At 45.5% G+C, this 72,089-nt stretch overlaps 1 protein-coding gene across 1 annotated transcript; it reads right to left on the bottom strand.

The window, feature by feature from the left end:
- Nucleotides 1–22,404: 22,404 nt before the first annotated feature.
- Nucleotides 22,405–44,767, bottom strand: OCLN (occludin). Its single transcript, XM_069962837.1, has 9 exons — nt 44,632–44,767; nt 39,092–39,175; nt 37,472–38,141; nt 33,250–33,411; nt 28,618–28,754; nt 27,372–27,569; nt 26,168–26,339; nt 25,301–25,342; nt 22,405–24,382 (listed from the first exon to the last, which is right to left on the bottom strand). Exons 2-9 carry the CDS (start codon nt 39,139–39,141, stop codon nt 24,284–24,286), a joined length of 1,530 nt encoding a protein of 509 aa, XP_069818938.1. The 5' UTR covers nt 39,142–39,175; nt 44,632–44,767; the 3' UTR covers nt 22,405–24,283.
- Nucleotides 44,768–72,089: the final 27,322 nt, after the last annotated feature.

Genomic DNA, 72,089 nt, shown 5'->3' with positions numbered 1-72,089 from the left:
CTAAAATTGCCATGGGAGTTCTGATAACTGAGTCGCTGCACGGCTTGGACTGTACACAAAATGGCCGCTTCTTGCTGTTATTTCTACCTGCGCCATCCCCCGGTGACGAGGGGGTTAACTGCCATGCGGCCGAGAAGCGGGAATTGCTTGGCGCCATTGATAATGACTGTGTCTCTCCTGATTGGCCGGCCGCTTCCACTGACGTCATTGTTGCTGGGCAGACTTTGGAGCCTGATCCTCCAGCCTGGCGCTCCTCCCCTTCCTGCTACAAGTTCCGGTCAGTGGAACGCAAGATGGCGGCCTATGAAGAGCACCTGCCTGCAGCCCCAGCGCTTGTGATGCCTACACTGCCTGAGAGTCTGCCTCTGCTCAATCCTGCGTGCCTGCTAATGCCGCTACCCCCCGACAGCGATATCAGTTGGGGCTCTACACCAGTCTCCAACGGTCCGGAGGAAGAGCCTGTCTCCATCGCCAGCGTCTCACCGGGATCTCAGTGCTCCAGCACTCCCGAGGTTGCCTTCTCCACAGGAGGATCGACCTCGCCAGAAAACGATGGATCCGTGAGTACCGGGGTTCCGGGCGCCCCTCTTCCTGCCTCTAGCCAGGGGGATAACTTTAAGGCCACCTGCTACGCCAGTCCCTGGAGGCTCCCCGGGCCCGAGACACCATCCCTGCCTCAGTGGGTGTTTGGGGGCGACCCGGTTATCAAGAAGTTGGCGGATGAGATCAAGCAGGCCCTAACCTGGCTACCTCCGGTGGCTAAAGCCCCCCTCACCATGGCTACTACGGTGACTCCCCCTACCACTGCCGTGGCTAAAGCTGCGACCACCACCACTACCTACCATGTGGCCACTACTGTCTCTCCTGTGACCACCGTGACCCCTAGCCTCGTGGTCACCACCGCAGTAGATGAGGCTCCTGCTCCGGCTTCCTCCCGGTATTACCCCTGGGAGAAGAAGAGGGGTGCCACTTGGGGTCCTCCAGGACACCTCTATTAGGTGTTCTCTTCAAAGGCTGAGTTCTATGACTGTGTTTTTTTTTTGTGTGCTGTTTCACCATTTAGTTCCTGCAACGTTCAAGGTTCGTGCCTGGTCCTCCTGACCAAGTTCCCTGTACTAACCAGCCATGAGCTGATGGACACTTACAGTAACAAAAGGTTCTCTAGTGCCTGTCCCAGAGCCTTTTACATGGACGATGTCTAATTGCCTAAAAGAGACTCTACCTAACAGAGACACTTAACCCATTCCTTCCTAATGCACTTTCCTGTGATTGTGTGTTCCACACAGGGTATCATTGCACTTATTTCATTATTGCACTTATTCTACTATTGTATTCCAGTGTTATCGAAGTCTTTGTATTTCCTCCTCTGAGTAAGCACAAGGTTACATCGATTGCCTCAGAGTAGAGTGCCTCTTTTGTAAAACAGTATATTTTCCAGTGTCTAAGTCAGATAGCTCCTCCTCTGAGTAAGAGAAGTCAGTATATATATACCTCAGAGAAAGTCCAGTTTATGTAGGAGTGTATTTTCTCATCCAGTCTCATTATTGTGTATTATTATCATATCTATAGCTGGAAAGATTTAGTTGAGCCAGTTTGTATGCAGATTTTTCTCAGATTTTCATTCAGATTTCTCTCCGGTTTCATTCAGATTCATGTGAGCCAGTTCTCCTCAAGACCTCGCAGTATTTGTTGTCCCTTGCGTTTCCCTTCCTTTTGTTTCCAGTATTTGTTTACCTCTGTCTTGTCCCAACACAGTAGTTATCACACATAGTCTTACCTAATATTCACACTGGTCCATACATATTGCACCTTGGATACCCTTTCGTGTGTTTGGCCTATTGAGTAATTGTGTTGTATGATTGACCGGTATGTAAGGGGCCCCATGTATGTTTGCTTTTATTATTTTGTTCCTTTCTCTTCCAGGTATCCAAGACACTACTCAGACATGCCAAGGTAGTACACAGGTCTTCACGTTCTCCTCCAGTAGGGTAACACATTTAACAGAAAACCTACTGTCTAACTGGCTGGAATATTGAGGGTCCCCCGCCAGCAGTTAAGTTGTCCTGGCTTACACGTCAGATGGTTCACGCACTAGCTACCTGGTCGCCAGAGTACGTTAGGCACCCCTAGGTGAAGTCCTGCCACTAGGGTTTCTCATCCTCTCTCTCTTCTCACCTCTGCCTTGGGCGTGGGAAACACACACCTCATCACACTCACTCTCATCATTCATTCCTGTTGTTTGATTGTCCAGTCTATTCATGTTTGCTGCCTTCTAGATTCGCCGAGGTCAGCTCAAATTTGCTAGGGAGGTATGCAGTGTCCCAGAACATACAGACTACTACTCCTATTATGGCCATTTCTATTGCTGTGTCAATGCCTGTTCTGGTAAGTGTTTGCACTGCAACTGCTGCTGGTTTTCCCCTAGTATTCTCTGGTAATGTGCATTTTCATGTGTATTGTCATGTATTCCTGTGTATTATTACAGTGTACAGTGGTATGCAAGGCTGTTGATCACGTGACCTGTAACCATGGTTCCTCCAATGGCCGACTAGTTCTGGCCAGGAGCAACCATGTGACCTGCCACTTCCTCCTAACAAGTGAGTCTTCCCCTTGCTGCTGAGCAAGGAGGATGTGTGTGTCGTCCCTCTCCTGCCTCAGAGGAGTTGTGGATCGAGTGCTCTGCTATATTCAAGTCTTCGGCTGTATCTGCCTGCTCAAGTGTCCGGAGTCTTCTCTCTCATCTGGGTGTCATTCCGTTATCTCTCCTCATCGCTGCAAGGATTCACAGCAAGTATTATTCTCAAGCTAATCCACCCAGCAACGCTATTCCTCTCATACTCTTACTCCCATCATCCGGCACGTATTCTCACAGCCTATGCAGCACCACTCCTGCCTTATTTGTCAAAGCCTGCTATATACCCGGTTGCATCCGGACAGAACTGTTGCTACTAGTTACCTTATCTATAATAAAACCGCTGTTACTGAACCCTGGCATTGGTGTCCACTAACTGGTGCCCCGACTAAGTGCAGCGAAGAATCGCATGCCCATCATCACCCGCAGATTCCTCAGACCGGCCCTACAGCTGTGCTGCCCTCAGGCCTATACCGTGACAAGTATAACCCCTGCAGCTGCCCCGGTCATTGCCCGCTCATAACACCAGCACTGCGGAAGTGGCCCCCAGGGGCCAGGGCATCGCAGAGGGCCATAGACTATAGTGGTACTCGCGAAACTCACAGTCTGAAATCATCTACAAACTTTCTAAGTGTGAACACACCCTAAAAGGGTTTTCCGATTTAAACTTACTTGTATTCTATCCACAGTTAAGTATGAGCTTGCGGGGGGCAACCTCTGTGTGCTCCAGGGACCCCTTTAAATGTGTTTAACATAAACCAGACAGTGGGTCTCTATGCTCACCAATGCCAGTCCTGCCCTACCTGTGGTGCACAGTGTACCAGAAAATTAAACTGGAGCTGCCCTCACCTCGGCAAAGGTAATGAGCAGTAAAGGATATGTGATACCGCACTATACTGCAGAGAGGTGCTACTAGACAGCAAGACCAGTAAAATGACTAGCAGATCAGGTTTGCCTGTGATATCGTATGCTGAATTTGGATTTAAGTTACAGTGGGCCAGAAAACATCATTGTATGTTCAAAATATTGTAACCTGAGGTCATTGTATCTTGAATGACCATGGTCTATGCTACAAGCAATAATCTGCTAGTAAATTACAGCTGGATGATCGTCATGACATTATGGGCAGTGGAGTAGCGGCCGTGGTCGTGGCGGTCGCCGCCGCGTTTGGGCCCGCCACGGAGGGGGCCCGCGGCCCCCCTCCCTACCTCCACTGCGCCGGCCCGCCGCTCTGCTCTCCCAGGACCCCGGCCGATGCTCCGCTCCCTGGGGGTGTCCCCGGGATTTCCCGTCAGCACACACACCAGGGAGCGGTGTACGCTGGGGCAATTACTTCCGGGTCAGGGAGCGCGTCACTCTCTGTGCCGGAAGTAACAGCCTTGGCCTACTCAGCTCCCTGGTGCGTGTGCTGCCGGGCAATCCCGGGGAAACGAGGTGTTAGGTGAGCTTTTTTTTTTTTTTTTTTTTAAATCTGCTTGACAAGAGGGGATTGTATAAGGGGACAACACAGTGGAGGCATCTATATGGGGGGCAACATAAGGGAGGCATCTAAATGAGGGGCATGTATAAGGGCACAGCACAGGGAGGGCATCTACAAGGGGGGTATCTATATGGGGGCATGTGTAAGGGGAAAACACAGGAGGGGCAACATAAGGGGGACAACACGAGAGGGGCATCTATAAGGGGACAACACAGGGGGTCACCACATGGGGGCCATCTATTGGGGGGCAACATAAGGAGGCCACCTATAATGGGAGGCAACATAAGGGGGGCATCTATAAGGGGGACAACACAGGGGGGCATCTAAAAGAGGGGCAGAGGGGGACAACAAAGGGGGCATCTGTAAGGGGGGCTATCTATAAGAGGGAATACACAGAGATGGGCAGTCTGTAAGGGACACTACATAGAGGGGGGCATCTATAAGGGGGACTACACTGAGAGGGGCTCACAAGGAGATGCACACTTGAGAAAGAAGTCAGCACGACTTCGAAACGCGTTGTGTCATTATTCTAATAAAAACTTTTCAGTTTTATTCCTATGTATATTGCCTATCTTGGACCTGCGCCCGATTATACCCAGGGTTTGGAGTGGAGGATTTGTCGATTAGACAAATATTTTAGGCTTCAACACATACAGTAGTTAGGTCCCTTGTACCCCTATACAGTAGTTACACCCCTCTGTACCCCTACATAGTTACACCCCTCTGTGCCTCCATAGTTTTAAGGTGTCCCTGTAGTATATAGACCCTCATGTGCTCCTCCAGTTATATACAGCCCTCCTGTGCGCTCCCCCATTAGTATATAGCCCCCCTGTGCACTCTCCCCAGTAGTATATAGCCCCCCTGTGCTCTCCCACAATAGTATATAGCCCGCCTGTGCTCTCCCACAATAGTATATAGCCCCCCTGTGCTCTCCCCCCAATAGTATATAGCACCCCTGTGCTCTCCAATAGTATATAGCTCCCCTATGCTCTCCCACAATAGTATATAGCCCCCCTGTGCTCTCCCACAATAGTATATAGCCCCCCTGTGCTCTCCCCCCAATAGTATATAGCACCCCTGTGCTCCCCCAATAGTATATAGCCCCCCTGTGCTCTCCCCAATAGTATATAGCCCCCCTGTGCTCTCCCCCATAGTATATAGACCCCTGTGCTCCCTAATAGTATATAGCCCCCTGTGCTCCCCAATAGTATATAGACCCCTGTGCTCCCCAATAGGAAATAGCTCCCCTGTGCTCCCCAATAGTATATAGACCCCTGTGCTCCCCAATAGTATATAGCTCTCCTGTGCTCCCCAATAGTATATAGCTCCCCTGTGCTCCCCAATAGTATATAGCCCCCCTGTGCTCTCCCACAATAGTATATAGCCCCCCTGTGCTCTCCCACAATAGTATATAGCCCCCCTGTGCTCTCCCCCCAATAGTATATAGCCCCCCTGTGCTCTCCCCCCAGAAGTATATAGCCCCCCTGTGCTCTTTCCCATAGTATATAAATCCCTGTGCTCCCCCATAGTATATAGCCCCCTGTGCTCCCCAGTAGTATATAGCTCCCCTGTGCTCCCCCATAGTATATAGCCCCCTGTTCTCCCCCATAGTATATAGCCCCCTGTGCTCCCCAGTAGTATATAGCTCCCCTGTGCTCCCCATAGTATATAGCTCCCCTGTGCTCCCCCATAGTATATAGCCCCCTGTGCTCCCCCATAGTGTATATAGCCCCTGTGCTCCCCCATAGTATATAGCCCCCCTGTGCTCTCCCCCATAGTATATAGCTCCCCTATAGTATATAGCCCCCTGTGCTCCCCCATAGTATATAGCTCCCCTGTGCTCCCCCATAGTATATAGCTCCCCTGTGCTCCCCCATAGTATATAGCCCCATGTGCTCCCCCATAGTATATAGCCCCCTGTGCTTCCCCATAGTATATAGCTCCCCTGTGCACCCCCATAGTATATAGCTCCCCTGTGCTCCCCCATAGTATATAGCCCCCTGTGCTCCCCCATAGTATATAGCTCCCCTGTGCACCCCCATAGTATATAGCTCCCCTGTGCTCCCCCATAGTATATAGCCCCCTGTGCTCCCCCATAGTATATAGCCCCCTATGCTCCCCCATAGTATATAGCTCCCCTGTGCACCCCCATAGTATATAGCTCCCCTGTGCTCCCCATAGTATATGCGCTCCCCCATATAACATTGAAAAAAACAAACACTTACTCACCTAGGTCCACGCGTTCCTCTTATCTTCCCTCTTGTGGCCGCACTTCCTGCGGTCACAAGAGGCTGCACTCCCCTTACCCTCGCGCCGACGCTCCAGTGACATCGGGCGCTAGAGGGAGAGTGCGGCCTCTTGTGACCGCAGGAAGTGCGGCCACAAGAGTGACTGACAGGGAGGGAGCCAATGGCTCTCTCTCTGTCAGTATCGCTGCTGCTGAAGCTCCGCAGCAGCAGCGGGCGAGCGGGGGCAGCGGCGGACGGGGGGGCCCTGCAGGGGGCGCCATGGAGGGGTAAGTAGATTACCCATCCATGGCGCTCCCCCCTGACAAGCTGGTGGCCGGAGCCCTGTGTGACCGCACTGGTCGCACATAGCAATGGCCGGCCTGCTCGGGGGGCCCCTTTAACCAGGGGGCCGATGCACGTGCACCATGTGCCCTCTGGTTAAAGCGGCCCTGGGTATATGGGTAGGCGGGCTGGGGTATATGGGTATACAGGGGGCGGGCTGGGGTATATGGGTATACGGGGGGGGGGCGGTCTGGGGTATATGGGTATACGGGGGGGGCGGGCTGGTGTATATGGGTATACAATGGGCGGGCTGGGGTATATGGGTATACAGGAGGGCGGGCAGGGGTCTATGGGTATACAGGAGGGCGGGCAGGGGTCTATGGATATACAGGGAGCTGCATGCTGGGACCTGTAGTTCCCTCAGTAACAGTACAGGGCTGTAACATAGGAGGAATGGATGGGCTGCAGCAGGCAATTATTCCTCCTATGTTACCGTCCTGTACTGTTACTGAGGGAACTACAGGACAGCCGCCCCCATGTGCTGCTCCTCCACCTTCAGCTGTGACCTGCCGGCGGCCCTGCACACACAGGACATTAACGTGCAACGCTCGCCGGCCGGGGGGGGGGGGTTGGGGGATCGCCACCAGTCCCGTCCGAGCGCCCCTCTCTCCTGACCAGAGAGCACTGCACGTTAATGTCCTGTGTGTGCAGGGCCGCCGGACGGGAGTGGGGGGAAGGCTGGGCAATCAGGAATATTCTCCCCTGGACCCTGCTGCTCTTCCACTTCCCGCGCGCACACCGGCATCCCTGCACACATAGGACATTAACGTGCAGCGCTCGCCGGCCGGGGGGTGGACTCGGACGTGACTGGTGCCGGTCCCCACTCCCCGGCCGGCGAGCGCTGCACTTTAATGTCCTATGTGTGCAGGGACGCCGGACGGGACAAGTACAGTGGGACGGGGGGAGGGCAGGCGCTCGGGCATTACCTGGACCCTGCTGCTCCTCCATCTCCGGCTCAGATTCCGGCGTCCCTGCACATAACGTGCAGCGATCACGCCGGGCCGCGAGTTTGTGCGCAGGAGCTCTGTGGGTGATAAAAATACAAAATTACCGCAAATACCGTCCTGGCTAGGTTGAGGTCGGTTAACCGACGCCAGTGACGCTATCAGTATTTTTGCGGTATACCGCCCAGCCCTAGGTGGGATTATTTGTTACTTGTAATTTGGTACAGTATTTTATTGGATTCAGTGATGGTAGTGGTTGTGGGGGCAATATTTGCCCCTTGTATACTGGTTGGTATTGTTGGTCAGTATACAGGATTTGGTCTGTAACAGTATGGCGGTAATATGTATGGTGATATTTCCTTCCTATATACTGGTATTATTGGTAATATTGGTCTTGATATATCTATCTCCTATCTATCGCATCGCTTGGTCATGGAAGGGGGGGGCCCAAGTTGAACTCTTGCACCAGGGCCCAAGGGACATTAGCTACACCCCTGACTATGGCTATGTTCACACAACGTGCTGTATTAGTTTTACAGGGTTTCGGAGGCATCTATAGTATAGTGTAATGCAAGTACATGGAATTTTAGCAAACCACATAAACATGGACTGGAATATAAGTACACTGCAGTTTTTTTTACACCACACAATGTCCTATTGCAGATTTGTCCATGTTATTTCATTCATTCCTGTGCAAAAAGTGAAATCAGCAGCCTTATCTACATTAGAATACAAAACAAGATACAAAACTACAACTCCCAGCATGCTCAGACAGCCTTTTCACAGTCTCTAACATGCATATTTTATTGCGTGGGGCGTGATGTATTTTTATTCAATGTTATATCAGCCTTAGGGCCCTATTCCACGGGACGATTATCGTTTGGATAATCGTTAACGATTAACGATCTCAAACGACCGCTATTGCGAAAGACCTGAAAACGTTCACTCATTTCCATGGAACGATAATCGTTACTTATGATCGTAATTGCGATCGTTTCTCTTCGCTATTTATTCGCTATTGCGTTCGTATCTATTGAGAACGACCGAACGATGTCTTATTCAATGCGAACGATTTGCGAACGAGCAACGATAAAAATAGGTCCAGGTCTTATTAAAAGATCAACGATTTCTCGTTCGGTCGTTAATCGTTAACTGCATTTCAACCGAACGATTATCGTTCAGATTCGAACGATTTAACGATAATCTGAACGATAATCGTCCCGTGGAATAGGGCCCTTAGGCTGATACTGTTCACACAGTATTTTTGCTCAGTATTTTGCTACCAAAAGCAGGAGTGGATTAAAAACACAGAAAGCAACGGACGTTATTTTAAATCCATCCAGCTGATGGGTTCCCCACTCAGCCTGATCTTCCTTGTCCCAAAGATTCTCTATAGGATTAAAATCTGGGAACTGTGAGGGCCAGGGAAAAAAGGATCTCACTTGCTCTCATGTTCCAGAAAACTATAACTATACAATCCTTGTGTCATGTTGCACTGTTCTACTGTCCTTCAGCCTTATGATAACCAGAATTACTTACGGTAATGATGTTTCCGTAAGCCCATGACACCACCCCTGGAGAGGACCTCCCACCGCAGGACAGGAAACCTGTGAAGATAACAGTCTGACACTCCTCTCCACACCTCAGTTCTACAAAAGTATTCCAGCAGAGAAAATTAAATAGGCAAAATAACATAACAACAAAAAAAAGGGGGGGGGTATACCGGAGGGGTGCTGTCATAGGCTTACGGAAACATCATCACCGTAAGTAATTCTGGTTTTACCCAGTCGCCCTATGACAGCACCCCTGGAGGATTAAACTAGAAACTAAATTAGGGAGGGACTACAGCAGACAAAACTTTCCTACCAAATGAAAGATCAGAGGATTTAGCTGAAGTCTATAGTGACGTAAGAAAGTATGTGGTGAAGACCAAGTTGCTGCTCTACAGATTTGGTCTAGAGAAGCATCGGCTTTTTCTGCCCATGATGCTGCCATGGCTCTAGTGGAGTGAGCTGAAAAATATGAAGGGGGATCCCTGTTTTGTGATGTGTAAGCAAGTGTTATGGCTTGTCCAATCCAGCGACTAATAGTAGGTCTAGAGGCTAACTTCCCTTTGTTGGCTCCAAAACAATTATCAACAAGTTCTCAGAACATCTGAATTCTTTAGTGACCTCAAGATATCTGAAAAGGCATCTTCTAACATCCAGATTATGGAAGACCCTTTCCTTTTCATTAGTTGGATTATTACAGAAGGTAGGAAGGATGATTTCTTCATTTTTGTGGAATTCTGATACTACTTTAGGGAAAAAAGATGGCAAGGGTCTCATAAGGACTCTGTCCTCTAAGATTTGTGTATGAGGAGGAAAGGCTGACAAGCAGGGGCGTAGCTAATGTCTCCTGGGCCCTGGTGCGAGAGGTCAACTTGGGCCCCCCCCCCCCTTTCACGACCAAGTGATGCTACTGGTAGGTGTATGTGTGTGTATGTAAATAAATATATATATATATATATATATATATATATACACTCCAAGACAGATATTACCAATAACACCAGCATATAGGAAGTGAAAATATTATCACCATATATATTACCGCCATACTGTTACTTTATACTGACACCAATATTGACAATAATACAAGTATACACGGGGCAAATATTAACGCCACACCACAACCATCACCACCATATTGTTACTGACCAAAACCAGTATACTGAGACCAATAAAACACAGTACCAGACAGGGGCGTAACTAGAAATGGCTGGGCCCCATAGCAAACTTTTGATTGGGGCCCCCACCCCCTCAATCGACCACTACGCCATCAACACACTCAGCTCTACACAGGTTCTGTACACCATATAAATTACAGTACAGTTATATTAAGTGACTCAGAGGGGACGTCTTCTCTGATCGGAGTTGTTTCCTTCATTTTCTTCTTCATCCTTCCTGGGCCATTAGAACTTCTCTGAGCCACAAATCCACAGAATCTGCCAGAGAAACATATTAGGCTCCTCACTATGGCACCATCCTCATCTCTATACAAACTGCACATCTGTATTGGCCCCTTTACCCCCTTGTTTAGTGGATAGCCCTGACACTATGTGATCCCCTTATAGTATATTCCCCCCTGTGTATTCCCCCTTACCGATGCCACCCTTGTTGGCCCCTTATAAATTACCCCCCGTGTTGTCTATCCCCCTTAAAGATGGTCCCCCATGTTGTCCCCCTATAGATGAACTCTCATTTGGTCCCCTTATAAATGCCCCCTAATGGTGTCACCCTATAGATGGCCCCCTGTATTATCCCCCTATGTATACCTCCCTGTATAATCCACCATAGATTGGCACCCCTGTATTATCCCCCATAGATGGCCCCCTGTATATCCCCCATAGATGGCCCCCTGTATATCCCCCATAGATGGCCCCCTCTATATCCCCCATAGATGGCCCCCTGTATATCCCCCATAGATGGCCCCCTGTATATCCCCCATAGATGCCCCCCCTGTATATCCCCCATAGATGGCCCCCTGTATATTCCCAATAGATGTCCCCCTGTATTATCCCCCATAGATGGCCCCCCTGTATATCCCCCATAGATGTCCCCCCTGTATATCCCCCATAGATGGCCCCCTGTATTATCCCCCTATATATACCCCCCTGTATATCCCCCATAGATGGCCCCCTGTATATCCCCCATAGATGTCCCCCCTGTATATCCCCCATAGATGGCCCCCCTGTATATCCCCCATAGATGGCCCCCTGTATATCCCCCATAGATGGCCCCCTGTATATCCCCCATAGATGTCCCCCCTGTATATCCCCCATAGATGGCCCCCCTGTATATCCCCCATAGATGTCCCCCCTGTATATTCCCCATAGATGGCCCCTTGTATATCCCCCATAGATGGCCCTCTGTATATCCCCCATAGATGTCCCCCCTGTATATCCCCCATAGATGGGTCCCCTGTATATCCCCCATAGATGGCCCCCCTGTATATCCCACATAGATGGCCCCCTGTATATCCCTCATAGATGGCCCCCTGTATATACCCCATAGATGGCCCCACCCTGTATTATCCCCCTTTGCAAAGCAGATAGAAAATTAAAAAAAACACAACTCACCTAACTCCCCCGTCGGCTGTCTTCTCCTCTTCTCCCGGGGGGGCGTCCTGGGGATTCCCAGGCAGCACAGGTGTCGGGCTCAGAGTGGCTCAGTGTCCGCCGGGGCAAGTACTTCCGGCGCAGGGTGCATCTCTAACAAGTGCTCCTGTGCCAGAGGTACAGGCTGGGGGCGGACGCTGAGCTCACCGGTACCTGTGCTGCCGGGACAGCAATACGGTGGCAAGGGGGGGGCAGCATCCCCGGAAGCACCGGTACCAGTGAGCTCAGAGTCCGCCCCTAGCCTGTACACAGGAACGCTTGTTAGTGCTTGAAGTCCCTGCGCCAGAAGTACTTCCGCCCCCGGCGGACGCCAAGCCACTCCGAGCCTGTCACCTGTGCTGCCTGGGAATCCCCGGGACGCCCCCCCGGGAGAAGAGGGGCGTAGTTAATGTCTCCTGGGCCCTGGTGCGAGAGGCCAACTTGGCCCCCCCCCTCCTTTCACGACCAAGTGATGCTATTGGTGTGTGTAAAAATATTATATATATATATATATATATATATATATATATATACACCAAGACAGATATTACCAATAACACCAGCATATTGGAAGAGAAAGTATTATCACCGTACATATTACTGCCATACTGTTACCGACCAAATCCTGTATACTGAGACCAATATTACCAGTAATACCAGTATATAGGAAGGAAACATTACTGCCACACCACAACCATCACCACCATATTGTTACTGACCAAATCCAGTACACTAAATCACCTCATCCAGTCATATAGAGGTGGCCCCAGCTCTACACAGGTTCTATACACCATATACATTACAGTGCAGTTATATCAGGTGACTCACAGGGGAAGTCTTTTCTGATCGGAGTTCTTTCCTTTTCATCTTCTCCATCCGTCCTGGGCCATTATGAGAACTTCTCCGAGCCACGAATCCACAGAATCTGCCAGACAGACATATTAGACTCCTCACACTGGCACCATCCTTATCTCTATACACACTGCACATCTGTACTGTCCCCTTTACACCCTCATTTAGTGGGTAGCCCTGACTCTATGTGACCCCCTAATAATATATGCCCCCCTCTGTGTATTCCTTCTCTCCCTATGTTGCCCCCCCCCAAATAGATGGCCCCTCTCCCCCCATGTTGCCCTCCTTATAGATGGCCCCCTCTCCCCCCACCCTCCCTTATAGATGGCCTCCTCTCCCCCCCACCCTCATAGATGCCCCCTCTTCCCCCCCACCCTCATAGATGCCCCCTCTCCCCCCCCACCCTCATAGATGCCCCCTCTTCCCCCCCACCCTCATAGATGCCTCCTCTTCCCCCCCACCCTCATAGATGCCCCCTCTTCCCCCCCACCCTCATAGATGCCCACTCTTCCCCCCCACCCTCATAGATGCCCCCTCTCCCCCCACCCTCATAGATGCCCCCTCTTCCCCCCCACCCTCATAGATGCTTCCTCTTCCCCCCATCCTCATAGATGCCCCCTCTTCCCCCCCAACCTCATAGATGCCCCCTCTTCCCCCCCACCCTCATAGATGCCCCCTCTCCCCCCCCACCCTCATAGATGCCCTCTCTTCCCCCCCACCCTCATAGATGCCCCCTCTTTCCCCCCACCCTCATAGATGCCCCCTCTTTCCCCCCACCCTCATAGATACCCCTTCTTCCCCCCCTCCATATAGATGCCCCCTCTTCCCCCCCACCCTCATAGATGGTCCCCTTTCCCCCTACCCTCATAGAAGCCCCCTCTTCCCCCCACCCGCATAGATGCCCCCCTCCTTCCCCCCACCCTCATAGATGGCCCCCTCCTTCCCCCCACCCTCATAGATGCCCCCCTCCTTCCCCCCACCCTCATAGATGCCCCCCTCCTTCCCCCCACCCTCATAGATGGCCCCCTCCTTCCCCCACCCTCATAGATGGCCCCCTCCTTCCCCCCACCCTCATAGATGGCCCCCTCCTTCCCCCCACCCTCATAGATGCCCCCCTCCTTCCCCCCACCCTCATAGATGCCCCCCTCCTTCCCCCCACCCTCATAGATGCCCCCTCTTTCCCCCCACCCTCATAGATGCCCCCTCTTTCCCCCCACCCTCATAGATGCCCCCCTCTTTCCCCCCACCCTCATAGATGCCCCCTCTTCCCCCCCACCCTCATAGATGCCCCCCTCCTTCCCCCCACCCTCATAGATGCCCCCCTCTTTCCCCCCACCCTCATAGATGCCCCCCTCTTTCCCACCACCCTCATAAATGCCCCCCTCCTTCCCCCCACCCTCATAGATGCCCCCCTCCTTCCCCCCACCCTCATAGATGCCCCCCTCCTTCCCCCCACCCTGCAGGCTGATAAAAAAAAACTAAAAAAAACTTAACTCACCTGACAACGCGCTCCCACGTTGATTCTCCTCCTGGTCTGTCCCCGGCTGCTGCGCGGCTGCCGGGGGTGTCGCATCTTATCCCCGGCAGCGCACATCCCAGAGCTCCCTGCGTGCCGGAACCGGAAGTCAGGGCCCAAGGCGCGCAGGGAGTTCTGGGATGCGTGTGCTGCCAGGGATAAGATGCAACACCCCCGGCAGCCGCGCAGCAGCCGGGGGAGCAGGACTCTTGTGACCGCAAGCAAAACAATGCTTGCGGTCACAAGAGTAATTGATCGGGAGGGCCCCGCGGGCCCCCCTTTGTGGCCACTGCCTGGACCCCAAACAGCTGTAGCACCCGGGAGGCCTGCTCGGCCGCCGGGTGCTACAGGCTATGTGAGCTCCGGGGGCCCGCGCCACGGGCCCCCGATACGGCGGGGCCCCCGTAGCGGCCACTACGGCTGCTACGGCGGTAGTTCCGCCACTGGTACCAGATAACAAGTAACAAATATTACCACCACATACTGACTAATACCACCACTGCTGCTACTGAATAAGATCCACTGTACACAGATCACTATCACCTCATACACTCATATAGAGGTGGAAGCAGCTCCACACAGGTTGTATACACCATATACATTACAGCGCAGATATATCAGGTGACTCACAGGGGACGTCTTCTCTGATCGGAGTTCTTTCCTTTTCATCTTCTTCTCCATCTGCCCTGGGCCGTTATGAGAATTTCTCCGAGCCACAAATCCACAGAATCTGCCAGACAGACATATTAGTCTTCTCACACTGACACCACCCTCATCTCTATACACACTGCACATCTGTACTGTCCCCTTTACACCCTCATTTAGTAGGTATAGTATATATAGATGGCCCCCACTGCATGTTGCACCCCCCTTCCCTTATAGATGGCCCCCTCTTTCCCCCCACCCTCATAGATGCCCCCTCTTTCCCCCCACCCTCATAGATGCCCCCTCTTTCCCCCCACCCTCATAGATACCCCTTCTTCCCCCCCTCCATATAGATGCCCCCTCTTCCCCCCCACCCTCATAGATGGTCCCCTTTCCCCCTACCCTCATAGAAGCCCCCTCTTCCCCCCACCCTCATAGATGCCCCCTTCTTCTCCCCACCCTCATAGATGCCCCCTGCTTCCCCCCACCCGCATAGATGCCCCCCTCCTTCCCCCACCCTCATAGATGCCCCCTCCTTCCCCCCACCCTCATAGATGGCCCCCTCCTTCCCCCCACCCTCATATATGGCCCCCTCCTTCCCCCCACCCTCATAGATGGCCCCCTCCTTCCCCCCACCCTCATATATGGCCCCCTCCTTCCCCCCACCCTCATAGATGGCCCCCTCCTTCTCCCCACCCTCATAGATGGCCCCCTCCTTCCCCCCACCCTCATAGATGCCCCCCTCCTTCCCCCCACCCTCATAGATGCCCCCTCTTTCCCCCCACCCTCATAGATGCCCCCTCTTTCCCCCCACCCTCATAGATGCCCCCTCTTCCCCCCCACCCTCATAGATGCCCCCCTCCTTCCCCCCACCCTCATAGATGCCCCCCTCTTTCCCCCCACCCTCATAAATGCCCCCCTCCTTCCCCCCACCCTCATAGATGCCCCCCTCCTTCCCCCCACCCTCATAGATGCCCCCCTCCTTCCCCGCACCCTGCAGGCTGATAAAAAAAAAACAAAAAAAAACTTAACTCACCTGACAACGCGCTCCCACGTTGATTCTCCTCCTGGTCTGTCCCCGGCTGCTGTGCGGTCACAAGAGTAATTGATCGGGAGGGCCCCGCGGGCCCCCCTTCGTGGCCACTGCCTGGACCCCAAACAGCTGTAGCACCCGGGAGGCCTGCTCGGCCGCCGGGTGCTACAGGCTATGTGAGCTCCGGGGGCCCGCACCACGGGCCCCCGATACGGCGGGGCCCCCGTAGCGGCCGCTACGGCTGCTACGGCGGTAGTTCCGCCACTGGTACCAGATAACAAGTAACAAATATTACCACCACATACTGACTAATACCACCACTGCTGCTACTGAATAAGATCCACTGTACACAGATCACTATCACCTCATACACTCATATAGAGGTGGAAGCAGCTCCACACAGGTTGTATACACCATATACATTACAGCGCAGATATATCAGGTGACTCACAGGGGACGTCTTCTCTGATCGGAGTTCTTTCCTTTTCATCTTCTTCTCCATCTGCCCTGGGCCGTTATGAGAATTTCTCCGAGCCACAAATCCACAGAATCTGCCAGACAGACATATTAGTCTTCTCACACTGACACCACCCTCATCTCTATACACACTGCACATCTGTACTGTCCCCTTTACACCCTCATTTAGTAGGTATAGTATATATAGATGGCCCCCACTGCATGTTGCACCCCCCTTCCCTTATAGATGGCCCCCTCTCCCCCTCTCCCCCTCCCCCTTATAGATGACCCCCTCTACCCCCATTATAGATGCCCCCTCCCCCCCCCCCCATTATAGATACCCCCCTCCCCTTATAGATGACCCCCTCTACCCCCATTATAGATGGCCCCCTCTCCCCCCCCTTGAAGATGGCCCCTCTTCTCCCCCATTATAGATGCCCCCTCTTCTCTTCCCCCCTTATAGATGCCCCCCTCTCCCCCTGTTCTGGGCCCAGCGAATCGACTGAATGCATGAGGTGAACAGGCCGAGCAGCGACATTGCTTCCCTTAGAGTAGGCCTGTCGGTGAGAAATAAGTCCAGTGTCCTCTGCCTGATCGTCTCCTGTTTTGGGGAGGGAAGGAGAGAAATCTGGAGAGATGAGTCCAGGAGTGTTCCAAGAAACACACATTGTCTTGAGGGCAATAAATTAGATTTTTTCAAGTTTATGTTCCTCCCCAATCTCTCTATTATTTGTGACACTATCTTGAGATGTTGTTGAAGACAAGAAACTGTATTTGCTACTATCATGAAGTCGTCTAGATAAGGGATAAAGACTATGTTCTGTTTCCCACTTGTCTATTACCCAGACTGCTACACGAAGATATTTATGGTGTGAGACGTGGATGGGTACATGGTAGATGGCATCCCCCAGATCTATAGATGCCATCACACAGTCTGGGAATAGAAGATTTATAGTTGACTTTAGGGTCTCCATTCGGATTCTCTTGTATTGTAGGAATTTGTTTAGGCCCTTGAGATTTATTATCACCCTGAAAGAGCCATTTGGCTTTTTTAACAGAAATAGAGCTAGTAATACCCTTTCTGTTGTTCTTCTAAAGGGACTGGGACCAAGACATTTTTCTGAATGAGGGACATAACTTCTGCTTCTATTACAAGTTGTTTCGCCTTGTCTGATAATTTCCTGGTGTGGAGAAATCTGTCTCTGGGAAGACTTCTGAACTCCAGAAGAAGACCCGAAGAAATAGAACTAAGAACCCAAGAACTGGGGGAAATACCCCTCCAAGCCTGGGAGAAAAGAGACAGACGACCCCCCACCAGGAAAGCGTCATTGCTGGGAAGGTTTAGGCTTGTTGTCCCTAGAATTAAAGATGAAGCCTTTACCCTTTCCTGGGACTCTAAATCTCTTGTTTTCTTGAGAGTTACGAAAGGGTCTTTTATACTGTTTTCTCTGTTTAAAGGTCTCCTGTTGTTTAGGCTGGGCCGGGAACCCTTTCTTTTTATCTGCGGCCTTTTCTAACAGGGAGTCTAAAAAGGGCCCAGACAGGAGTTTACCATTACAAGGAATCCCACACAACTTTACTTTGGCTGTCATATCACCTTTCCATGATTTGACCCATAATGCTCTTCTAGCAGAATTGGAGAGAGCAGCTGCTTTAGCCGCCATTTTGATAGAATCTGCTGAGGCATCGGAAAGAAAATCTGCCGCCTTGGCTAATACTGGTATATCTGCTAGGAGTTTCTCACAGGATGGTTCATTAGATAACTGGGACTTAAAGTGACACTGTCACCCCCATATATCATTTTTCAATCATCATAGACATTTACAAGCCTCAATTAGCCCTCTGCATACCTTATTTTTTTTTTTTTTTTCCTCACGCTGGTTGATGAGAAATGGTTACTTTGATGAGGCGCTTCTAGCGCCACTGGGCGGGGCTTAGTCCCTGAAGCGCCACATAGCCCCGCCCATTACAGCGCCGTTGACCACGCCCCCTTGGGCTCTGTGTTTGAGGCCTCCCTGACGTGCGCGTCCACATCTCCCGCCGTCTTCCGCGTGCGGGATTGTCATGTGGCGCGCAGGCGCAGAAGGTGACCGCCGGGTCACCCACAGCCGGGCTGTGCGTGCGATCGCACAGCCCGCCGATTACACCGGCCGCACCGTCCCTTGTTCCGTGGGACTCTCCGGATGCCTCGCTGCGGCTGTGAAACCCTCCTCACAGCCAGCAGCGAGGCGCAGACATAGAGCGCAGGCGCACCGCGGCGTCCGCCGCGCACTGTGCATGCGCCGAAAAGGACCGCCGCAGTGCGCCTGCGCTCTATGTCTGCGCCTCGCTGCTGGCTGTGAGGAGGGTTTCACAGCCGCAGCGAGGCATCCGGAGAGTCCCACGGAACAAGGGACGGTGCGGCCGGTGTAATCGGCGGGCTGTGCGATCGCACGCACAGCCCGGCTGTGGGTGACCCGGCGGTCACCTTCTGCGCCTGCGCGCCACATGACAATCCCGCACGCGGAAGACGGCGGGAGATGTGGACGCGCACGTCAGGGAGGCCTCAAACACAGAGCCCAAGGGGGCGTGGTCAACGGCGCTGTAATGGGCGGGGCTATGTGGCGCTTCAGGGACTAAGCCCCGCCCAGTGGCGCTAGAAGCGCCTCATCAAAGTAACCATTTCTCATCAACCAGCGTGAGGAAAAAAAATAAAAAATAAGGTATGCAGAGGGCTAATTGAGGCTTGTAAATGTCTATGATGATTGAAAAATGATATATGGGGGTGACAGTGTCACTTTAAATTTAGCAATCCAAACTCTTAGGGACCTTGCTACGCAAGTGGAGGCTACGCTTGTCCTAAGAACCCCCATGGCCGCCTCCCATGTTCATTTGTTATAATAGTCGGATTTTCTGTCCATTGGATCAGACAGAGTGGCTATGTCCTCAAATGGGAGAGAGTTTTTCTTAGCTATCTTGGCCACTGGGGCACCTATCTCAGGAACGTTGTCCCAAGCACTAGTCTCCTCCTCTTCAAACGGGTATTTCCGTTTGAAGTATCTGGGAATAAAGAACTTTCTGTCCGGGTTTTCCCACTCTTTATCAATCAGGGCTTTTACATATTTTTGCAGAGAGAATGTACAGGGTTTTTTAGGAGTCAAGCCCTCATACATAGCATCTTCCGCAGATAACTGGACTTTCTTATCCTCAATGTTGATTGAAGCCCTGATAGCCTTGATTAGTTGGTCAGTGTCATCTGTTAGTGGAGCATCCAGTAGAAATCTTTTTCTATCTTGTTCCTCGTCAGAAGAATGTATGTATTCTATTTCACCTTCTTCTAAACTTTTTTCCCCTGTAGGGGGCTCGGATATAATTTCTTCCTCCATATTTACAGAGGCCACCGATACATTAGGGGCTGTAGAGGTAGTGGGTGCCAGAAGTCCCAATCCCCTTAGGGAAGCCTGAACCTCATCCCTTACAATTTGTTTAAGGGTATCGGCTAGGGAAGACGACTTCTGAGACACTAGTTTATCGATGCAAATTTGGCATATAGACTTAGCATAGTCATCAGGTACTGGGGTTCTACATTCTGCACACTCTTTATGACGTTGTTTAGTAGCAGCTTTTTTAGGTGGCTTATCAGAAACCTACAAAACATTAACATATAAAAAATTAATATTAGAGAAGGATCAAAAACTCTCACCAATATGTCCCCCAGGCCCCCAAGGTACAGGACTCTTAGGTGGTTTGTCAGGCTTCTCAGGTCTCTGATGCCTCTCAGATTTTTCCGATCTATCAGACCATGAGGAGCGATCATGGCGTCCCTTTTCCTTCCTGCCCAAGGATTCAGACATGCTTAGGCTGGAAAAGTGTTTCACCAGACAGGTGGGGCTGGCTGGTAGAGTCCTCCACTCCTGGACGCTAAGGCCTCATGAGGCATGAGGACAGGATGCAGAGGCATCCCGAGGCCTTTTGAATATGCCGGGCCACCGAACTCCACAACGTCGGATGCGGCGGCCCCGGCGTCTGACGTCATTACCCCGCGCCACTGCCTCCGGCTCTAGGGGCGGACCTGACGGTTTCGCGTGCGCGTCACCGGACGCACGCTGCGCGGCCGGAGAGACAGGCACGGCCCGCTCTACCCTAGCCCCCGGATCCATACCGAAGCCGCATAGCCCCTGGGGCTATTGGGGAGGCATCCGCTCCGTCCGGAGCTCTTACCAGGTTTGAGGCTGCTATCTGAAGACAGGCTTCTGCCACCAGGGAACCCCCTGTTGCAACAGCCAAGCGGGGGGAACCTGCAGCGGAGAAGGTAGACTTTATCCCAGGATGGGACTCTTCAGAGGCCTCCTATCCGCTGGACAGGAAACCTGAACTGAGGTGTGGATTCAGGAAACAGTTTTTGTCCTTTTGCCCACTGAAATTGCCTGTTTTCCTTTGCCAGCAATGGCATTTGAACTGGTCATTGGGATCACAACATCTGTTTCTGATTGACAAGTTGTACGTTCAGCCATGTTAGTGACAAACCAGCATTGCATTTGCTTTTAATATGCTTGAGACTTCAATCATTCATCCATGTCACTAGAATCACTGGATTTTCCCTTTCAAAATGTTACACACCGAATCTGATCCACATAAGGCTAGGGCTACACGACCTTGGTCGTGTGACAGCAAATCTCATCAAAGTCGTGTGATTTAGCCAAAAACAGATTTTATGCTGCACTATGCAGAACCAAACATATCTTCCTAATGAGATCTTTATAGAATAATTTATGTTCAAAACATGAAAGTAAAAAGGGAGTTAATCTGAGAGAAAGGAAGGTATGCCAGGAATGTAAACTACCCAGATCTAAAAACCAAGCCCACTGTGTGCAGCTCTGGGAACTGCAAGACAAGGTTTCTATTGTCTAGTAACACAACTAGTATCATACCTGCGTATCACACTGCATACTTCCTCTTTCTCCCTAGGGTACAGGTTTAGAGTATTAATGGGGGAACAAGTCTCTTTCTCCAAAGTTACATAGAGCTTGGTGTTGATGTTTACACAGGAAGATGTGCGGCTGGTAAACAATGAATTTCAGGCCTGCTCAAAAGATGCAATCAGCCAACAAAAGCAGGTGCTTTTTTTGCTCCCCTGCTCATCATTGACATGGGCTGATTATTGGTGTAAAAGGGCTCTTATTGTATTTCCACATCTCGGAGGTTGTATATCGCTTTCATCACATGTGGGCAAAACCACACCCACACACAATGTCGTCGCTGTGCAGGCATGGATTCAAATGTATACAATGATATACACCTGGCCCCTTACATCCCCAAGACGTGGAAATACAGGAAGTAAGCAAGAGGCTTGAGCAGTCTTCTGCTTCCAAGACAACTGTTAATAAATAGAGATGAGTGAACCTTGAGCATACTCGAGTCCATCCGAACCCGAACGTTCGGCATTTGATTAGCTGTGGCTGCTGAAGTTGGATAAAGCCCTAAGGCTATGTGGAAAACATTGAAATAGTCATTGGCTGTATCCATGTTTTCCAGACAACCTTAGAGCTTTATCCAACTTCAGCAGCCACCGTTAATCAAATGCCGAACGATCGGGTTCGGATGGACTCGAGCATGCTCAAGGTTCACTCATCTCTATTAATAAAGCAAACATATGCCAAATTTGTATATGTTGGCTTATGTCTATTTTTCCCCCCATTGCTCTCAGTGGGTAATGTATGAACCTAAAAAGGTACTTTTTTTTTTTTTAAGCCCTACTGCGCTGCCAGTATTTTTAGCCCGTATACCGGCCCCAGGACCAGGCATGCATTGAGGAACACAATAAAACAGTACTGTCGTTTTGGGGGTGTATACGGCAGTATAGATTCGCTTTAAAAGAGAAACAAGATCCCTTTGATCCCACGTCAATAGGCCTCTCGATAGCCAACCCCCCCTACTCTGTACTGATGAGGGACAATAACCCCGAAACAGCCGTCTACAGATGGATATTCTTCCCTTTTGGCCTGGCATATATATCTAGTCAATGTTCTAAGACTCCCAGATCGATTAAACACAGACACTGAAGAAATGTCATCTTTCCAAGGAGGTGTGAGATCTATTATGCATATCCTTTCTGCTGATAACAGAAAGCAGTGGATTATAATTAAAACACACACACACTTTGTTCCTACGCAAGATTTTAGAAAACCATTTATTAACAGTCACAGTACAAGTAAAATATGCATCCATCAAATCTGTCCAATAACCCTTAAAAACAAAAAGGGTTAAAAGATCCACTACTCTACAAGATTGTGAAAAAACAAACACGTTGTTCATCTACTTGCAGACTTCATACACTTTTTTACAAATTTGAAAATCACACATACACAAAAATATATACACACAGCTATTCACAGGAAACATCCTGAACTCTTACATAAAATGACATGTAAATATAAAAATCTGTAGCAAAGTTGTTTTTTTTGTTTTAACATTCATTGTTCAGTTTTTGTAGTTTACATAATGATTTAGATCATAAAACTACTAAAAACTTAAAAAGCCAAAAAAAAAACAACAAAAAAAAACCTACAAAGCTGCAGGTAAAGGGGTTCTCCAATTCCTAAAGGCACTGAACTCCTCCCCATTCCAGTGGCCCCTGTTGAACTATTGTAGTAGCCCCCCCCCCCCCCATTATCTGTGTAGGTGATGTGGCAGCCAGTCAGTCACTGTGCTCAGTGGTGGATATATTTTTATTAATTGGAAACCCCTTTAAAAAGGGTTATAGGAGATCAGAAAGTATTCTTAGCACCATTGTTCTCTACTGGGCCTTTTTTTCTAATCTCACAATAACCCTTTGAGGCACAGAATTACAGCATTGTATATTTAGAAGTTAGTAGTCCTATTACCTGCCAAGAAGTATATAATACTTCAGTGATTTATTTTGTAATATTCACTTATAATCAATAGGAATCAGCTGAAGAGGAGAAAACACACTGGATAAGCAATGTGCTCTTAAAAATAAGACGACTTAATAAAGCATCCTGAAAGGCGTAAAACAGCATGCTGCTGTCATGACTGTATCACCTTCTACATCTATATTTCATTTTAGAAATAAGATACATAAGGCTATATGAATAATCATTTACCAATATCTTGTACAAACAAAAAAACCCACACAAGAAAAAACACATGGCTGAATAGAAGTTCATTGATACAAAAAAAATTACACAGCATGTTATTGGGTCCCAGCAGATACTTGTGTTACAGAACTGCATTCTTTAGGGAATCTTAAAAGGAAGATAAGGATGTCTAATACATTAGGTTAAATTGCTCCTTGAATGCTTATAACTACAAACAGGAAGATCAAGATTATTATAAGTCATAGAAAAACACACATATTCACCTTAATCTTGCAAAAATGTCTGCTAATTGGCTCACTGGGGTATAAAGGCCTAAACTGTTTATAAGACACACAGGGGAAGAATCTATTGGGGTAGAAAAAAAAATGAACAACATGGCATCTTGTCATCTGACAGATTTAACAAATCTTAAACCAGAAAAAAAATATATATATACTCCAGATTAAAGAACATATCTGGTGCATCTTAATCCTGTGGTCTTTAAGACCGGTGAGTGAAATGTTGGTCTTAATCCCCCTCTTGTCCTTCTGGTGACCAGAAAAGCTCACGATTGCCAAAAGATCTCTGTGTTTACAGACGCCTACCATGTCTTATGGGTGACGGAATGATCAGTGGCAATGTCATTTACAGGCCTTGAGACTGGACAGGTAATGTGCCAGTCATGGTTTGAGACCAAGCATGAGAGGTCCTTAAAACTAGATATAAAAAGGTCTAGTGCTTGAATTAAAAACATTATCCTTAAACAGCTTATAAATACAGTAGTTATATGTACATTTTAAATCTTTGGGGGGGGGGGGGGTTCATCAATTGAAGAATGAAAACTCGACCATAGTTGCCAGTGACCTCTACTGAAAGTCTTAACATGGGACAAAAGAAAAAGCTGTCTTGTTATGTTCCCAGATTTTGGAATCCAGTTGCATTTATTGGCTTCTGTCGTAGTCGCTAACCATGCGCTTGATGTGGTTCAGTTTGGCTTTCAGCTGCTTGCAGTGGGTCCTCTTGTTCTTGTAATCAGAAGACTGAAAACAGTAAAATATATATTAGACAAACAGGATTTTTTTAAAAATTTAATTTATTATTTGTATTATTTAGGGCATTTATCCCAATACAGACATTAGATAAATGCAAACCTGCCTACTTGTTAAAGGAGACAGTGGTAACCTATCCATACAATAAGTTAATATTAAGATTAGTTGAGGTCTAACTGTTCTACAGATTGCCAGGGGTCATAGCAAAAGTGGCACAATACTGTGCCACCTCTCCTGCCAGCTCTTTCCTTGCTGCAGCATAGAGGATGGCCATCCATATGGCTGCCAAGAAAAAGCCGACACAGAGCTCTAGACACAGAACTTCCTAAGGCTGGAGCAAAAAACAGCTGAATTAAAAAAGAATGGGAAATAAAAAGGATTTATATGCCTCCCTCCTGCTGGATCCATTTCTGGTTTAAGGGTACAAACTTACTGGGCGGATCCGCAGCGGGTCCTGTACATTCTGTGGGCAGACAAACTTGCAGCAGGATGCACATCCCGCTGCAAGTTTGTCTGCAGTCCGCCCCGTTAACCCCCCGGCCGCATACATCACTGGGTCCCCGCTCCAGCTTGCTTCGGGGCTCCCGGTGTCTTCACGTCCCGCTCAGCCATTTAGTGCGCTGCGGCAGGGCAGCGCATTGATTGGCTGAGCGGGACGTGCCGGGAACCCCCGAAGCAAGCTGGAGTGGGGAGCCGGTGATGTATACGCTCCGGCAGCTGGGGGGTTAACGGGGCAGACTGTGAACAAACTCGCAGCGGGATGTGTATCCTGCTGAGAGTTTGTCTGCCCACAGACAGTACAGGGCAGGGATCCGCCCAGTGGTTTTGTACCCTTAACGTATATGTTGAAAAAGAAAAAAATGAAAACCCAGCCTAATACACACCATTAATGCTATACAACATGCTTACCGATTTAATATCCTTTAAGCGATTATATTCATCAGCAGCAGCCTGGAAGCAATAAGAAACATGGAGTATGAGTGCTAAAATTCAGTATACACATTTAACAGCAGTTTCATGTTCCCATGCTTTCTCTAGGCCAGGGATAGGGAATGATAGGAATTGTAGTTTTGCAAGAGCTGGAGGGTCAAGAGGTTCCCCATCCCTGTTCTAACCTATCGAGCACAAGTTCAAGTTGCTGTAGTTACATTTCTGCTTTGGGGGGGGGGGGGGGGGGGGGGTAAATGTCAAACAATTGTTTCCAAAAAGATGTGGCTTTTCCTGTGTTTGGCACTTTTCCCTAATAGCACATTGATGTGCCTTGTTTTAATATAAACTAATAAATTGAGAACTATCCCAATCTTGCACAATAAAGTGCAGAGCCTACCAACAGGGATATTACATGGATGAGACGTATGCCTGGTGGCATTCCACTCCAGCTCATAGAAAGGTGGTTCTGAGCAGGAGACTCCCTGTTTTATGATGGTTGTATGTACTAATAATAAATCACATGGAAAGGAGTGGTCATGAAGTTTTGTAAATCAGCTATTAGTACTGCATACATTAAGCTACATATAACCAAGACAGAGGCAAAAATGGCACATGTGACTATAACCAAGGCAGAACAATTTCCCCAACCAGTTTATGACAAGGGTCGGTGCTATTCAAACCAGAAAATATCAGGTTAATATTCCATAATAACTTTAATATACTGATGAAATGCCCAGGAGGAAGACTTTACAGAAAACGTAATTTAACCATAATCACAATGGGAGAAATTATAGACAAGTATCCTTAAAAGTAAACTACTCCCATCATACTGCATTGTAAACAGACCTTGTATGCCTGGCTTCCTTCTGGATGTTCATCCAGCTCTTGATCAAGCTGAGCCAGGGCTTTTGTGACATCCTCCAGCTCAGCTTGTAGCCTCTTGTATTCCTGCAACTCGGCATCAAACTCTCGCTTGTAGTCTTGTCTCTGCTGGACTGAAGTGATGGGAGGATATTCACTGTACAAAGAGACAGACGCGTTTATTGGTTTACTGAAACACAGGTCAAGACCTTAAAACTGTCCAAAACATTTTCCTATATGTGTTTAGCTGGTCCTGTTCTGCCTTCCAGGCTCTTATACTGAAGACAAGGAGACAGACCAGGGTGCTCTTAGGGTTTTGCATTTATGGGTTATTCCAACTAAAACCTATCCACAGGATATGGGATAAGTGTCAGTTCATTCCTTGTCTATTGAGCTGTTAAAGGAGGTAGTAGAGTACAGCATTCAGTCATCTTTGGCAGCACCATAAACAATAACAGAAGTAGTGGCATTCATGCACGACTCAAGGTCCCAGTGGTTGGAACCTCACAATTTAGAGGGGTTATCCAGCGCTACAAAAACATGGTCACTTTCTTCCAGAGACAGCACCACTCTTGTCTCCAGGTCAGGTGTGGTTTGCAATTAAACTCCATTCACTTCAAATGGAACCAAGTTGCAGAACCCCACCCAAACTGGAAACAAGAGTGGTGCTACAAAAAGGCCATGTTTTTGTAGCACTGGAAAACCCCTTTAACTCAAAGTGTACCTGGCATAAAAATCTTTTAACATGTCAAAAGTTTTGATCACTGTGAGAATGAGCCGGGAGAAGACAGCGCTAAGCGTTTTCCCTTCCGGGCTCTGTGGCATGTGGTGAGACGAGCTCCTAATGTAAGTCTATGAGCCCACCTTGTGTTACTGACAGAGGAGAGCAGACATGCTGCAGCGCAGTCTTCTCCCCGCTCGTTCTTGTGATCGGTGAAAGGTCTGAACAATCAGACCTGGACTGATGGAAACTTTTGACGTCATTTTTTTTTTTGATGGCAGATACACGTTAAAGCACTTATTCCCTATTATCAGGATAGTGTATAAGTTGGAATACAGTTTTAAAATAATGGTCTAGAAAGTAAAAAAAATGTAAGATATAAAATAATTAAACTAAAAGAAAAAGTTATGTAAGCACCTATAAAGCCAATTCTGCCTTGTGGAGGTTTCCTATTCTCACTTTACTTACCTATCCCAGTCATCATCTTCCAGTTCTTCACAAGACTCTCCTCCTGTTGTATAGTCTTCCTCATAGTCATTAGGAGATTGCCTGGGTTTACCTGGACGTTTTTTGTATGGCGCTTTTTTACTTGCGTCAGAGCTGCTGCTGTAAACATTTGGTGAGAAACCGGCTTCATTTTTCACTGGGTATGCATCTTCTTGAATTCTGATTAAGAAAGAATATGCATCAAAAACACATAGGAGAGGCGCCATTATAAAGGATATCATGTTCTGTACATTTCCGGTACCGAACTTTTTCTATGTTGGTTTACAACACAGACTGTTACAGAATACATATCCTAATCTAAACCTTTGCTACCTATGATCTCCTATTGTGCAATGTCATTTGTGGTTTTGCAATAACAGGTTAGAATAGATTTTTTATAAAAACTATACTGGCAAAACAAACTATGTATGCCATGTATGTAGATATTAATGTTTATTCTTGAATAAAATAGACTAAATAGAAAAAGGTGATATGTCCCTGCTATAAATGTAGCATGTAGCATGTAACAAGGAAAGAGACTGAAAGAATTCATGCCATATTATAATAATGGTAGTGCAATGCTATAGCAAATCATTGATATTGATCATCACTCAGCTACTAATCCAGATAGCTGTAAAAAGGTGCTAATACTCTTTACATGGTTAGTAAATAGTGATCACCCAACTCTCCCCAATAGATGATGTTCGGAAGAGAAGATGGCCGTTGGAGAGAAGGAAGGATCTTGCACGTTGGATTTTAACCTTTATTGTGGATAAGCCAATACCAAAGTAGTCTGGTTGTGACTTGCCCCTCTTCTCTCCATGGAGGACATGTAAATGATCAGCCATGCCAAACACTCACGTGTATAGAGATAGCTGGATCATTCATGCGGCCCTTTAATTCCACCACTTATTGGCAGAACCTCCCCTTCTACATATGAATAAGGATTTATTAACCTGTCAAAACAATCAGCCCACAAACTATTATTGAACGCCAGCTGATTGATGTGCTAATTGCACAAGGCAACATCAGTCTACAAAAGTTTCCAAAAATCATGTTTTTAAAAAGATAATTGTTGGAAAAATACAAGAGCCACAAATGCTATAAGAGATATTTATAGCCCAGTCTCATACTATACACACACACAGGGTGTGGAAACACAGGGCTGTAACACAACTTCCAACTCGTAAATAAATACGGCAATATACGACCTAGGAATTAAACTTACTGTTGTGATCTATAGCTGCGCTCGGAATAAGCTTGAAGACCATTCACACTTCTATGGTCCATAACAGATCCATTGACCTTCTCATTGTATTCTGACATGGCCGGCACCTGCTCAGGATCTGATGTCACATTCTTCACCTGTTTTCAGAGAAAGAAAATAAAGGAATACAGTCAAGAACACAGGAAATAAAAGTTAGAAGACCAATATGTTACCATAGACCCGAAAGCACGCGCGCACGTGCGCACACACACACACACAAATTCTCTGTGCTTGAAAAAAAAGCTGGTGACTAACAATTGGATTGTTGTTTAGCATGGTGCTTCTATAGACTTAATGCAAAATGGCCATTTTCTTTGCATTAAAAAGTAGTTTTTTTACAGAGTGGTTTTCAATTTCGTGTGGTCTTCTGAAAGAGGTTTTGCTGTGGCCAAAAATCTATAATGTTTTGTTGTATTCCTTTAAAAAAATGTATATATACACTTGGGATTGTCCAAATGGGACACATTTATATTTCCTTTTCTGGTTTACAGAAAGCAACATCTCAACCCAGAGATAAATTTAGATGGAATAATTTTTTTTGACCCTTTCATTGGTAGTGGCGCTCACATGCTCCAAGGAAGGAACCTTTAAATGCATGAGCTGCAGCCACTGACTGACAGCCTTCTTGAATATTGTGGACTCCTCCCCCCCTTTCAGCCAGCACAATGCGAGCGCCGCAATAAGTCTACATTTACCGCATTGAGAGCCTTCACCCATTAACAATGAAGAGGAAGGATATAGATTTCTAGTGACCGTTAAACTAGTATTACAATGCACATTTACACAAACTCAGCTGCAAACACAGACCATGTATTTGAACAGAGAAAGCCAGAAAAACTAGTCTCCACCATAATATAATATATAACTGGGGCAAAAACAGAAACAAAGCACAATGGCATACGGGACATGAATAGTGGTGTAGGATTTGCTAGAAACTATAGTGATTGCTAAGGGTGGCCATGATGATTTTTGAACAGTGGAGAGCATAAAACACAGACCTATGACAAGGGTTGGCCCTGAATCAAAAAGCAAAAATTACAAAGCACCTACAACAATGGTTAATGGCTTAGTACAAGAAAGATTCCCGAGCTAGCAGCCTTGCATAATGACAATCACTGACTGCAATGACAGGCCGAGGGGGGCTGACACCTCTAAAGGCGAAAGTAAGCAACTAGTGGGGGTAAGGAGCAGTATGAATAGCAGCTGGGGGGGGGGGGGGGGAATCGGGGTAGATTTGTATCACCACGTTAATATATGGCACTATAAAAACAAAAACAAACTAAATAATAAAATAACTTATCCCCAGACAACCTCTAACATGGCTGACATCCCCCTATGCCTGATCAGGAATGTTATCCAGACTCCTAACAGTTCCTGGTAAGGTTATCATACTAGTAATAACTTGACATAACATTTCAACTTATTATTGCTTGGAAACTGGGGATTTCTAGAAACTCTATCATATACTTGGCAACAAGCAAAACCTACAAACACTTCAAAGAGTTTCTCTTTACACCCACTGCTGAATTCTTTGGCAGCTATTAGATACATTTCAACTTACGCAAGTGAAACTATATGTACCAGACACCATATATCAAAAATGGACCACCTTACAAGATGAGGCCACCACTCCTCTATCACATAAACTTGCAAGGAGAATTTAATATACAACTAAAAAAATTAAAGTGTTCCTTTTTATAGTATTACTCACTGTGTGTATCACTGTACCACACACAAAGCAGTTTTCTGTTGCATACCATAGCTCCACCACCTTCCTGCATACCATAGCTCCACCACCTTCCTATTTACAAGTGCAAATTTACAAGATACCAATGACTTGTGTCGGCACAATTTAAAAAAAAAGCTATTGTTGATCAATTTCCTGCAGTCACTGGTAGTTATGGCTCAAAAATAAGCAACCTATAAAAGCAGAATAAAAGGAGAATTTTAGCAAAACTGGATTTGTTTTTTTTCTTTAATTTTTTAAACTTCGTCAGTGCTGGTAAATGACTGGTGACAATGATGGATATGGTTCCCTGCTGGAAGATTCTCAAGCTCTAAAGTCTTATTTAAATTCACTAAGACGGTACATAAGGCTGTTGTCTTCTGCATGAAGCCAGAATAAACAAGCTGACAAGGTAATGAAACTCCAGGCCCCTCCCAGAAACTGCAAACTCTCGTTGCAAACACTTCTGTCAGGAGACGTCACATCACATCACTAACAGAGAGCCACTAGAACAGCCTTATCTTCCTGCACATCTATACACGCGGAATGTTCACCTCTGCCCCGGGATATGCACAGAGTACCTGCACGCAGATACAGACCTACCATCATAAGATCAAGCCGCAGGACCCATCCCACTAGTATAAACATATAATGTTATCAGCCAGCTGTATCGCAGGTACAAATGCTTTGTGTGCGCTTCTATAAACCATGCTGACAAGCAAGTTCACCAGTAACCGATAAGACAAATACATGGTACCACATTCACTTTTTAATATAGAGATTATTAATATTAATATATAAAAAATATATATTATATATATACACACATACATATATATCTGCATGAATATTACATGGATCAATAGGGCCACTGGACGTGACTCCATGACTCTTACAACTATTATATCATCATACTCAAAATAGACCAATTGTCATTGTACAACATTACCTTTTCTATTATGGTAATCTTCTTTTCCTAAACCCAAAGCTCAACGAAAAATATACTCACATTTTACAGTTGTGCTAGTTTAGGTTAGATGTTTGTAAGTTGTGGTCCATGCTATCAACTATAGATATACCACTTGCAAACTAATGGTTCATTTACACAGAGATTATCGTTTAAATTTTCATATTATCATTTCATATTATTTCATTATAAATACATTGTATTTTTGTTGAAAGCTATGCATTGAAACTTTGACAAGGCAAATATAACACACACACACACACACACAAACATATGTATTCCATAAGAACAGAGATTCTCCATTGAAACCATAATGGTGCGTTCACACCTACAGGATCTGCAGCTGATTTTTTGCAGCAGATTTGATTTAAATAATTGAACAGCATCAAATCTGCTGCAGATCCTGTAGGTGTGAACGCACCCTAACTCAGTAAAGTCCCAGTAATCAGGCTATGCAAACAAAATACCTAACAAATCAAGGAATGAAAGTCTGCCCACAATCTGCTGAAAGACTGGTTATACTGGCAGCGGGGAATTAATATTGGCAATTACAGGGCAACCACAAAGAGCTAGTGCTTATTCTAAAGAGCTTGTCCATAAGGTTAATTATTTTTATTAAATTTATTTTTGGGAATCTGTCACATTGAAAATGCAGTCCCATCGGCAGGCAGCATATTATATAGCAGGAAGAGCTGAGCAGACTCAATAGAGGGACATTTATGAAGACCGGCGTACTCGTACACCAGTCTTAAATTAGGTGCTGCCCCCAGACACACACATTTTAGTGAATCCAGTCTGGGCGCAGAAATCTACACCTGCGAGCAGGCGCGGGAGGAGGGCTCGCCTCCTTTGCACCTTGTGGCAACCCAGCAGGCGTACACCAGGGGCACAAGAATAGTAAATGGCCCCCAAAGTCTTGTGGCGAAAGTAATTAATGTAAACATCTGTGCATTCTAGGACAAGTAGTCCTATTTGGTAACTGATAGCTATTTCTGTAGATCACCAAATAGGATGACCCACTTGACTACTTAACCCAGAGATTTGCATGAATAAATGACAACTTACCCTGACAACTTACCCTGCAACTGATCACGTGACACAAGTATAAATTCACTCAGCTCCTCCCACTCTATGCTGCCTGCAGACTGCAGTCCATGTGATAGTTTTCCTTTAAAATGTGGTTTTGAAACACAGGCCATGTATTTGCTAAGTCACTAGAAGCAGCAACAGTAAAATAGCAGTAAAATACCTCAGCTATTAGATTGGCTGAGCAGGCACTTACTTTTTTCTAAAAATATCTATCCCAGCAAACAACCCCTTTAAAAGTTTGGGGTAGCCTTCTTGCTGAAGCTTTGACTCTGCTAATAGCCTAGGAAACTGGGACGTTTCCCAGGACTGGATCCAGCTTCTCCCAGCCCCCGGGGAGGAGTGGCAGTGGGTTAAAAGCAGCCGGTTGATTACTGAAAATTCGCTCATCTCTAATATGGACCATTGGTAACAACGGTCTCCAACAGACTCATTGACTTCTATGGGGAAATGTTCTAAGCATATTAAAATATTTCAAAAAAAATTTCTCCATAAACTATAAAAGGAGCCTGTCTCCTGCAAACAGTGAGATAGGACGACAGAAACAGGATGTCAAGCAATTCCTCTACTTATAACTCACTTTCCAGAAACCAGATGCAAACAAAACTTGGAAAAGTATAGACAACATGGTCAAACTTTTATATAAATGACCACAAACATAAAAGCATGACTGAAATAAGTTTCTGATGATACATTCCCTTTAAACGATTATTTATGTAATTCTCAGAGGCCCCAAACCAGAGCTTAGCCAATTGCTATAACAGGTCATCTGTTCTTGTATAACAGTCATACAACGTCACTGTTCTGCTCTTACCCATTCCTCCACATTGGGATCTCCCTCTTCCATGGTCTTGTTTTTCTTCCATAAAATGTTTGCCTTCCCATAGTTGTTGATCTTTCTCCTTGTTTTCACAGAAAAGAATATAATAATGGCAAATGCTACAACTATGAGGAACCCCAGGACAATGGCAATAGCCTAGAAAGAGAAAACAGATTTTACATTTTTGTTTGTATTGTTGGTCTCACATTTCCATTCATAGGATACATGGTATTATAGATCCAGACGAGATGAACAGTAACTTTTTATATAGCTTGCCATATTTCAGCTTCATGTCTTGCATTTATACACATCATGTACCCTTGGACTAGCGAGATGACGTGTTCTGGTTCAAGAACTGCTTACACTGTTAGGCTATGTGCAGACTAGGAATGCACGATGCACCGAAATATCGATACTACTATCGATATTTCGGGCAAAAAAACGGTTCGATACCAGGATTTCCTGGTATCGAAACTTTGTTAATTAGCATTATAGCGCAGTTTAACAAATTATAGAGCAGAGAACACGGCCGGCGGCTATCTGAGCGCCGGCCGTGTTCTCTGTGTGCCGCCCCCTGCTCCCACCTGTCACTTCCTCCGCGCTCTCTCTCCCTCCGTTCCCGGCGGCGCCAATTTCAAATAGCCGGCACATAGCAATTGCTAGTGCCGGCTGTGTAACTCTGTAGATGCCGCTGTCACACTGACAGCGGCATTAACCCCTCCTGAGCCGCTCCGTATGCTGCAGGGGTCGGCTACTGTGTGTAGCTGAAGACGGAGAGCGGGGGTCGGGGAGAGGAGGACGGAGGAGAAGGCTGGAGGTGAGGAGGCTGAAGAGGGAGAGCGGGCGGTCCGGGAGAGAGGAGGACGGAGGAGAAGGGAGAGGAGGTGAGGAGGCTGAAGAGGGAGAGCGGGTGTCGGGGAGAGGAGGACGGAGGAGATGCGGCCACTCCATCTGGCTGCACTGTGAGGTGGGGGCCGCAGGACTGTGAGGAGGAGCGGCCAGGGCCCTCAGATAACTCCCGGGCAGACATCAGTGGGGGATGACCAGGAGGTCGGCCGTGCTCTGATGGGGGAGGGGGGCTGTAACCTGCAGATTACCCTGCCGCCCAGATCCTGGTCACCAAGCCCTGGAAGCACGAAATGTGCAACTACAACCCTCATCATCCCAATAGCTGAACTGTGTGTGTTACATGACTACAGCCCTCATCATCCCAATAGCTGAAGTTTGTGTTACATGACTACAGCCCCCACCATCCCCTTGATAGCTGAAGTGTGTTACATGACTACAGCCCCCACCATCCCCTTGATAGCTGAAGTGTGTGTTACATGACTACAGCCCCCACCATCCCCCTGGTAGCTGAAGTGTGTGTTACATGACTACAGCCCCCACCATCCCCCTGGAAGCTGAAGTGTGTGTTACATGACTACAGCCCCCACCATCCCCCTGGAAGCTGAAGTGTGTGTTACATGACTACAGCCCCCACCATCCTCCTGGTAGCTGAAGCGTGTGTTACATGACTACAGCCCCCACCATCCTCCTGGTAGCTGAAGTGTGTGTTACATTACTACAGCCCCCAGCATCCCCCTGGTAGCTGAAGTGTGTGCTACATAACTACAGCCCCCACCATCCTCCTGGTAGCTGAAGTGTGTGTTACATGACTACAGCCCCCACCATCCCCTTGATAGCTTGTGTGTGTTACATGACTACAACTCCCATCATCCCCAGCTAGCTAGTGTTTCAATTTCTATTCTTGTGAGGGTTTTTTATGTAATTTATTCAGTATCGAATTGGTATCGAGCATTGAAAAAAAAAAGTTGGTATTGGTATCGAACTCAAAATTCTGGTATCGTGACAACACTAGTGCAGACTATGTATTAGACCGGCCGTTCCGAGACCCGGCCAGGTCACGGAAGGACCGGTCTCTTAAAAGATTATCCCGACCGGTATGGCAGTACCGGGCGGAAGATCATTGCAGCCGCAGAGTTCTGATGCAGGCGCATCAGTACGCGTCCGCATCAGAACTCCCCACGGCACACTATGGAGCGTGCGGCCTGAGCCGCTCGCTCCATAGTATGCACTGGTAGGGTTTTCTGCGGCCGCTATTCAATGAATAACGGCCACAGAAAACTGACATGTCAGTTGTTTGCAGTGTATACCATGTGTATACGCTCCGGACGGAATCCCATAGACTGAGAGGTAACGTATATTTTTGTAAAGTTATGGCCGTTGTACAACGGACGTGATTTCACAAAAATATACGTTGTGTGAACATAGCCTTAGAAAGAGGTTAGGAAAAGTAAACACATGGTACTTTTCATATGTGTCTATGCTTCCAGAACGTAGGACAATGCTTTTATTCTCCAGTGCCATTAGTCACGGAGCTTCTTTAAAGGGGTTGTCCAGTGTGGGGGCACTTTTTTGGGGGGACCGGGGAGGAGGCGGCTGAAATAAAAGACGTCCACTCACCTCCCCGGTTCCCGGCTCACTCATCGCGGCGCTCCGGTCCCCGGTACCCGGCTGCTTCCGGGTGTCTGACGCCGCCCGAGACGCTACGTCTCAGGGCCGCTCAGCCACTCAGTGAAGGAGGCGGGATCCGAGCGGATTTCACACGGATCCCGCCTCCTGAGACGTAGCATCTTGGGCGGCGTCAGACACCCGGAAGCGGCCGGGTACCGGGACCGGAGCGCCGCGATGAGTGAGCCGCCGCTGGAACCGGGGAGGTGAGTGGACATCTTTTATTTCAGCCACCTCCTCCTCGGTCCCCCCCAAAAAGTGCCCCCACACTGGACAACACCTTTAAGCCCTTAACTGCTTAGGGCTGTAACACCTGATTTCCCCTCCTCTAACTGACCCTGCTTGGGACTTTTTGCAGGCTGTCAAGCAAGCAGGGGATAATGATGGGATAAGGAGTGAGAAATCATTCCAGCTTGCAGCAGTTTAGCCCTATGGAAAGCTACAGACGCTTTGCACAGGAGAATAAAGGCATTTTTCAATGTTCTGAAAGCACAGCTGGATATATCAAAAGGTATCATGTGTCTACTTTACTAAAGAGCTATCAAACAGTGTCAGCAGTTTGGAACCTAAAAGATTCACTTTACAAGGGACTCTGTCAGCTTTAATTCAGGTTCCAAACTGTGGACGCTGTTAGATAGTCGTTAGGACAAGGAGACATATTTACTATACCCATCTGTGCTTCCAGGATGTAGAAAAATGTCTTTATTCTATCGCACAGAGAGTCAAAGAGGCTTTTCCAAGCTCCTGAATAGCTGCAATCTGGAAGCTTTCGCTCTCCCCCTCCCCTGCTTGATTGACAGCAGGAGGCAGAGTCCCAAGAAGGGTCAGGAATGGGAAGGGGGAGTAAGGAGGTGTTACAGGTTGGTGCAATTCAGGAGCTTAGGAAAGCCTTTGACTCTTTTTACTATAGAATACAAGCATTTTCTGTGTTACAGAAGCAAAGATACCATGTGTCTCTCTGATCTAACAGCTATCAAAAAGTTTAAGCACTTTGGAATGATAATTGCAGCTGACAGATTCCCTTGAAGCCTATACTGGTGCTGGAGAAGTTCTACATGTCTCTGATCAGGGACACTCTGTACTACATGTAATGTATAGATTGAATGGAAGGCCAAAAATAAGGGGTAAAACAAATTCCTTTTACCAGGAAACAGCTGTTAAACATTTACAAAAGTCAGTGCTTGGCACAAGTGACCTTTTTTTTTTTTTTTTTTTGCCAAAACCATTGATCAATTCCTCCTATACAGTAGCTTATGTTGGTTCTGCACCAAATGTATCATGTAATCTTTGGTATCTTGACACTTAGATGGCCCCCACTGGTTATCACTGTTGCCTTGCATTTCTGGGGTCCTAGGTTCAAATCTGACCAAGGCAACATCTTCAAGGAGTTTGAGGAAACTGGAAACCCTTACAAAAAGAAAAGAATTCCAGCAGCACAACATCCTTCTTAAAGGCTGCGTCAGCAAGTACATGAATGCATTGTTGAAGAATATCCTGGAAATGCAGAACAATTGTAACAGCTGCAATATCCTCATTCACTCACCAACTCTACAATACATTGTAATCAGCTAACTGGTAAACAAAACTACAAAAGGAAGCTATCCCTTTATAACAGTATCAAGTGGTTACTACCAGTATGCTACCACAGAACACCGCATATGGATAAGTCACCAATCCCCATATCAGGCACAGATATTCTTACCTCTTGTGGTTCCACCACACAGTAATGGTAGAGATACTGGTTTACAAACACTCCAGTAGTTACAGGTGCATAGAACTGGTTACATATGGATAAAATCTGATTGTAGAAGGCTGATCCAGATGCTTGGGCTACAGGATTTACACCCATGATATAGACGATTGTAGCAATGAAGACCAGTCCCCCCATGATTCCGCTGACAATAATGACGATCAGGTAGAATCTTCTAGTGGTGGATGTCTGTGTCCTTGTTACAGTCATTACAAAAATCACCATACCGCATATAAAGCAAAAGGCAGCCATCGCAAGAATGAACCCTTTAGCTGCACGGGGGTCGGTGTAATTTCCTCCATAAGCAAAGCCAAGGCCGTACGAAGATCCTCCAAAACCATAGCTATTGTATGCACCAGAACCACCATATCCTCCTCCCCCGAAGCCATATCCCATAGACTGTCCACTCATATCCAAGTCCCATGGTAATGTGGAGGCTACACAGGCAAAGATTCCCACACACATGACAACAATGAGGATGGCCATTATCCTGATGATCCCTGGTGGAGAACTCCATTTGTAGAAGTGCTGGATTTCATCCTCTGCATAATAGGAGTATGCAGGCTGTGACTGCATTTTCCCTCCATACATGTCCTGACTGGGGGCATAAATAGATGGTTTGCTGCAAGAAAACAAACATTGAGTTATTACAGGAAAAGAAATTAAAAGTGGATGTAAAAAAAAAAAAAAAAAAATCACAGAACCCCTAATCCATTTCAATGTCATTCACTAGTCTACTGTCATTAAGGAACAGCGATCATTCTGATCATAATGGAGGCACTACATGCCCGACACAGCAACATGAAAGGTCTCGTTTGCTGCCTCTAACCTGTGCAGCCTGATAAATAAGTCATGTGTGGATCAGGACACATTTGTTCTCCAGCGCAGCATGGTTGACATGACAAAAGAAACCGTACACTTCAGAAAGCAGAGATGTTGAAAATAAACCAGTCTTTGAGTGTCCTCTTATCTGAGGTTCACTAGAGCTACTAAGGAAAAAGGATATCTGATGCCAAATCACATGTGTATATGTTCCTGGAGGTTCCCATGCAAGGTAAGGGTAGTGATCATCTGGACACTTCCTAGCAATCCTGTAAAAGAATGGGGCACAACCTGCGGCCCTGGTTGTAGTTCCGCAACCACATGGAGGGCCCCACTGTTATACAGGATTGAAGAATGTGTGCCCCTCCGGCCGTTGCAAGAATACAAATTCCTATCAATGCCTGGATACCCTCTGGTTGTCTAGGCATGATGGGAATTGTAGAGCTGTAGTATTGGCCCCACTGCAGTAGAAGAACAACGCAGACACAATCCACCCCTCCCTGAGGAGTAGTTGCTATCTGGAAACAATAAGATAAATGGGATACGTGTTATTTCTAGTATTGAATAGTCAAAGGGTAAATAAATAATTAAAAAAAAATCCTGCACAACTGAGTCCTACCACTATAAGAACAGGACTGAAAACAACTACATGTGCACAGCCATTTATCTCTGCATAATAGGCTGGTTCCCAGACTAAGTTTGCCTAACTTATCAGTGTTTACTCGGTAAAGCAGCAAAGTAGATACGTACTACTCATCTGGCCGATAAGGCGGTGGACTTTCAAATGGCCTGGAAGACATTTCGGCAAGCAGGAACGATGGTCACAGAAGGAACCTGGGTTTACAAAAAGAAAAATAGTAGTAAGTGACTTCACATAGCACTGCACATCACAGAAGATATGTGGAGACTAACTCAATCTCCAAACTGCAACAGGTTTATAACCTACCCCAAAGTAAGGGGTGGACACATGCAAATCATTGCTGTCAACTTTGTGTCCACCACCAGTATTGGCAGAAATACAGCTGAGATTTTTTTCAACACCCCTCCCCCGCCCCTTTGCACAGTAGGGCATCAAGGTTCATCAATGCAAAACAAAACTCATTCTAAGCGATATTATGGAAGCTAAATCTGGAAGTGTAGTTACCAAATGTAGTTTATGATATAGTATATTGATGAGACTACATAGAAATCTCTATTTCACAGTAGTAATACTATATAAGAGTCTCCGTAAGGAGCTTTCTGTTCATCCCAACGCACCATAAACCTTCTGGGTCTCCAGGTTGAACTAAACTTACAGGACATACAGGAGACTCAAGACAGGAAAAAAGGAACAGAAAACATTGTGTTCTTATCTTAACCAAGATCTGAAAAGGTCTAATGACATTTTTTATTTAGTATATGGGCAACAATAGCCTGACTATACAGAGAGTCACTGCAGTATAATATTAGAAACAAACTACATCCCAAACTAGTAAAAGGTCTTAACAACTGTTATGAGTGCACAGCAGCACTATTGTTCCAAGTAATAACTATAAGCTCCTTGTGACTTGGAAATTACTACCTCTCCAAAATTAGACCGTACCTTCAGAATGAATCTGGCTGGAACAATAAGCCATTTTAATATTCCAAATTAAGTTCGATTTCATTGGACTTAACAAAAAATATTATTAAAATCTTACAAAAGGTTATTCTTATATCAAGCATATTTTTTTTAAAATATAGTAAATCAAAACATGTCTGACACTTGTGTCCTATCACAGCCCAGTATTACCTTATGCAGCAATATGTGATATAGCATCACTTCCATGGATTACACCAGATAGAACATTAACCTATGGGTGCCATGATTTTATGGCTAACTGCTGGTCATCTTTTCTTGGACGACTAGTAGTATTTACTAACCACTACATAACACAAGACCTGTCACTTTTGAAGATGCTCTGACCCAGTTGTCTCTTTTGAAGATGCTCTGACCCAGTCTTTCATATCCTTAGGATTCCTGATTTTTTTTTCTACTTCCAAAACATCAACCTTCACCTGATGGTATGGCCAAGGAGATCACTCTCCTCAGCTTGTAAAGCTGGACTGAACATTCCACATCAGATGAGATGTCAGAAAGAGTTTGCCAAGAATATATGTGCCACTGTAAAGAATAAATGTGCCACGTGAAGTGACATAATGCCTAAACTTACAAAGTATCTGTATACTATCTTGCTATGTGAACTGTTTGATTGAGTTCACTATTACTAGAGACACTACTACTGAGTTGATGCCACTACTACTGTGTAGGATACAAAGTGGCCAGCAGACACAAGATGCTCTGTTCTAGGGGCATCAGGGTAGGAAGTTTGTGTACATTGTGGGGAATGGCTGGGGAGAGGAAAACTGAGGCACCAAAGACTTCTGGACAGAAGAATCTATAGAGGCAAATTAAAGATGGGGGTCTCCATGGTGGTCTAGGCTGAAAGATTAGAAAAGTAAAATGATCAGCAAAGTCCTTACCTGTGGTTACTGGATGTCACTGCACTGTGAAACCCCTGTGTACCCTATAGGATGGTAAGTTTTCTGTATAGTGTTTATTATTTCGTCTCTATGCAGTGGTAATATGTGGTCCTGGAGGTATTATTAGGTTACAGATTACAGTGTAGAGCTAATATGTAGTCACGATGTGGTGCTATTATCTGCTCCCTGTATAGAGGTATTGTATGGTAACCGTATAACTATTATTTACATGCTCAGACTCTGCTCTACTGTACACAGTGTCCTGCATTTACTTATTTTTGCTTGTTTTCACCTGCAGAGGGGCAAGCTTGCTTTGTCCTCCTTCCCGTGTTCACTAATATTGTAGCATACATTTTGCTTAGAGTACAGAGACTGTACTACTCGGTTAGTACATTTGGGCCAGTGTGTCCTAGTGCTGGAATAGAATACTTGCCGACAAAAACTACTACTACTACAACAAGTATTCTCTCCTGGTACAGCAGGGCTAGGATAGACTGTATGTTAAAGGGGTTATCCAACGCTACAAAAACATGGCCACTTTTCCCTCTCTAGTCTCCAGTTCAGGTGTGGTTTGCAATTAAGCTCCATTTACTTCAATGGAACTGAGTCCCAAACTCCACCCAATCTAGAGACAAGAGAGGGGGAAAGTGGCCATGTTTCTGTAGCGCTGGATAACCCCTTCAAAGTAGACTTGCTGAGCCAAGGTGGTAGCTGCTGGTATTTAGAGAGAAAGGATGCCTGTCTCCTTTCCAAAAGAGTTATCTGGGGTAGGAACTTTCCAGGTAAGTAATTATGGTACCTCCTTTTTGTGGTACAATGCTTATTTCCAAAGCATTCTTATTACCCTACATTCACTTTAACAGTCCCCAGAACATGAGCGATGAGCGGCCTCTGCTTGATTAGGTCATGCGAGGGGTATGTTTGTGGATAAGCAGCTGAAGAATGGGCGGCAGAGGAGACTGGGCAGTCACAGGAACCATATCCCTCTGATATGTTATATTTGGTAGAAACAACAGGACTGCAAACACTAGTCACAAAAATCGATACATAATAGAAAATACAGACATTATGGTTGGAGAACAACATGCAGGTGTTTAACACCATAGTCAGCTCTAAGACAATAGACATAAAAATAGCTTCCTAGAGAAGTTAGTGAAAGCAATATTCAGCGGCACACATGACATTCCTTAAGGAACACACCAAGGATCCTGCTGCGATCGCCAGAGCCAAGTCTCTAAAGAGCTATGTGAATGTTACACTTGAAGGAAGAAGGAGAGGCCTCCTCGCAGGGAGTTTCCCCACATCAAATGCCTTTCCTGAGCCAACTTTCAGGCTGACATTGTTTCATGGAAGTTAACAGTTTTGCTACAGAAAGTCAAAGTTGCATTTTTATAGTAAATTGGTAGGGATGTACCATGCTGTATAAGTCAGCCACCATCTCTCCCATACACCATCACAAGATCAACGGGATTACCATCCAAAAGGAATTACACTGCCTGACTGCAAACAATGGAATTTTACAATGACAGCTTTATTATAAGGTGCCAAAACCTAGAAACACAGGACCGTAAGGTAGTTTTATGAGGAACAAGTTTCTTATGAGTTTGAAAGAAAACAAAAGCAAAAAAAAAAAAAAAAGCAGGTATATGTGACTCGTAAACCTTCCCGGGGCCATAAAATCCCTATTGCAACAGTTTCTATGGGGCAAATGACGTTTTGTCAGTACAGGACATTCAGTTCAAAGTTCAGTCAATGCAGCATGAGCGACTGTATCCTGAGACCATGTGATACCATGTATTATCTATAAACTGCATTGTCTACTTCTATGTGTATAGAATACCTATAAATCAGGGGTAGGGAACCTTGGCCTCCCAGCCGTTGCAAAACTGCAACTCCCATCATTGCCGGGGCAGCCAAACTTTAGCATGACATCTTTACTGCAAGGATAAGTGTACATCGAAGAAATTTAAATCCACAGCAGACGTCAACACCAGCCATGTGGATGAGATCGGAACAATTCTCATTTACATGCTGTGGAATTATTCCACATGGAAATTAACCTACAGCCAATTTCCACTCCTTTAAATGTAGATGGGTCTAACCCACAGCATAATCCATATGTTATCCAATCTGGGATAATATGTGCATGTACCCTAGAAGGGTCACCTCTTATGCTGTTGTATTCTGGGATGCAGTGGCCAAAATACTCAGCAGCGTGAATGTGCCCCTTGTTCTTGGGATCAGTGAAGGCCTTAGGACTGGAAACTCTAGTGATCATTTGTCTCGGTGATGACAAGCACATTACTATAATGTAAATTTCACCTAGAACTACGCTGTACAAACAGTAACAAAAAGAAATTGACCAAATCCTAAAAAGAAAATCAAAAAAACTAAAGACATGTTGTAGCAACAGGTCCCACCCAGACCCCCACTGACTGCTATAGCATGGAGGGGGATTGGGAGAAGCACTGGGCTGCAGCCAATAAAAACTTTTGACATTTCAAGTTTCATTTGAAGTGACGGTACCCACTTAAAGTCACCATATTAATAGGACTAATGTTGGCTGAATCTGACAATTTTGACCAGCTATTTTTATGTGTTTGGTGGCCATGTGACAGCAAATATTGAGAGGGGGGGTCTCATTTGGTCTATTCCAATACACCAAATCCTTTTGATCATGAAATATGTTACCACCAAATGTGTATGACAAGGGCCCTTACTCCTCTCTCCCCATGGAGACTGTATTCCTGTAATATTTCCTGATAACAGAGGATGATGGTGCAGGAAAACACTTATGTATGCAGGATAAGATTGTCGGCAACAAAAGACCACTGGGTCCATCTTTTAGTATTTCCCTTCTTATTATCTTAGGATAGATATGTTTATCCCAGGCAGGTTTACATTCAGTTATTGTAGATTTATCAACCACGTCTGCTGGAAATTAGTTCCAAGAATCTACACTCTTTCAGTAAAGTAATATTTTCTCACGTTGCTTCTGATCTTTCCCCTAACTAACCTCTCACTGTGTCCTCTTGTTCATCATGATATGACTTTCACCAACCATCACATACGGCCATACTCCTGGGAGACCATCAGACGGGTAGTGAGTGAGACAAAACAACAACTCCCATCTTACACAGACACATATGGCAGTGGCCTCCTCTCCTGTGAATTCAGTTGTCTCATTTTCTATTAGAGCCTATTCACACACAGGCTTGTCGCAGACATCCCGTAGAGACATATCCCCCATACGCACTGATATCAGATGGTGAATATCATATTTCTCTTAGACTGAACAATAATCCTATACCGGTCACAATGAGGACCCTGTCCCTCCAGTCCTTACATACAGGACTGATCTGTGTCTATGGCGGCTGTACAGCAGCACCAGACAATAGAGCTATGGGCTCCCCCCAAGGAAAGGCTCCACTGCCCGCATCAGCCCCCAGCTTTGGCAAGAAACATGTACTTTGTATCAAAACACAGACTATACGTATACAGTAATGTGACCAAGAGCACAGGTGCACTAAGAATAATGTGTATGTGTGTGTATATATATATATATATATATATATATATATATATATATATATATATATATAGCACTTATATACAATATTTGCTATACCAGGTAACAAAACAATGTGACAAACACAACACTGAGACCTCCCCAGAGCTGATCCTGCATCTCCTGGATGCTGGGAGTTGTAGTCCCACCAGAAATACAAAGTTACAGGTAGATCTCCTATGGTGACCAGGTGTGACAAGCAGCAGGAGAGACTTCTCACCTCTGTCGGCAGCTGAAGGTCTCCTCAATGTCCGCGCTATGGAGTAACTTTCCTGAGCGGGCGCAGCGCTGCGTCTTCTGACCCGGAGTTGTCGCAGGAGCCGTGGGGCGCGCACTTAGCCCGGCCTCCCTATACTCCGAGCTCTCCCCTCCCCCGCACCCCGGGGAGACGGGCGTGGCCGCCGACCTCATACACCTGAAACTCGGCAGAACTGGTTTGGCCGCTGCAGGCTCCGCCACTCTCGGCAGGGACCGGTTTCTTGGCCGCGCAGTTTCTGCTGTGTGTGACTGGAGTCCTGTGTGCTGGCGGCCAGGCTGCGGGACACCTAGGTGAGGGCAGGTGTAGGGGGCGCAGCAGGTGGGCGACCTATGGACTCCAGTGTGAGGGGATATGCGCCATATTTATCAAGAGGCGCATTTTACCTCAGAAGCTTTACCTTACAAAGACTTAGAGGCAATAGCCACATGTTATAGAGCCTTTTCTAAGGTGACACTGTATTACCTCATCACAGAATAGGGGGTCTGACTGCTGAGACCACCACTAATCCTGAGGAGAGGGGTCCCCTATTCCCTCATGTGTGGTCACTCTATGGAGAAAGCTCAGTTATCTTCTACACTACAATATGGAGGGCAGTGAAAAAGCTCCACTACTTTTACATGGGGGATACAAGCAGTGTCGGACTGGGGTACCTTGGCCCACCAGGGAAATTGATTCTTGGGGCCCACCCAACATATAAAGACATAATCAGTGCCAAACCTTTCACGTTAGTACAGCGACTTTGCATAGAGCTGTGTATGTGAGCAGCAATACTAGTGCACTGCCAGTCACTTATACAGTTGTTACTGATTTATGCAGTTGTGGTAAAACTGCACCATTTATGTAGAAACTTTAATGAAATTCCAACAATATTGCTGTAAAAACACATAAAAAATGTCATGTGTGAACACAGCCTCAGAAGATGAAGGAAAAAAATGACCATCTAGTCTGCTCCTCTATTACAATCTCCAGCAGAGGAGACCCATGATGGTTTTGCCTTACCACAAGGTGTTGGGCTAGAATAAGACTTTAAAGGACCATCATGAAAGGCATATCAGTGGTCATTAAAGCGTTAAAGAGGTACTCTGGTAAAAAAAAAAAATATATTTTTTAAATCTGATGTCAGAAGTTACAGATTAGTAAATTACTTGTAATTGAAAATCTTCAGTCTTCCAGTACTTATCAGCTGCTGTATGTCCTGCAGGAAGTGGTGTATTCTCTCCAGTCTGACACAGTGCTCTCTGCTGCCACCTCTGTCCATGTCAGGAACTGTCCAGAGCAGCAGCAAATCCCCACAGAAAACCTCTCCTGCTCTGGACAGTTCCTGACATGGACAGAGGTGGCAGCAGAGAGCACTGTGTCAGACTCAAAAGAATACACCACTTCCTGCAGGACATACAGCAGTTGAAAAGTACTGGAAGACTGGAGATTTTTAATTAGAAGTAATAAACAAATTCGTATAACTTCCTCACACCAGTTAGTTTGAAAAAATATTTTTCACTGGAGTACCCCTTTAAGGTCAATACAAAATGTCAGACAGATGTGATTAAAAGTTTAATCTGTCTCAGGGTTGAGACACCCAACAATGTCCAGAATGTCACTCAGTCCATCACAATGCAAGTGAGGGGCTGAGCACTCATTATAGGAGATGGGTTCCATTATAGTCTATGGGCCCGTCATGTGTAACATGACTGATGGAGTGATGATCTAGCCACCACAGGAGGTCTCAGCACTGACACTGACTGATCAAAACATTTTACATGTCTGCATGATGTCAAAAGTTTTTATAATTGCAGTGGAAAGAAAGCGGTAAGCATGGTGTCACACAGCTAGGTTCACACAGTAGCTTGGTCATTTTTTTGTAACCAAAACCGGGAGTGGATTTGAAGCACCGAAAGGCTCTGTTCACACACTGTTAAAATTTAAAATAACGCCAATTATTTGCCATTAAATGGCGGCCATCCACTAAATTTCTACAGTGTGGGAACATAGCCTTTCTGTGTTTTCAATCTACTCCTGGTTTTGGTTGCAAAATACTGGGCAAAATACTGAGCAAAAATACTGTGTGTGAACCTAGATTTAGGCTGGGTTCACACCAGATATAACACCGGCCGGTGTTACTGGAGATCATCCCGGATAGTACTGCAGTACTGACCGGATGATCTTCATTTCTGCTGAATTCGGATGCAGGTGCACCAGTGTGCACCTGCATCCGAATTCACCACTGCACACAATGGAGCGTGTGGCTGGAGCTGCACGCTACATTGTGTGAACTGCCATGTCTGTACGGCCGCTATTAGTGGCCGCAGAAAAATGCCATGACAGTTTTTTGTGCGGCTGCAGCGTATACTATGTTTATACGCGCCGTCTGGGATTCCATTCATTCCAATACAACGTATGTTTTGCATAAATCACGGCTGTTATTGCAAATTGCAACAACAGCTAAGATTTATGCAAAACATATGTTGTGTGAACATGGCTTTAAGATGTAATCTGCCATTTTATACTAGTAGAAGAGAGAGAACACCATGCGGCGCACATAGCGTATTACTGCAGAACAAATGTGTGTAAGTGAATAAACTTGCTGCTCACCTTGGGCGGTCATGCTACAAGCCCAACACCGCCAGTCACTTTAGCGGTGGTTTGTACACCTTGATGCCGCTTGCAGCCCTTTCAACGGAACCAGGAGACTTGGACAATAATTCAGCAGCGAAGACAGCACCAAAGTAGTAAAAAATCTTGTGACTTTATTCACTCCCTCTTGTGCAATGTTTTGCCTTACTCAGAGCTAAAACGAAACATCGCGCTAGAGGGTGTGAATAAAATCACAAGAATTTTTACTACTTTAGTGCTGCCTCTGCTGCTGCTCCGGAGGGGGTGTAGTCTGGTGAGGGGGTATTATCCTACCTATCACTGATACTACTGCTCCTGAGGGGGTGCAGTCTGGTGAGGGGGGGCATTATCCTACCTATCACTGATATTACTGCTGCTGCTCCGGAGGGGGTGTAGTCTAGTGAGGGGGTATTATCCTACCTATCACTGATACTACTGCTCCGGAGGGGGTGCAGTCTGGTGAGGGGGGTATTATCCTACCTATCACTGATACTACTGCTCCGGAGGGGGTGCAGTCTGGTGAGGGGGGTATTATCCTACCTATCACTGATACTGCTGCTCCGGAGGGGGTGCAGTCTGGTGAGGGGGTATTATCCTACCTATCACTGATACTACTGCTGCTGCTAGGGAGGGGTGCAGTCTGGTGAGGGGGGGCATAATCCTACCTATCACTGATACTGCTGCTCCGGAGGGGGTGCAGTTTGGTGGGGGGGTATTATCCTACCTATCACTGATACTACTGCTGCTGCTCCGGAGGGGGTGCAGTCTGGTGAGGGGGTATTATCCTACCTATCACTGATACTGCTGCTCCGGAGGGGGTGCAGTCTGGTGAGGGGGTATTATTCTACCTATCACTGATACTACTGCTCCGGAGGGGGTGCAGTCTGGTGAGGGGGTATTATCCTACCTATCACTGATACTACTGCTCCGGAGGGGGTGCAGTCTGGTGAGGGGGGCATAATCCTACCTATCACTGATACTACTGCTGCTCCGGAGGAGGTGCAGTCTGGTGAGGGGGTATTATCCTACCTATCACTGATACTGCTGCTGCTCCAGAGGGGGTGCAGTCAGATGAGGGGGTATTATTCTACCTATCACTGATACTACTGCTCCGGAGGGGGTGCAGTCTGGTGAGGGGGTATTATTCTACCTATCACTGATACTACTGCTCCGGAGGGGGTGCAGTCTGGTGAGGGGGTATTATCCTACCTATCACTGATACTACTGCTCCGGAGGGGGTGCAGTCTGGTGAGGGGGTATTATCCTACCTATCACTGATACTACTGCTGCTGCTCCGGAGGGGGTGCAGTCTGGTGAGGGGGTATTATCCTACCTATCACTGATACTACTGCTCCGGAGGGGTGCAGTCTGGTGAGGGGGTATTATCCTACCTATCACTGATACTACTGCTCCGGAGGGGGTGCAGTCTGGTGAGGGGGTATTATTTTACCTATCACTGATACTGCTGCTGCTCCAGAGGGGGTGCAGTCTGGTGAGGGGGGGTATTATCCTACCTATCACTGATACTACTGCTCCGGAGGGGGTGCAGTCTGGTGAGGGGTGCATAATCCTACCTATCACTAATACTGCTGCTGCTCCAGAGGGGGTGCAGTTTGGTGAGGGGGGCATTATCCCACTTGTGTCTGTGTCTGCTGCTTATATCTTTATTCTTGAGTCGGTACAATAGTTGAGAAGAAGTTCACACTCTGGAGGTCCCAGTTGTGCAGGAGATCCGTGAGGCTTGGGCGCTGATCAGCTGAGTCAGGATTCTCACATCAAAGATGATAGGTGTTGTAGTAGACGTAGGAGTAAGATTTAAATCAATGGATGAGGCGTTTCTAAGGGAATCCTCAATAGATCTGATGATCTCATCTGATGAAACCCGTCATCCATTGATTAAAGTCTTACTGTTATATCAACTACAACACCTATCATCTGTGATGTGAGAATCCTCAGCTGATCAGAGCCTAAGCCTCACGGATCTCCTGCACAACTGGACCTCCAAAGTGTGAACTTCTCATCACATACATACAGTATATATATATATATATATACACAAATAGACATACTGCAGACATACACACTGTATACATATATACACAAATAGACATACTGCAGACATACATACTGTATACATATATACACAAATAGACATACTGCAGACATACATACTGTATACATATATATACAAATAGACATACTGCAGACATACACACTGTATACATATATACACAAATAGACATACTGCAGACATACACACGCTATACATACTGTATATCCACAAATAGACATACTGCAGACATACATACTGTATACATATATACTCAAATAGACATACTGCAGACATACACACGGTATACATATATACACAAATAGTCAAACTGCAGACATATATACTGTATACATATATACTCAAATAGACATACTGCAGACATACACACGGTATACATATATACACAAATAGACATACTGCAGACATACACACTGTATACATATATACACAAATAGACATACTGCAGACATACACACTGTATACATATATACTCAAATAGTCATACTGCGGACATACACACTGCATACATATATACACAAATAGACATACTGCAGACATACACACTGTATACATATATACTCAAATAGACATACTGCAGACATACACACGGTATACATATATACACAAATAGACATACTGCAGACATACACACTGTATACATATATACTCAAATAGACATACTGCAGACATACACATGGTATACATGTAAACGCAAATAGTCATACTGCAGACATACACACGGTATACATATATACACAAATAGACATACTGCAGACATACACACTGTATACATATATACTCAAATAGTCATACTGCAGACATACACACTGTATACATATATACTCAAATAGACATACTGCAGACATACACACTGTATACATATATACTCAAATAGACATACTGCAGACATACACACTGTATACATATATACTCAAATAGACATACTGCAGACATACACACTGTATACATATATACACAAATAGACATACTGCAGCCATACACACTGTATACATGTATACACAAATAGACATACTACAGACATACATACAGTATACATATATACACAAATAGACATACTGCAGACATACACAAACATGCAGACACAACACACCTTACATATATACATCTAATCATACTAACACACACAGACTCACCAACATAGATACACAGATACAAAAGCATGCAGATTACACATATAAACCATCTATAGAACTACATTACATAATATACACTATATACATGATAGAAAACACACATATATATATATAATCACTCACATGCATAAACACATGACACATGTACAGACACACACTGATGACAGATAGACAAGTATATACACTCACACTCACATGTTCAGCAGGGCAGGAAGCTTCAGTCTTCTTGTCTCCATCTTCTCTTCTCCCAGCCAGGCCGGGCAGCCTGCAGCCTCTCCCCATCTCCTGTGCACCGACTGCACACAGCAACAGGAGACAGTCACATGATTGCAGAGGGGAGGGGGATGGAGGAGGCCCTGCTGCTGCTGCTGCTGCTGCTCTCGGCATCTGGTGACAGGCAGGAAGAGGGCAGCGCTAAGGCCCAGAGCTGATGTAAGGAGTCAGGTGAGCAGGGGGAGGGGAGGGCCCATGATTACAGAGAGAACGGGCCCTGATGCCGTGCTGAACTCACCCCAGCAGTGTGGGAGCTCCCGATATAAGGCAGCTTCCAAACGGGAGGCCCCTCTCTGGCTTAGGGGAAGGGCCCTGCAAGAGGGAGGAGGGGGTGGGGCCCACCGGGGGATCCCCCGGCTCCCCGGTGGCCCAGTCCGACCCTGGATACAAGAGACCCCTGTTCTCGGGACTATTGGCAGTTCAGGTAGTCAGACCCCTTATCACCTATATTACTATATAACCTTTTGGCATGACAAGATTCCTGGACATAAAATATCCTGAAGTGCCACATATTTCCCTGTAAAGTGTCCTGTCATCCAGGCCCAGGAACTGTGCTGTGTAATCCCTTTAAAAACAATGGGATGTGTATTACATGTGACTTTTGTTTGTTCCAATTTGAAAGTCATGTGAAAAATACACCAGGTGAGCAAGGACCTTTATCACCTGGCTTATGCACCAAGAAAGACCCCAGCACCGGTGAACCCCTGAGGCCCCACTTACCACAGTCAGGTGACATATAGCATTTATGTCTTCATATTGGTGTATGTCAGCCTATTGTTGGAGATATACACTAGTACAAAAATGTCTGGACAAAGCTAAATTGTATATATGTGCAGTGTCCCAGAACAGGCCATCTTGTCTGTTATTCTATCCCTTCATTTTTGTCATAACCATTCCTGGAAAAGCTATGGTCCACTGCAACTGTGTATTGTGTAACCCCCTGCAGGATTCAGGTTTGCTGTTATGCTCATATCTCATGTATATTTCTCTGTATATGCCTAATGGTGTGATGATGCAATGGCTGGATGTCACGTGACTGTGCCCCTGCTTCCATGGTAACTCCAATGGTCATCGAGCTTTGGCTGGGGGATACCATTTGACTTCCTGTTCTACCTCAGTCTATTCCCTACCACAGAGGGGATAGGTTGTTTGTGTGACTCCTCTTCACCTTCAGAAGAGGAGCCTCGGTGTGCTCTGCTGCTACAGTCCACTGGCTGTGTTCAACAGCAAGTATTCATCTCAGTTCCATTCCACCCAGCATCTCATCTTCAGTTTAACTACTACTCCCATCATCCAGCACGTTACTCTCACAGCCCATTGCAGCATCATCCATTACTCTGCCTTATTCAAGATTGCCATATTCCCGGTTGCATCCGGAGAGACTGTTGCTACTAGTTACCACCGTTACAATAAATACACAACTACCGTTGTTTCTGAACCTTGGTATTGGTGTGATAATTGGTGCCCTGACTAAGGACAACGAAGAATCGCATGCCTAGTCTCCGCTTGGTCAGGAGCCCGGTTTCCAGCTGCGATTCCTCGTGCCTAAACCGTGACAACCATCCAGTTAGCAGCTGCCTCGGTTCCTGCCCGCAACAACAGTCTCACAGCAGAGTGGCCCCTAGGGGCCCGGGCATCGCATATGCAGAACTGGTACAATCTTTATTGCTGAGTTCTCTGACCATACGCAGAATATTGCTCTTTACAATGTGGGTCTTGTTCACTGCGCACCTACCCCAGGCACTATGGGGGACATTTATCAAGGGGTTTGTGCCTAATTTTCAGTGAATAATTGCATTTTTCACCCATTTTTGGTCTAAGTTCTATTTATGAACCAGTATTCGACAGGTGAATATTTTTTAGATGCAACTTTTTTTTTTTTAATCTGCCCAATTTAAGTATTCACCCAAAAATTTGCATAATCTGGGATTAGCGCCCAATTAATCATTTGCGACATTTTAAAAAGTTGCATAAACAGGCGCAGGCTTACATCAGGTCAGTGCCAGGTGAATAAAACTGCTCAATTTTTTCATATTGGCGCCTTTTTTGCACCTTTTTAATTAGATACATTTACTATGGCAGTGCTACATTTTAATGAATCAGTCACAAGCTATTGGAACAAAATACACACCAATCCCTATAATGCTGCGTTTACACGGAGAGATAATTTGCCCAATCGAGCGTTTAGACGAATAAATCATTAGAAAAATCGTTTAAAAAATTAGTAACAAAAATCGTTATTGCGATCATTTTTAAGATCGCTTAAGCCCATCTTTTACATAGGGTAAATCGGTGAAAGACTGTTTACATGAGGCGATCTGCAAATTTTCAGCGAACGACGATTTAAGAACATGTTGAAAGATCAAAATGAACGATTTCTCGTTCGTTGTTTGCTGTGTTTACACGGTACAATTATCGCTCAAATGTGATAGTTTATGCGAAAATTCGAACGATAATCGTGCCGTGTAAACGCAGCATCAGACTCCTTAGTAAATGTCCCCCTATGTCCTTTTACCCTTACCAATTCTTTCCATGGTTCATTCATGTTTGAGCGATTGTAATGATAATGGATCCATTTTAACAAAGAGGAAGATGAAAAATAAAACGATAGTTTATTCTTGATCATCAATTGTGAGTACAATAATACAAATACATCACTTATTGCAGGACATACAGCAGCTTATAAGTACTTGAAGACTTGAGATTTTAAAATAGAAGTAATATACAAATCTATGCAACTTTCTGACACCAGTTGATTTGAAATATATATAATATAATATATATATATATATATATTAGTATTTTTTTTTTTTTTTGCTGGAGTATCCCCTTTAATACAGGATACCCTATGATATACAAGCATCTGTATACATAGATTAACCCAAAGACACTGGCTCCATAATGTGACTAAATAAAGCCTCCATACCGTTATTGAAGAATAAATACATCATGTCACTGTCCAAATGAGACACTGTGGAGAATGGGAAGCATGGCTGATTGCAATATGGGGCAAATGTAGCCGACAGTTATTACATATATTGTATAAAGAAGCCTAGCTAGAGCTTGTCAGTAAGTAGACTTCATAAACAAAGGCATTTCATACTCCGAGCTCCCAAAACCTCAAGACCGTGCAATAAACATTGCTAGAGGAATCCACATTACATGACAAACATGCTAACACAAGCCCATACACAGCTGCCGCCGCTAGGGTTTTCTTCACAGTCTATTTTGAGATGTCAGTGGCTTCTTTTTACCTTTTTATTACTTAACACACATATATATATATATATATATATATATATATATATATATATATATATATATATATATATATATAACCTGCTTGTACTGACATACAATGTATATACTATGCTGCTGCCAATAACCACTTTTTCTTACTGTGCCAGGCGCTCTTACCACCTAACATTAACCCCCCCCCCCTCTTATTTTCCTTCCTGTAACCATTTTTGATATTGTTTCTTTAATAAAGGTTTTCAAATAGGATTTTAATAAGTTTCTTTCCTAGTCTATTATATAATAAATCTGATGGAGCTCAAAAATAATCTTGTAAAGACAATGTGGTATGGATATAGGTGATAGGTACACAATCATAGGCATTCCGTGTGCTGGTGCTGTATACTGCTGCTGTAGTTTCCTCTAAGTGCAATAATTGTAGAACAGAATATCTGTGTAACACAACATCCAATGGAGTATGCTTGATTGTTTCATACTCCCGTATTCTGTGTAAAATTGGATGCCTATGGAGATATAGAGTACGTCTGTAAGTTTCTATGGGTGCTGCGTTATAGGTCTGTAATAAAGCTTTCTGCATGAGGGCTATGTTAGGCATCTTATAGAGATGAGCAAACTTACAGTAAAGGCCCTATTACATGAAATGATTATTGGCCATATTTGGCCGATAACGCTTTGTGTAATAAAAGGCAATGATCAGCTGACATGCACCATGTCGGCTGATCATTGTCTTTTAACATGTTGAAAGACCAGCGATCTGGGGAGCAACTATCTGCTGCCATCGCCTTGCATAATAGGAGCGACGGCAGCAGACTGCCGCTATCTTCAATGGGCTCCTTGGAAGATTTAACGATCGCCCGGGCATCCCCCCTTACCCCCCTCACTGTCAGCTGGTGTAATAGTGCTGTCAGCGAGCGGGAAACAAGGAGCAAGCGAGCGCTGACCTGACAGATCGGTGCTCGCTTACTCCCGTTGACTGGCCCATGTATATTAAGTTATGTTAGGTTTATGTTTAGGTCTCACAAAATGCCAAATGTTCCAAATTTGACCCCCAGTGCCTGGTGAAGATGTAGAACTAGAGCTGCCTGGAAAACATGGGTACCACCAAAGGGGGTATCCATGTTTTCCTGGCAGTGCTAAGGCTGCATCCATCTTCTCCCACCACAGGAAGTCAAGTGTTCAGTGTTTCATGCTGCCAAACTTACTGTAAGTTCGCTCATCTCTAATGACCAAGAAGAAGAAGTATAAAAAAAGTCCAAAGTGGGAGGAGGCCTCATTGAGAGAAGCTGTTTTGTCTACATGTATTCATTTTTCTGACGTGACCTTCTAGAAATACAAGATTCTGCTCTACTGCTCTAAGGCCAAGTCATATATTGAAGAGAAAATGTTCCACAGTCCAGCACTTGGCAAAGAAGTTTTGTTTTTATTCAGTTTCGTTGCAATGCACAGCAGAACACCAACATGCAGTGACCCCACAGATTAGACGCGTTTCGAGCGCATGCGCACTCTTGTTCACCAGTTGGAATCGGTGAGCTGACACTCATTTCCATATGTTGTTACAAGTCATATATTACATGTTGGCTCAGCAGCAGAGTACATTTCATTGTAAGAGACTGCGGGTTACAACTCTCATTTGCACTCTGTATCCATATCAGTTATGGGGATAATACGTGTCTATGTAAAAAAAAACAGGTATAAAATAAATAGTGAATTCCCCCATAGTTTTCAATTAATGATTGGGCTGATTTATAGGTTTCGCAGTCTTTTTTTTATGTTACGTGTGACTGTAATTATTAGTAAATATACTTCCTAGATAACCTCATTCATTTCAGAGACGTTATCTTTTACTTTTAAAGTAGTACAATGGTGTGTACATTACTTATCAAAAGTAAATTTATTATGGAGTGAAGTTAATGCTGAGTATTTGCCTTCCTGATGAAATCATAGACTTTTGTGTATTTGAATATGAGAAAAATTCAACCAGCTCCAAAGGTTAGCAGACAGCAATGACCCGTTATAGGGCTGGGACCACACCATACTGTCTGGCAAACATTCTGCATTTGAGGAGGGCATTGTAAGAGGTTTTCACTCCCTCTAGGAGTCAGGAGAGAGCTTCACTTCAAGGGGTTTTGTTAAGAATTTGGGACGGGTCACCACTGTTGCCAGAGGAGAGCAGGAAGAACACGACAATGGGGAGTGGCACCATCTAGCAGAGCAGTTAAGGACTGTCCAAATGTTCAACTATGTAAGGAATGTAGAAAGGGGTCCCTGATTTGCTTTGGCCATGGTGTCAGATCTTGCGCAAAGCTTCCAAACCTGGAGCACCTTATTTCATCCAAGTTTATCAGAGAAGTCAGGGTCAAGCACTTACAAGTCTTTTCATGAGTTAAAAAAAAGTTCAGAATCCCTTTTACTTGTCTGCATAGATTCCAGGGGTAGACACATAACTTCTAGCTTTGAATTGAAGGCCCAATGTATATCTGCTCACTTAAAGGGGTTATCCAGCACTACAAAAACATGGCCACTTTTTCCCCTCTCTTGTCTCCAGTGTGGGTGGGGATTTGAAACTCAGTTCCATTGAAGTAAATAGAGCTTAAAGGGGTGCTCCAGCATGGGGGCACTTTCTGGGGGGACCGGGGAGGAGGTGGCTGAAATAAAAGACGTCCACTCACCTCCCGGTTCCAGCGGCGGGTCACTCATCGTGGCGCTCCGGTCCTCGGTTCCCGGCCGCTTCCTGGTGTCTGATGCCGCCCGAGACGCTACGTCTCAGGGCCTACTGTTCAGCTCGCGGAGCATACCAGCTGTGGTTGCAGCAGTAGCTTTACATCGGAAAAAAAAGGTGTTTTATTACACCGTGCAAGGGCGGGAGAGGGGCAGTAACTGGTCATCTGGGCAGGGAGCCGCCTTGTGACTAGTCAGGGCTGTCTACCTATCAGAGCGCTCTGCGGGGATGACTGACAGGCAAAGAGACTCATGACACTGTCAATCATACCAGCACTGCGCGCTGACTGGCAGAGAGCTGTGACTAGTCACGAGGGCTCCCCACCCAGATGACGCCCCTCTCCCGGCCTCATACGGTATAATAAATTATCTTTTTCCCTGATCTAAAGCTACTGCTGCAGCCTCGGCTGGTATGCTCCGCCAGCTGAACAGTAGATCTATACTGTGCTGCTGGGAACCATATCAACACAATCTGTGCTGATTGGTCCCTTTTAAGGTGATATATGCTCTCTCTTGGGAAAGGATTTCACACCTGCTAGAGACACTTAACCCCTAGACGACCCTGGGAGTACCCGTACGTTCTCTGAACCACCGCAATCACGGGTGCCGCTTGTAGCCCCGGACAGCTATTAGCAGGCACGGTCCGATCACTGTGTCCGCTAATTAAGTAGCTCCAGCAGCCAAAAGCAATCCAGTGCCTATCTCATTGATCTATGCAGTATAACTACACTCACCGGCCACTTTATTAGGTACACCATGCTAGTAACGGATTGGACCCCCTTTTGCCTTCAGAACTGCCTCAATTCTTCGTGGCATAGATTCAACAAAGTGCTGGAAGCATTCCTCAGAGATTTTGGTCCATATTGACATGATGGCATCACACAGTTGCCGCAGATTTGTAGGCTGCACATCCATGATTTGAATCTCCCGTTGCACCACATCCCAAAGATGCTTTATTGGATTGAGATCTGGTGACTGTGGAGGCCATTTGAGTACAGTGAACTCATTGTCATGTTCAAGAAACCAGTCTGAGATGATTCTAGCTTTATGACATGGCGCATTATCCTGCTGAAAGTAGCCATGAGATATTGGGTACATTGTGGTCATAACAGGATAGACATGGTCAGCAACAATACTCAGGTAGGCTGTGGCGTTGCAACAATGCTCAATTGGTACCAAAGAGTGCCATGAAAATATTCCCCACACCATGACACCACCACCACCAGCCTGAACCGTTGATACAAGGCAGGATGGATCCATGCTTTCATGTTGTTGACGCCAAATTCTGACCCTACCATCCGAATGTCGCAGCAGAAATCGAGACTCATCAGACCAGGCAACGTTTTTCCAATCTTCTACTGTCCAATTTCGATGAGCTTGTGCAAATTGTAGCCTCAGTTTCCTGTTCTTAGCTGAAAGGAGTGGCACCCGGTGTGGTCTTCTGCTGCTGTAGCCCATCTGCCTCAAAGTTCGACGTACTGTGTGTTCAGAGATGCTCTTCTGCCTACCTTGGTTGTAAGGGTTGGCTATTTGAGTCACTGTTTCCTTTCTATAAGCTCGAACCAGTCTGCCCATTCTCCTCTGACCTCTGGCATCAACAAGGCATTTCTGCCCACAGAACTGCCGCTTACTGGATGTTTTTTCTTTTTCGGACCATTCTCTGTAAACCCTAGAGATGGTTGTGCGTGAAAATCCCAGTAGATCAGCAGTTTCTGAAATACTCAGACCAGCCCTTCTGGCACCAACAACCATGCCACGTTCAAAGGCACTCAAATCACCTTTCTTCCCCATACTGATGCTCGGTTTGAACTGCAGGAGATTGTCTTGACCATGTCTACATGCCTAAATGCACTGAGTTGCCGCCATGTGATTGGCTGATTAGAAATTAAGTGGTAACGTGCAGTTGTACAGGTGTACCTAATAAAGCGGCCGGTGAGTGTATATTGCATAGATCTCAATGAGAGATCAGTGTGCATATACTAGAAGTCTGCCAGAGGGGCTTCTAGTATAAGTGTAAAAAAAAAAAAAATAAGTGTTGCTATTAATAATTATTAATAAAAAAAACCCTTCCCTAATAAAAGTTTGAATTACCCCCCTTTTCCCATGTTATAAATAAAAATAAACAAATAAATAAATAAACATGTTTGGTATCGCCGCGTGCGTAATCGCCCGAACTATTAATCACATTCCTGCTCTCGCACGGTAAATGGCGTAAGCGCCAAAAAATCCCTAAGTGTAAAATTGCGCATTTTTGGTCACATCAAATCCAGAAAAATTGTAATAAAAAGCTTAAAAAATTGTAATCTAAAAGTTGCATATGCGCAATCAAGGTACCGATAGAAAGTAAACATCATGGCGCAAAAAATGACACCTCACACAGCCCCATAGACCAAAGGATAAAAGCGCTATAAGCCTGGGAATAGAGCGATTTTAAGGAACATATTTTTGTTAACAATGGTTTGAATTTTTTACAAGCCATCAGATAAAAGAAAAGTTATACATGTTATATATCGTTGTAATCGTAATGACTTGAGGAACATATATGTCATATATGTTTTACCCCAGGGCGAACGGCTCAAAAACAAATACCCCCAAATTTAAAAAAAATGCGTTTTTTTTAATCAATTTCACCACACATTGAATTTTTTCCTGGTTATGCAGTGTACTTTTTGAAAAAATTCAGCCTGTCGTTACAAAGTACAATAAGTGGCGCAAAAAATAAGGGCTCATGTGGGTTTCTAGGTGAAAAAATGCAAGTACTATGGACTTTTAAGCACAAGGAGGGAAAAAACGGAAGTGCAAAAATGGAAATTGGCCCGGTCCTCTAAGGGTTAAAGGGCAACTCCGGTGAAATTTTTTTCCCTTTCAAATCAACTGGTTTCAGAAAGTTATATAGATTTGTAATTTACTTATATTTAGAAATCTCAAGTCTTTCAGTACTTATCAGCTGCTGCTCCTGCAAGAAGTGGTGTATTTTTCCAGTCTGACACAGTGCTCTCTGCTGCCACCTTTGTCTGTGACAGGAACTGTCCAGAGCAGGAACAAATCTCCATAGGAAACCTCTCCTACTTTGGACGGTTCCCATCATGAACAGAGGTGGCAGCAGAGAGCACCTTGTCAGGCTGGAAATAATACACCACTTCCTGCAGGACATGCAGTAGCTGTCAAGTACTGGAATGCTTAAGTAGAGATAAATAAAAATCTGTATAACTTTCTGACATCAGTTGGTTTGAAAGAAAACATTTTCGCTGGAATTCCCCTTTAAAGGCCAGGTTTTGGGAAAATTGCTTAGATTTTTGGAGAGAGAGATATAAATCTCTATGTATTGACAACAATGGAAGTTCCCTGATTTGTGGCCAGTACTTGATGTCAGTGGGCTTAAGAGTAAATCCTTAAATATGTGTGCTTTTTGTCTCAGGTTTTCTTGAATAATCAAAAGGAGCAGATATGTTTACTCTGATTTTATTAAGATTTTGTTTTAGAGTAGCAGAAAAATTAACAACACCAACAGAATTACATTCAATGGATCAGAAAGCCAATACAAAATAAAGCTTGCGCCACGAATAGTGACCTCAAATGAGCAGTAAGGCACAATAATAAAATGAAACAAAACATAACATTATGGTCAGCACAGTATATAATAAACCCTAGCGGTACCCATTCCGCTGATCCTCATTTGGCTAAGTCTGAAACCAAAAAATAAACCATATAGGAACTACAAAACACAAAGAAAGGACGAACAGACACCACAAAAGAGAAGAAAAGAAAGAAAGACAAGGGAAGGCACAAGAGGGATATAACCGGGAAATCCAGAGATTCACCATCAATTCACCTTAGGCCTTATTCACACGTTCCGTAATTTACGGATCCGTATTTCCGTATCCGAGTTAGTGCACATTGAAGTCTATTGGGCTATTCACACGATCAGTAGCAGAAATGGATGAAAATCAATCCGTAAAAAAAAAAGGACATGTCCTAGTGCGGACCGGGTGCGGACCCATTTTTTTTTGCGGATCCTCTCATTGAATTCAATTGGTTACGGATTGTTTACGGATTGTAACATGTTGGCATCCGTATTTCCGCAAAAAAATCCGGATGAAGTGCATTGAAAAGCAATGAGTAGTAAAAAAATGGAATTACGGAAATACGGATGGAATACGGATGGAATACGGATGGAATACGGATGTCCAATCCGCAATTTCTCACGGGTTGTTTCAGGACCAGAAAAAAATACTGAACGTGTGCATATGGCCTTAGGGTCTCTGCAAAGCCTGGGGCCTCTACGTGGAACGTCCACGCTGTCCAGACCTTCTTGAAAGCGTCCACCCGGCCCTGCGCCTCGGCTACCAGCTCCTCCGCACGTTGTATAGCACACAGCTCTGCAAACCATTCTTGTAGGGCAGGCGAGACTGCCGTCCTCCAGTGGCGAGGTATTACAATTCTAGCAGCTGTAAGAAAGTGTCTCAGCACGTCCCTCTTGAGAGCAGACAGGGTACCGGGCAACAGGGACAATAGAGCGATTTGGGGGGAGTTAACAACACGTTTCCCAGAGAACCTCTCATAAATTCTGAAGACCCCCTCCCAGAAAGGTTTAATACGGGCACAACCCCACCATACGTGCAGCAAGGTCCCCTCCTCTTGGTTGCACCTCCAGCATAAATCAGACACCTCAGGGTACATGCGATGTAGCAAAGTCGGGCAGCGATACCAACGTGACAGGATTTTAAAATTTTTCTCTTTTGCATGGGGTGCCATAGACATGCCATGAGCAAAAGTGCACATCTTAGTGATCTCCTCCGCAGTGAAAGAAACTGCTAGATCTCTTTCCCAAAGGGAGAAGTAAGGAGCTATGCCAGGGTTGCTGAGAGACATGAGCATACTATAGAGTTTAGATAGCACCTGGGTGCCTCCATCCGAGGCTAACGCCCAGTGGTCAAAGTTTGTCAGGGAAAGGTCCAATGCCGCACGCACGGTGGGGGTTTGGAGAAAGGATTGCAATTGATTATGCGCCATCCAAGACAAAGCTCTTGCCGGGTTGGCCTCCCGTAAGGTCTGCAATGAAGGAAGACTCCTGTCAGGTACGATCTGGTGTAGGCGGTGGTCAGTGTCTTGGTGCCACAGTAGGAAAATCCCCACATCCAGCCCCGCCGGGAAAGCCGGATTCCCAAACAGAGGTGTCATGGGGCCCGGCCGAAACGAAATTCTGAACTGTCTCACCCACCTATCCCATATGTGAAAGGTGTGTTTAGCAAGGAATCCCACTAATGCTTCCCTGTCTAGTGGGAGTATCCATAAAGATGCAAGTAGATTGCTCGGGGCGATCCTCTGTTCCAGACCCACCCACCGTTTGACAGCCCCCTTGTGCGCCCAGTCCAATGTCCTGGTCAGCATCGCGGCCTCGTGGTAAAGGCGTAGGTCCGGGAGACCCACCCCTCCATCAATTTTAGGTTTCGTCAGGACTAATCGGCTCAAACGGGGTCTGCTGCCTCCCCAGACATACAAGGTGAAGGCTTTTTGTAATGTACGGAAGTAAGCCACAGGGACACTGATAGGGACTGTTTGGAATACATAGAGAAAGCGGGGAAGGATGTCCATCTTGAGGGCGCTCATCCTGCCAAACCACGATAGAAATTGTCTGTGATAGGATTGTAAACGGTCTAACGTCTTTCTTTGCAAGGGAACATAGTTCAGGGAGAACAGCAGATCCAGCCTATTCGGAATCTGTATGCCCAAGTAGGTGATGCTATCAGTTTGCCAGCGAAAGTTAAAGTTAAATTTCAACCGGGCCAAATCAGATGCTGGTAAAGAGATATTGAGGCCTTCAGTCTTAGACAGGTTCACCTTAAAGTTGCTAAGCCTCCCGAAAGTCTCAAATATCTTTAAAATTGAGGGCAAAGATGTGTGCGGGGATGTCGTGTAAAGGAGCAGGTCGTCCGCATATAGGGCTAACTTATGGTGATCCTGCCCAATTACCATTCCCTTAACATTCGGGTCACTGCGCAGGGAGACCGCCAAGTGTTCCATGGTCAGTACATACAGGAGAGGAGACAAGGGGCACCCCTGACGTGTACCATTCTTGATGTGGAAGACCTCCGACAGGACTCCATTGGCTCTGACACGGGCAGAAGGATGAGTGTAAAGTGCCATGATTTTGCTGACAAAGGCAGTACTCAGGCCTATTTGCATCAGGGATGCCGCCAGGAATTTCCAATGGACCCTGTCGAAGGCCTTTTCCGCGTCGACTGAGAACAGACACAACGGGGTCTTAGTGCTGTGAGCATGAGCTACAAGAGAGATGGTGCGTATGGTATTGTCCCTTGCCTCCCGTCCCGGAACAAAACCCACTTGGTCTAAATGTATCACCTTCGAGACTACAGGGTTCAGGCGGGTTGCCAGCATCTTTGAGTACAATTTAATATCACAATTGATGAGAGATATTGGGCGGTAACTGCTACATTGGGCCTCATCTTTCCCTGGCTTGGGCAGGACCACCACATGAGCTTCCAACGCCTGTTTCGGAAATTGCACACCCGCTGAAACAGCATTAAAGACCTTTGTCAGGAAAGGAAGTAGGCAGCCCTTAAACTTTTTGTAAATGCTGCCGTAAAGCCATTAGGCCCAGGACTTTTGCCGTTCTTGGAGGCTGCAATAGCTGTCAAAAGGAGCAGATAGAACAGATGGTCCTTCTATTCAAATCTGGCCGTCCAGACCATGGTACCAAATGGTACAAATCAAGGTTATCTGAACCAACTTGCCTACCTTCCATGGTTAATGTGAACAGCAGCACTGCTTGGTTGCTTGAAGACCATACCCATGATTGGATTCAGGTTTCTAGCGAAGGACCTATAAAGCTATGATTCCTAGGAATTGTATTACAGCAACGTGCTCCCTGATCTGGAAGCATCACTGGAAGTCAGATATTTCAGTCTCATCTGGCCAGCAAGTTCTTTACGTCAACTCTAAGCCTTGTAATGTAATTCCTAATCTTAAGGAGTACAAAGTCGGTAGCTTCCTCCTTGCTCAAATATTTGTTGCAGTGCAAGCATTGCCGATGTTTCCTAGTATCTGTTTGATGGATGACTTAGAGGGCTCTGTATCAATCTGGCATGTTTGCTGGGCCAAACTATGGCAGTAGCAGAGTTTACCTCAGTTCACGTGCAGAAACCAAACCCTAGAGCAGGGGTAGGGAGCCTTGGCTCTCAAGCTGTTGCAAAGCTACAACTCCCATCATGCCTGGACAGGCATGATGGCAGTTGTAGTTTTGAAACAGCTGGAGAGCCAAGGTTGCCTACCCTTGCCCTAGAGCTTGTGCTGGGTCTACTCGTGTCTTCTGGCATGTTCCTCCACCTTTTGCTGCAGTGACACCTCTAGCCATTATGTTGTACTGCTCTAGATTTATAGACTCAGCATTTCTCCACTTGCCACTGCCATCTGGCAATCCAGAGTCACCTACACCAGTCAGCTCCACCTCCTGCTTTCTGTCTGAGCTTTATTGCAATTTTGCATACTTCTGCTACGTTTACACAGAGCAATAATTAATCGTTTAACAATTTTAAAGTAATGATTTGGTTTTTATAACAATCAGCATTTAGACAAATACATTTTTAGAAAAATCGTTAGAATAATCGTTAGAAAAATCGTTATTGTGGTCGTTTTTAAAATCGCTTAAGCCCATCTCACACATAGGGTGAATCGTTGAAAGACTGTTTACACGAAGCGATCTGTGGATTTTTAACGAACGACCAACAACGATTTGAGAACATTTTAAAAGATCACAATGAACGATTTCTTGCTCGTCGCTTGATCATTCGCTGTGTTTACACAAGCCGATTATCGCTCAAATGCGAATGTTATTGCCAAAATTCGAATGATAATCGTTCCGTGTAAACACACCATAAGAGAAGGTGGATTTCTGCAATCCTGATTGTTCATGTATCCTGACCTGTGCCTGTTCTTCAGATTATACTTCCAGCCTGACACCTGTCTGTTCTATTTGCCTCTTCTGTTGCCTACTTGGTTTGACCTGCCTCTGAAGCCACCTGCCCTGATTCTTTGCCTGTCTGACTACGATACCCGTCTCATCCCTGGTACTGTGATGACTTCCCTGTTAAGGACCCTAGTTGCAACTATGTATGCTCAGCCCGTTCCCAGATGCCTGGCTCTAACTGTCTAGGTTCTTGGGAACCAGCTGCCACTCACACCAGGACCACACTTGTTGTGCATCCTGGAGCAGGTAGGCTAGAAGGTAGTTAGACTCCGCTTTCTGGTGTGGCCAAAACAGTTGAGTAGCACAGCGGGTCCATTATATTGGTGTTGAAGGATAGGACAAAAGTGAGTAGATAGAACCGGACCATGTTAGGGATTCCCACTGATCCCTCACTGTGTCTGGTGCACACCTTGCAGGTATTTTTTTAATTGATTATTCCACATAGACATGATGCATATAACTTGTTTTCAGACTTCCCTTCAGCAAGGGCTTGGCGAATACTATCAGGAGTTAGATCATCTTTGCTATAAAAATAGCAGGTATGGACACTGCAGCCCTCCAGGCATACTCTAGTTTATCCAAAAAATGTTTCCACGACCAAACTGGCTTTACTATATTACCTAGTGCAATAGTGCCTTCTGAATGCTTACTGTTACCGGGGGTGGATTTAACGTACGCTGTATTTGTATGCTGGTCCTAACTAAATCCCTCTAAATCGGGCTCCTTTTATGCCATGCTTGCCCATCAGGCATAAGAGCGATGCAGTGGGAAAAAGACACATTTTATGCATAAATGATTGGATTACTCCAATCTCCTATGTCAATTCTTTGGGCAAATGGTGGAATCCACCAGCAAATATCAGTGAGTCTATGGAGCGGGCGGGACTTGAAGTCTCCATGCGGATTCCGCAGTGTGAACGTACCCATACACTGCAAAGCTGATCTGGGTCTGTTAATGCTTACCAGCTCATGCAGCTACCTCGCATCCAGCAATCCTGTGATCACAGAAGCAGGAAGCATCATGGCTGCTTCCCGTACTGTACACACAACACCCATTGCTGGAGATATACCATCTTTCCTTTGGGTTCTCTCCTGCAGTTACATAATCTCCATACAGCTGCAGACTCTGCAACTACATTCAGAAATATCATTGGAGAGTCATATTCACACCAGCCAGGCTGTTCGGCAGTATGCAAGTAGTTAGGGTTGTGTTTTTTGTTGTTTTCTCTTCCACACCCCTTCTTCACTGCATTTTATAAAACTTCCAATAAAAACTAGTCCGAAAGAAGTGTAAATAAGAAATGCCTTAGCTTTGTGTTCCTCACTGGCATGTGACCTAACAGCATAGTTCTATGGATGTAATACTCAACAGAAAACAGGAACCCAACAGAATTCAGCATTTTCCTTCGTGCCTAAACAGCTAATAATACATTATGTCATTAAAATATAATTAAAATGTACAAGATAAGTTCAGCAAACAAAGTGACTCAACCTTTTAGATTGACACACAGCCCTATTAGACAGGCTGTATCGGGCAGATATCTCTCTGTAATAGAGACAATGATCAGCAGACAAACACTTGCTCATCAGCTGATCACGGTCTTTCAACATGTTGAGAAATCACCGGCTGCACAATTTCTCCTTGTAATGCTGCGTTTACACAGAGCAATAATTCGCCCGATCGTACGATTAAAGATTTCGAAGTAACAATTTTTTTTTTATAACGATCAGTGTTTAGACGGAACGATATATCGTACGGAAAAATCTTTTGCGATCGCTTAAGTCTATGGGCCCAATTCCACAGTAACGATAATCGGCTGGATCGGCCCCATTTGGCCCGATTCGGGCGATTATCGTTCGGTAAAATAAAGAGAATGATCAGCCGATGATCATGTCATCGGCTGATCGTTCATTTAGGGCCAGACCTAAAATCATCGTTCCCCCACAGCGCATCGCTACGGTTGAATAGCGGTGCGCGGCGGGCGACCGACGATTTGAGAAGAAGCAGCAGCATACATTACCTGTCTGCAGGGCTTCTTCTCAGCGCTGTCTTTATCCCCGGGTCCCACGCGCTCTATCTTCTGAATGGCCGGTCAGCTGACGGAGCGCTCAGCCAATCACAGGCCGGGACCGCCGCGGCCTGTCATTGGCTGAGTGTGGCCTGTCAGCTGACCGGCCATCTAGCAGATCGCCGCTCGTTTACATCGTTGATCGGGCCCTCCTCGGCCAGTGAAATAGGACCCTATCTCTCACATAGGTTAAATCGGTGAACGACTGTTTACACGGAACGATCCGCGTTTTTTTTTTCGAACGACAAACGACGATTTAAGAACATGTTGTAAGATCAAAATGAATGACTTCTCGCTCGTCGTTTGATCGGTCGCTGCGTTTACATGTACAATTATTGTTCGAATTCGATCATTATCGCATAATAGGGCTCTATTACACCAACAGATTATCTGACAGATTTTTTTAAGCCAAAGCAAGGAATGGATTTGAAAAGAGGAGAAATCTCAGTCTTTTCTTTATGACCTGTTCTCTGTTTATAGTCCATTTCTGGCTTTGGCTCAAAAAAATGGGTGTATCCTGAGCCGCTTGACCCGTAGCTACCGGAGGTGCTCCCCCACATGAAAGGACATGATGCCCTGATTCGTGCAAAATTGAGGTAAAAAAAAGCTATGATTTTTTTTGCAAATTATGGCAAAACAGTAGCCAGGAGACAAAACACCACTGAAAGTTTGTCTTTTTGGGTGGCCATGGGCCCCCCAGGAGCTCAGGGCCCCGGGATACCGACCGAAACCGGACCTATTATAATCCACTACTGCTGCACTTACCTTGTTTAGACAGGGAGATGTGCGGCCAATAGCGATAGATTTTAAAGCTCAAACAAAAAATTAGATCAGCTGAATATTGGACATTTTCCCACTCTTCAGCTGGTCACTGAGGACACCTTTACATGGGCCAGTTATCAGCCGAAGGAGCATTTCTTGCGACATTTCTGGCCTGTGTAAAAAGGACTTAAAACCACCTATAGACCTTATACTTTCCAACTTTTATGCACCGTCGGACAGGTTGGTGCTCGCTTCCTCCTCACCTATTGTTCTGTGTAATAAAGCCTTAACATTTACATCCAGAGATATACAGCTGCTGTATCCTCTTATTCTAGTTGTTCTCTTTTCCTTTTTTTTTCTCCATCCAGCTCAGCCAACCTGACAACTTTTTCTGTAGAATTTGCCACAGAAGCATCTTAGGCTCCTTGCATTTCCAGCACCCTCCATACCTCTTTACACAATTCCACCCGTAGTGCCCCAAACAATAATAATGCCCCCCTTTGGCACCCTGCATAGTAATAGTACTTTCTTTTAGCACCCTACAATGACAGTGTTCCCAAATAGTAATGGTGTTCCCTTTAGAACTCACACACTAACAGTGCCCCTCATAGTGCCTTCACACAGTAATATGACCCCTCTGTTCCCCCACACATTAGGCTGGGTTCCCACTACGTTTTTGCAATCCGTTTTTTTCATCCGTTTTTTGCAAAAAACGGTTTAAAAAAAAAAGATGCAGTTGTGTGCATCTGTTTTTCCATTGACTTCCATTATAAACAAAACGGATCCTTTTTTTAACGTACACAAAAACGTAGCTGACCTTACTTTTGTGTCCGTAAAAAAAAGGATCCGTTTTTTATTATGGAAGTCAATGGAAAAACGGATGCACACAAATGCATCCGTTTTTCATCCGTTTTCAACAACAAGTGAATGGATTTCCGTTCGTTGTTTGATTGTTGCCTGCATACACACGGAAAACAATATATCAATTTTTCGCACAATAATCTTTCTACCTAAAGTAATCTTTCACCCTAGAAGGTGGTCTTATGGCCCTGGCTTATCCATGCAATATACAGCTATCCATTCATTTTACTTATGACTAAACTGCCTTCTCTTTAAAAAGTTCTCCACAACTCTGCTTTTAAACACAAGGCATGAATTGGATTTTATAAGATCTGCTTCCTGTTGTATGGAGAAATTTCATATTAGTTATCTACATGGGAGAGAGAACGTGAACATCCGATGCTCAGCTATCTACTGACTCGACTACAATGCTCTGAAGCATCACGTGAGGGCCCTCAGCCCAAAAGGTGTCTAGTATATACCTGTATCAATGATGCAGAATTGTATTCAAATATAGGGTCTCTAACTGCTTGTTGACCAATGGCCAACTATCCACATCCTGCTAAGAGGCAGGTTTTCCTGTCAGGATCTAGATAAATAGCCTGCAGAGACAGCAGCTGCTCAGCGAGTCTAAACACACAGCTGCTGAAAGAAAGCTGTGCCCTGAAGTGTATGATTCCAGCAATGATAAAGGACCTGGCACAGCCAGCAGAGCAGAGTAAAAACAGAACTTTCTCATTGGTACAGTAAGTTAATGAAAAGAATTAAAGAAAATAGCAAAATATTATTGCACATATCCTATGAGAAACCAACCAACCTTTTTGTATCTGGATCGTGTAACTGACGCTAGGGAACATTTGAACTTTTTTTTTTTTTTAAAGTTTACTTTTTTACTTCTGTTGTTCGCCTCAAGTTTTAAATTTTTTTAATAGTTGCAATGAGGGGACGTGGACAATCGTGGTGTAAATGGCAGTGGTCAAAGTATTTATAATTGATGTGACTGTCAAGTTCAGAATCCTTATCTCATGGCTGAGAGAGCAGTGTCTCTCCCTTTGGAGGACCTGTTCTGTCGTGCATTAGAGAAAAAAAACATGAATTTAAAAAGGCAATGTATTGTTCCCTTGGGGTTACGCTGTAGGAAAACTGAAAACCATTTACACCTAATAGCCGGGGGCCCGAGCAGGGGGATACTTATAATTAATATTTATGGGAGGCATTTCTACCTTGTTGCTTAATGTGGAAAAGCCCTTTAAAGTGGTTGGACCTCTGTTTATCCAATACAGAATTGCTTCAACTTATGCTACGCTTTCACGGAACGATTATCGGGCGAATTTTCGCGATAACAATCGCATTGAGCGATAATTGTTCCGTGTAAACGCAGCGAACGATCAAGCGATTAGCTAAAAATCGGTCATTTTGATCTTTGAACATGTTAATAGTCGTTGATCGTTCGCAAAAAATTCGCAGATTGTTCCGTGTAAACAGTCGTTCACTGATTTTACCTATGTGCAAGATAGGCTTAAGCGATCGCAAAACAAATTTTCTGTACGATATATCGTTCCATCTAAAAAAATCGTTACTTCGAAATCGTTAATCGTACGATCGGGCGAATTATCGCTCCGTGTAAACGGAGCATTAGGATCTGTTTACACACACAGATTATCTGACAGATTTTTGCAGCCAAAACAAGAAATGGATTTGAAAAAAAGCTTTATACCCTTTTCCCTGTTTATAGTCCATTCCTGGCTTTGGCTGCAAAAATCTTTCAGATATCTTTTAGATAATCTGTGTGTGTAAACTGACCCTTAGGTCCCTTGCACACATCTGTACTTTTCTATCTGTAATTGCAGACAGTAATGGGCCCATTGTATTCTATGGACCAATGCACAGGACCGTGGCTTCCACAATTCATGCATTTGCCCAGAGCCTACAACTCAGAACCATATAATGACATGTCCAGGCTCCTAGACCTGTTGGTGGCCTATGTATGACACTCTAACTAAAGAAAGAAAAAAAGCTTATTGCATACTATGTTACTTTTGGGTTCTAGCTTGAGCAGTATGTAGTGTGCTGCACCTAGTGGTGGCTGATATGGCTTCAGTTGTGATAAATATGTACAAAAATAAATCTGCAAAGAATTTTAAAACAATTGATTCTAGGAACATAGACGAGAAGAGAGAATGTCACAAAGCCAGAAGTAGTTGTGGTAGTTCACTTTTTTTTTGTACATTGTTATGGGGGCTGCAATCTTGCCTGAGATGTTTTTAACAGCATTTAGTGACATGCTTTACATCATGACTCATGGACATAGACAGCAATAGACAGAGTTTGTTCTCTTGAGATGAATGTGAAATATAAGGGCGGGTTCACACTACGGAATTCTCGCGGACAATGTCCGCGGAATTCCATCAGCTGTCTGCCCGCACATCTGGGCGCCTTTCCGCCGGCCCCATAGACACCATTCTATGGGCCGGCGTATTCCGCTATACGCTGAAAGAAGTGTCATGTCACTTCTTTTAGCGGATCGCGGAATACGCCGGCCCATAGAATGGTGTCTATGGAGCCGGCGGGAAAGCGCGTGCCTGTGCGGGCGGACAGCTGGTGGAATTCCGCGGACATTGTCCGCGAGAATTCCGTAGTGTGAACCCGCCCTAACAGTGTACTCTATGACCGTAGTTGAGGTAACATTTCACAGGGAGTGCCTATAGTCTCCTCTATCTACTGGTGTCACATGACACTCTAAAACTGTACTATTCACTTTACAGTAGCCTCCTCTTATCACCGCAGACATTCACACATTCCGTGAAATTGTCCACTTCGCGACCATGGACAATTTTAAGGGCCATTGAATCCTATGAGTCTATTTAAACAATCTGTGCTGCAGTCCGCACCGGGGAAAAAAAATAGGACATGTCATAACTCGAATGTGATCACAGCATGGATTAGCCAATAGTCTATGGGATTTGCGTTTTTCATGTATGGTACATCCGTGATGTCTGTGAAAAACATTTATCAAAAGAAAGCAAACTAGCTTTTTTTTTTTTACCAGTTCACCATTTCATGCAGATGTGGAAATGGATACGTATGCACCAGGATGCAATTACATACAGACCTTTATACGGACCGGGAAAAACACTTAAGGGGAGATTTATCAAACTGGTGTAAAGTAGAATTGTCTCAGGCTAGGTTCACACTGCGTTTTCAGCATCCGTTTAACGGATCCGTTTTTTTTAACGTCCAGAAAAATAGGGTCAGCAGCGTTTTTTGGTCCGCCAAAAAAAAAGATCCGTTTTTTTTATAATGGAAGTCAATGGAAAAACGGATGCACACAAATTAATCCGTTTTTTGCAATCTGTTTTTCATGCGTTTTTTGCAAAAAACGGATGCGTTAAACGGATGCTGAAAACGCAGTGTGAACCTAGCCTTAGTTGCCCCTAGCAACCAATCAGATTCCACCTTTCATTCCTCCCAGATTCTTTGAAAAATAAAAGGTAGAATCTGATTGGTTGCTAGGGCAACTAAGACAATTCTACTTTACACCAGTTTGATAAATCTCCCCCCTAAGGGTACGTTCACACTTACCAGATCCGCAGCTGATTTTCTGCTGATTTCATTTAAATAACTGAACACAGCATCAAATCTGCACCATCAAATCTGCTGCGGATCCTGTAGGTGTGAACGCACCCTATGTGTAAATAA

This window comes from Dendropsophus ebraccatus, chromosome 3 (genome assembly GCF_027789765.1).
Source record: "Dendropsophus ebraccatus isolate aDenEbr1 chromosome 3, aDenEbr1.pat, whole genome shotgun sequence".
NCBI classification, from domain to species: domain Eukaryota; kingdom Metazoa; phylum Chordata; class Amphibia; order Anura; family Hylidae; genus Dendropsophus; species Dendropsophus ebraccatus.
This window is presented reverse-complemented; position numbering and strand designations above follow the sequence as displayed.

Bases quoted from the DNA above. Each gene is read 5' to 3' on its own strand.
- OCLN (XM_069962837.1), bottom strand. From the start codon at position 39,141: ATGTCTTCCAGGCCATTTGAAAGTCCACCGCCTTATCGGCCAGATGAG. The intron at 38,142-39,091 runs GTACGTATCTAC...GTTTTCTTGCAG, and splicing joins CCTTATCGGCCAGATGAGTA to CAAACCATCTATTTATGCCC. The intron at 33,412-37,471 runs GTAAGAATATCT...TTCTCTTTCTAG, and splicing joins GTGTGGTGGAACCACAAGAG to GCTATTGCCATTGTCCTGGG.